General features: G+C 37.9%; 4 protein-coding genes and 1 long non-coding RNA gene across 9 annotated transcripts in view; 2 read left to right on the top strand and 3 right to left on the bottom strand.

Annotated features, from left to right (window-relative positions):
• Positions 1–1,588: 1,588 nt before the first annotated feature.
• LOC126690917 (uncharacterized) lies at positions 1,589–3,246 on the bottom strand. Its single transcript, XR_007644772.1, has 3 exons — positions 2,957–3,246; positions 2,107–2,205; positions 1,589–1,964 (listed from the first exon to the last, which is right to left on the bottom strand). It is a non-coding gene; the product is annotated as an uncharacterized LOC126690917 (long non-coding RNA).
• A 6,655-nt stretch (positions 3,247–9,901) lies between these two features.
• Positions 9,902–13,873, top strand: LOC126693439 (uncharacterized). The gene is made up of 7 exons (XM_050389395.1): positions 9,902–10,276; positions 10,764–10,856; positions 11,189–11,333; positions 11,470–11,580; positions 11,660–11,742; positions 11,837–11,894; positions 13,612–13,873. Exons 1-7 carry the CDS (start codon positions 9,980–9,982, stop codon positions 13,689–13,691), a joined length of 867 nt encoding a protein of 288 aa, XP_050245352.1. The 5' UTR covers positions 9,902–9,979; the 3' UTR covers positions 13,692–13,873.
• A 1,476-nt stretch (positions 13,874–15,349) lies between these two features.
• LOC126693440 (kinesin-like protein KIN-7O) lies at positions 15,350–44,839 on the bottom strand. 4 transcript variants are annotated; one of them, XM_050389396.1, is made up of 33 exons: positions 44,650–44,839; positions 44,464–44,553; positions 44,108–44,226; positions 43,397–43,510; positions 43,225–43,306; positions 42,746–42,813; positions 42,594–42,668; positions 42,332–42,477; positions 42,153–42,255; positions 40,527–40,607; positions 40,276–40,344; positions 40,109–40,168; positions 39,873–40,034; positions 37,898–37,954; positions 35,187–35,435; positions 35,050–35,115; positions 34,681–34,866; positions 34,500–34,604; positions 33,363–33,449; positions 33,083–33,232; positions 27,761–27,877; positions 27,585–27,671; positions 27,305–27,508; positions 27,026–27,214; positions 26,212–26,418; positions 25,986–26,075; positions 25,741–25,881; positions 19,782–19,903; positions 17,645–17,723; positions 17,381–17,545; positions 17,116–17,235; positions 16,964–17,035; positions 15,350–15,746 (listed from the first exon to the last, which is right to left on the bottom strand). In XM_050389396.1, exons 1-33 carry the CDS (start codon positions 44,771–44,773, stop codon positions 15,519–15,521), a joined length of 4,014 nt encoding a protein of 1,337 aa, XP_050245353.1. In that variant the 5' UTR covers positions 44,774–44,839; the 3' UTR covers positions 15,350–15,518. The 4 variants fall into 4 exon arrangements, with proteins under 4 accessions (XP_050245353.1, XP_050245354.1, XP_050245355.1 ...); XM_050389397.1 differs by having other exon boundaries at positions 27,761–27,874; positions 44,650–44,837; XM_050389398.1 differs by having other exon boundaries at positions 19,782–19,879; positions 44,650–44,837.
• Positions 44,840–50,642: 5,803 nt separating this feature from the next.
• On the top strand, positions 50,643–54,520 carry LOC126691405 (uncharacterized). The gene is made up of 3 exons (XM_050386452.1): positions 50,643–50,660; positions 51,927–52,571; positions 53,915–54,520. The coding sequence occupies exons 1-3, from the start codon at positions 50,643–50,645 to the stop codon at positions 54,518–54,520; spliced, it is 1,269 nt and encodes a 422-aa protein (XP_050242409.1).
• A 13,436-nt stretch (positions 54,521–67,956) lies between these two features.
• The window catches only part of LOC126693442 (uncharacterized), a 5,735-nt gene continuing 2,032 nt past the window's right edge, over positions 67,957–71,659 (bottom strand). The window contains exons 3-6 of one of the 2 annotated variants that reach the window (XM_050389400.1): positions 70,096–70,204; positions 69,840–70,001; positions 69,356–69,529; positions 67,957–68,163 (exon numbers count right to left, since the gene is read on the bottom strand). In XM_050389400.1, coding sequence (XP_050245357.1) covers positions 68,134–68,163; positions 69,356–69,529; positions 69,840–70,001; positions 70,096–70,204 — 475 coding nt within the window. In that variant the 3' untranslated portion in view covers positions 67,957–68,133. Of the gene's footprint in view, positions 68,164–68,300; positions 68,472–69,355; positions 69,530–69,839; positions 70,002–70,095; positions 70,205–71,659 lie in introns of those variants that run through there. The other variant, XM_050389401.1, reaches the window with a different exon arrangement.

Below are 71,659 nucleotides of genomic sequence, written 5' to 3' on the forward strand. Positions count from 1 at the left end.
CTGCCTCTTCCTCTTCTACCTCTGCCACAATTCCCTCCTCCTCCCCTACTCTTCCTCTTCCTCCCCCTTCCTCGGCCTCCAAATCTTGGTCTATCCAGCTTAAGCCCCAATGATTGGACCCCCCCCCCCCTTTCTTCCCACAATGTTGTTCTTTGTCCTCATCATCTTCCTTGTACTTGGCTGAACTTCTGGAAACGAAGGAAATCTCTCGTGATCCACCAGGCCCAACCTTGATGTCACTTGGGATACCGGAAGACAAACCAGAACGATGCAAGAAAAAAAATTAAAGAGCAAGAAAATAAAGGATAGCTACCCTAGGAGTCAGCACTTATGGCCTGTTTGGAGGTTAAAAAAAGGAGGGGTAGTAGAGTAGAGGGAGGGAGAGTAATCCAATTACCCTGTTTGGAAGTTTTTTAAAGGAGGAGGGGGAGAGATTTGGAGGGGTTTGGAGGGGTTTCAACTACCTCTGACCCCTCATTTTTAATTCCCCCAAATTGGAGAGATTTGGAGGGAGAGTAGAGTAGATATATTATTAACTAAATAAATTTCCTAATTTATCCTTTCTAAATTAATAAAATTACAACAAATAATTTTTGTTTGTTTCTTGAGAAAATTTAAGATTAATGAAAAACTAAATTGCTAATAAATAGTACTTCACAATTCACACCTTTTGTAGTTGTACATTCGCACCAATAGTCGGCGCCGGAACTCTGCATAGAAACCAGCCGGTCGCGCCTCGAACTCACCTCCGGCGACATCTTGTTTGTATTCCGGCGAGGACCAGGCCTCGATCTGTAGCTCGAAGGTGGCGATTCGTTTCTACCGCGACTAATGCAGCTCGCCGTAGACCTTGCTGGCTTCATTACGACGATCGAAGACTCGCCGTTCCGATCGTAAACGAAGTTCTGGTGGCCCATTTGGTTTTTAGCATTCTTCGAATGCAAAAGGCCTTTGAGTTGCAAAGATTTGAGAATATGCTTCAAAGTCTCCAAATCTTTGGACGGTTCTTCAATCCCTCGCATCGATTCGACGACAAAAATGCACCGTTTGTCGGCGCCGGAACTCTGCACAGAAACCGGCCGTTGATCGAGGGCACAAGACGGCGGCGTCGATGCCGTGGCGGACGTGACGTTGGGACTTTCGTTTGAAAGGTTCGGGTTGTGCTTGCTTGACTCTTTTTTTTTTTTTTTTTTTGGGTAAAGGTGGTTGCTTGACTTGCTTTGAAGCTTCTTGAAAATTTTTCATAAATTAAAAAAATTTTATTTTTATTTTTATCATAACTTTTTTAGGTAATAAAAATTATTTTATAATAATTAATAGTAGTTTTATATTTTTATTAGTGATAAATTTTATTAGTTGTAAGTTCATTTTTAAATAGGGGTAAATTTGTCTATTTTAATCATTTCTTCTCTTCTCCTTTCTAATTTTTAAAACATCTAAATAAGGGGAAGGACTAATTACCCCCTTCCCCCTTACTAATTTTAAAAACATCCAAACAAGGTAGAGGGAAACTATTCTACTCTACTCTCCTCCCCTCTACTCCCCTCTACTCTCCTCCCTCCCTAAACTTCCAAACAGGCCATTAGGCCGGCCTGCTTGAAGTCAACACCATCACAATGTATAAAAAGCATGAACTAAAACTATTTAGGAATTTCAAAAGGGAAATATAATAACATTGGAAAAAAGATTGCACTCTACATATCAAGGACCATGCATGTGGGCACAAGATCTTGCCTCATCTACACCACTAGAAACGAACCATCATTAAAGATTCCGAATATCATTGCATTTTTTGGAATGAGTATATTTGGCAATGCCTCACAAAACAGAATCTCTAGGTAAATTATAGTCTTTAGCAAGCATGTAAAGTACCTGAAAATCAATTATCTCTAAATCCAAGTGCCTCTCAAACTTTAGTGATAATTGGCTCAGCTCATACACTTTGACCTGTGGTGGATATATACCTACATTTCAATGATGAATCAGAATGATTGGTGCATACCGCAAAATTGTTGCTATTTTGGACCCATTCCTTCTTATTTGTTTTTTAAAAGAATGTTTTCTCTTCATAAAAGATTATAAGTATAAAAATGAGCTTTGAAGCACCTGACACTATAAGAAACTCCCCATCAGGAGTTGCCTTAATCTTAGTGGTTGCAGTTTCAAACCTCAGATCCTGAATCAAGTCCACCCTTTGCGAGTAATCTAACAAATAAATGATAAAGAAAGAAAACATCAACACCATCAATAATCATTTTGATTGTACTAAATAATAGGGCGATAACTTTCCATGATCAAGATACAAAGTAAATCATAAATAAATAAATACTCACAAAAAATTATATAAATGAACACTATGTTGCCCCATATGTGATCAGTTATTCACAATGTGAAGTCATATTTGGTTCCTTTTTAAATATCATTGTCCTCAAAATTTTAAAACCTACACCCTTCTTTCTTTTACAATAAAACTTTCACTACTTTAAAATTTCAAAAAAAAATTAAATAAAAAATAATACCCATTACAAGTTCAAAGAGTATAAAGCAACTTTAGGCATTAGGCATGTCACTGATTCCAAATATTTTCAAACTTTTCCTAATGTTTCACAAACGAACTTGTCCCAATAATATTGCTTTTGCAAGCATGCATTTTTTTATCATGGCAACTTAAACAAAACAAAAAACCCAAAAATAAATGCAAATTACACGGCAATTCTCAAAACCCACAAAGGCAAGGAGTCTATATTTCACAAACTGACACCAGGGTTCAGGGTTTAAGAAAAAAAATTACTTAAAATGAAAATTACGCAGTAATTCTCAAAACCCAAAAAAGGCAGAGTCCAATTTCACAAATTTTCTGAAATATAAACAAAAATTCAGATACTCACCAAATCAAATTAACCCAAAATAATTAAAGGGAAGCCAAAAAAGAGAGAGAAGAAGTGAAGGAGATTACTTTTGCCTTTGCGAAGAGCTCGAAGCTTCTTAGGGTCAAGCCAAGAGCGGTTCTGTGATGCCAAAACTATACACCTTCATAACGTTTATGGAGGTCGACTTCAGGTTACCTCCTTCGGACGCCATTTTTGCTTTGCTTTGCTTAACCAATAAACAGAGAGTGAACAAACTGAGAACTTTCACAGAGAGAGGCTTTAGAGAGAGAAAATACGTTAGAGAGGGAGAGAGAAAGAGAGAGTGTGAGGGTTTTAGAGAAGGATAAACGAATGGTGGTAGTATTTTTTTTTTTTTTTTTTTGATACTTTGGTTTAAAGAAAAAATGTTGGGCGGCGGCAACAAAAACGGCATAGAATGATAGAACAGAAGGCGGGAAACAAAATAAAGTGAAGCCCAGTGTAAAGAGAGAATTATAAAAGGACCTCAAATTTTTTTAAATCTTTTTTAACTTTATCACCCTAACCTAAATTTTTAGGGTGAAATATACATATAGAGAGGAAAAAGCAGATTTGGTAATAGTTTTCCATTTTTTAGATTAGAAAACTTGTTTTGCAACCAAAATGATTAAATATTAAAAAATATATATATAAATTGTTCTTTCTTTTTTTTGAGAAAAAAAATATAAAGTGAAGGAAATTGAAAACAAGCAACCAAAAAAAATTGTTATTATATAGTTTCTAGCCTTTAGAAGCCAATGAAAACCTGCATTGGATTTAAAGTAATTGAAATATATCTCGGCGTTTATGAAGGTGATAATAAGAAACAAATTTAATGATAATAAGAAAGAAACAGTCACTTGTTTACTATGTTATCACAAACTTTTGGAGTTAATTGATCAAAATGACGATCATATGAAAACTTACATAAATCACATCGCATAATTTTTTTTTTTTTTTTTTTTGATACACACATCGCATAATTGATTTTGGTGAATTAGAGGCATCATATGTGAGAGATTGGGTAATAGTCTCTCACACGTGACTGATTACCTATTAACATAGCTATATTACAAAAATGGAGCTATATTAATGAAACTCTCATTAATATAGCTCCATTTTTGTATGAATAAAGTTTCCAACTATGAGCTAAATGCTAGTACTTGATTCATAAGAATCACACCCCATATTTTTCATGGGTGTGCATTACATTCATCTTTAGAAGAGTTAGAATTATTAACTATGAATGATAAAGTTGAGGTTCACGTGGTTGACGATGCAGCATGATGTTGATTCAGCCGTTCTCTCATGGTTGAACTCAGGTATCCTACCTGAACCTATCAACCATACACTCATTACTCTTATTCCAAAAATAGATAATCCTGAACTTGTGTCTGATTTTCGCCCTATTAGTCTTTGCAATGTCTTATATAAGATTTACTCTAAGGTTTTAGCAAATAGGTTGAAGAAATTTTTACCTTCCTTAATTACGAAACATCAATTTGCCTTTGCGAAGGAAAGACTAATTTCAGACAATATTATGGTTGCTTTTGAGACCCTTCATTATATGAAGCAACATAATTCAGGAAAACATGGTTTTATGGCTATCAAATTAGATATGAGTAAAGCCAATGATCGGGTGAAATGGGTATATTTGGAGAAGCTCATGGAGAAAATGGGTTTTTGTGATAGATGGATAGCTCTTATGATGAGTTGTGTGAAAACGATGTCGTTCTCTATCATGGTGAATGGGGAGCCCATTGGAGTGATCCATCCTAAAAGAGGAGTTAGACAAGGAGACCCCCTATCTCCTTTTCTCTTCCTTTTATGCACGGAAGGCCTTCATGCTCTCATCAAACACTCAGTGAGGAATGGGGATATTAAGGGTTTTTCCTTGTGCAAACGAGACCCTAAACTAACCCACTTGTTTTTTGCAGACGATAGCTTACTTCTCTACAGGTCAATCACTAAGGATTGTAATAATGTCTTGAAGTTGTTGGGTGAATATGAATCTTGGTCAGGGCAAAAAATCAACAAAGATAAGACCGCAATCTTCTTTAGCAAGTCCACCACGAATGAAGCAAAATCAAGCATAAAGAATCTCTTCCAAGTTCAAGAAGTGAAATCTTATGAGAAATATTTGGGGCTTCCCTCCCTTGTGGGTAGGGGGAAAAAGGCTAGTTTCAACTATATAAAAGAAAGGGTTTGGAGAAAACTTCAAGGTTGGGAGGGTAAATTGCTGTCACAAGCCAAGAGAGAAGTCCTAATCAAATCCGTGATCCAAGCTATCCCTACTTATGCTATGGGGTGCTTTAAATTACCATTGGGGCTTTGTGATGACATTGAGGCAATGATAAAGAAGTTTTGGTGGGGGCAAAGGGGCAATAGAAGGAAAATTCATTGGATCCAATGGAGTGAATTGACTAAGTCCAAAATGGTAGGTGATATGGGTTTTCGCGACTTGGCTCATTTTAATGATGCTCTCTTGGCCAAACAAGCTTAGCGGCTCTTGCATAATAAGGAAACTCTCTTCTATAAAGTCTTTAAGGCGAAGTTTTTCCCAAACCACTCTCTCCTAGAAGCTAAGGAATCAAGTTCTGGGTCTTACGCTTGGAAGAGTATTTTACAAGGTCGCGATGTCATCCTACATGGGGCGTGCTGGAGTGTGGGGAGTGGAAAATCAATAAAAATTTGGCAACACCATTGGCTGCCCCGAAAACACCCTACTAAGGTACTTTCCCCAATGGTGGAATTAATGGAAGAAGCCACGGTGGAGTGCTTAATTGATAAGGGACTAGAACGTGGAATGCAACAATGGTGGATGGGATTTTTGCACCACAAGAAGCGGAAGAAATAAAAAATATTCCATTGGCTAGAAAAGAAATGAAGGACACGTTATATTGGCCATGGGAGCAAGATGGGAGATATAGTTGCAAAACGGGCTATAGGTTCTTGAAGGAAGATGAAGTGGGTTTTCAGGTATCTGAGCGTAAAGACAATGAGAAAGAGCTTTGGAAGAAGATTTGGGCTCTTGAATGTCCTAATAAAGTAAGAAATCTAATTTGGAGGGCATGCTGTAATTCACTCCCCTCAAAGTGCAACCTTATGCGTTGAACAATTATCACCAAGCAGAGGTGTGATCAGTGCAAGGAAGAAAATGAAGACATTGTGCATGCAGAGTTGAGTTGCAAGGGGTTGGACGGACTATGGGGAGTTGATAATACTTGGAGTTTTAGGAACCAAAGGAGTTTCTCTAGTTTTAGTGAGCTACTAATATGGGTATTCGAGTACAATAAGAATCCGGTTCTATTTGCCTTCACCATTTGATCCATTTGGCACCAAAGGAACCAGGTACGAACCCAGCAAGCACACCGTCCTCTATTCCAGCTCTTCCAGTGGGCTCATGATAGTTATTTGGAGTATAAAGCATTGAAACCAGCACCGGCTCCCAGCATAACAAAGAGGAGAGTACGGTGGAAACCACCTGACTCGGGTTCATACAAGATCAATTTCGACAGAGCTACTTTCGCCAGAGAAAAGTGTTCTGGTCTAGGTGTCATAGTTCGAGACAAGGAGGGATTGGTTATTGCAGCCATGGCTACTCGAGTTCCTCAACTCCTCCAGGTGATAGAGATTGAAGCTTTGGCTGCCAACAAAGCTCTTGAGTTTGCATAGGAGATGGGCATATCAGATGTTGTACTAAAGGGTGACTCCTCACTGGTGATGGCGGCTTTGAACTCTAAGAATCCTGGTCTGGCCCCTTATGGCTTGATGATACAGGACTCTTTATCTTTATCTACAACTTTTTACAAATTGTCCTACTCTCACACTAAGAGAGAGGGCAACATAGTTGCACACAACTTGGCTCAGTTAGTAGTTAATTTACTAAATTGTGTAATATGGATGGAAGATGTTCCATCTGATGTACTGTCCTTTTACCAAGCTAATTTAGCTGGTATTTCCTAATAAAAGCATCACTATGCTGTTTCTCAAAAAAAAAAAAAAAAAAAAAGTTCGTCATTCAATTAGGATACACCAACTACCAATTTTGTATAAAAAATCATTCAATAATAACTTTCCTTTCTTGTGATACAAACAGAAGATTTAAGCAAATTGTAAACATTGAAATTAGGCAATTTTCATATGATTTTCAAGGAAAGAAAATGTAAATTACATAATAACATTTTTAAATTACTAAGTTACGTATATTGTTCCTATTAATTAGTCTTAGTTCATAATAGCAAAGGAAAAAATTTCATCATTTTCCCTTCCTCTTCAACCTAGTTTTTTTTAAGCTATTCTCAAAAAAAAAAAAAAAAAAAGTTTTTTTTAAAGCTTTTTGCCCATAACACCCAAACCCGCATTCATAGAGGTTGAGAAACTGGCAAATATTGAGGCTCAATTACAACAAGTTTAACACATATATAGGAGTTGACTTGGCAACACTAATCAAAACTCACTTCATTGTGATTTTCTTAAATAAGAAATAAGCCATTACAACTACTTAATGGTAAATTAGTGTTCACTTCTCTTGAATTGATAATAATAAAGTTATTGTTATCATCGGAACTTTACTTCTATCGTTCTAACACCTTAACCTCATAAACATATAGAATTCAATATTTATTCTTCTCATTTTGACAAATTGACAACATTACATATCTCTAGTTTCCTCCAATATTGTGGGTTCCAGTTAGCTCAACTGGTAAAGTCTCTGATGGTTGTATAAGAGATCTGGGGTTCAATCCCCGCCTACACCAAAAACTGATTGGTGTCTTGGTCTGATGATAAAGAGCTATCATCAGGAGCAGACGCCATAGGTTGAACTCTCAAAAAAAAAAAAAAAAAAGTTTCCTCCAATATTTTAGTAATAAAGTAGCGAAATGTAGTATAACAAATTCTTATTCTATTCTTAACTAAGAAAGACATTATGAATAAATCTTGTATACAATACCAATTACTAGTTTGCATAATACTCCTTGTTTAATTACTTGAATAATGTAAAGTGACACACAATTGTCATTTACACTCACACATAAAATAATAATTTTGCTCGTTAGGTAAATTGTATTTTTTTACATGAGGTGAGCAGTTAGTTATTCTTCTCTTCTTAATTATTTTTAGAATCCATTTGGGTAATTTGCTTTGTGCACCTTATTTTTAAAAGTGAGATGCAAATTGAACAGGTTTTGATATATTATAACTAAGAAAAAAAATGAGGTTTTAAAAAGTTGACCCTAAATAAGTATACATTAAAATTCAAAATTAATTTATCTACAAAATTTTCACCATTCAATAAAATTTGAGTATTGTTTCTAAAAAAATTGAATATGATTCAAAAGTTACCAATAAAGAAGTGTGTTATGTGGATTTTATTGGATTAGATTGTTTAAGTGTGTTGTGCATGCATGTGTTAAGTCTCACATCGAATGTTTACTAAGTGGATTTTGCATTTGTAAGTAATTACATAAAACCTCAATTGTAACTTGTCTAGTTTTTTTGTGGTGCAAGTGCAAATAAGGCTAACACTTTCCCTAATTCATTACAAAGGGTATTAGAGCAATCTTACATTTTACTTCTACAAAAGACTTGTGATTATGAGAATTAGTTATCCCTATATTGTAATTGTTGGTGCAAACACAATAATAATGGTAATAACACAAAGGGAAATTGAATAATACTTCTAAATATTATTAATTTGAGATTAAAAAATCCACCACACTATTTGGACTGAGGCATAGCACTCGCTCTTTTTAAGGAGATTCAAGCCCTTGATTGACTAAACTCTGTAACCGATGCAGGCTTTCTCTGACTTGTCTCCCCCAAGATACAACGTCCTAACAAATATCATATGGTTAGAACAACCTCTGCACAAAGTGTTCAAGCCCAAAACTCCACCAAAAAAAGCACCATTTTTTAGTATATAAGAATGCTTCAATTGCTAGATTTTTTGGTGTATTGTAAGTTGTAACGTTGTTATATTGCAGTAACTTGAATTAGGTCTGAAAGAAAGTCTATTTATAGGCTCAATGGGTCTCATGAAATTATTACCCAAATTAATTTGATTAATTAGGTTCATAATTCTATTACACAATTAAATGGATGAGATAAGGAGTTTCTAAAGAAATAAATAGGCCCAATAGCTAATCCATTAAGTGGGTGAATTGCTCTTCATTTTCCATAATAAAAATGTCATTTACTTACTAATGAATATGGAAATTATATCTGAATGTATTTAGCCCAATATCTGAAGCAATACATCTCAGTCCATTAATCACCACATTTAAGAAGAATAAAATAGTCTCTTTTCTTTTCAATGTAGGATTAAAACATTTTCACTAACTCTTTATCTTCCATATTAACTTCCACATCTTTAGATTTATGTTGTAATATAAATCCATTTTAATAAATTAATATTAAAATGCTCCAGCAGTAATAATATTCTGAGTTACCAAAAAAAAAAGTTTTTATTAGTTTTTATTTTGAAGAATTCTCCAAAAGTTTATTAATATTTGAAATTCTACATATATTTTTTTCTTAAATTGGTAATTATTACATAGTTGTATACTTGTATTAATTGTAAAGTTGATGATTTTGACAAGAAGTATTAATCCATTAATTAGTTCAATCAACATTTTTAAGACATGATTTTTTTTTTTCTTTGGATAGGTAGATAGTAAAAAAAAAAGAGGAAAGTGAGATTCAAATCATAAACATCGGACACTATAAAGTTTTCTATCACTGTTGGACTATTACTTAAACCCTAGACATGATTTATATACAAGTTAATACAAAATCACTGATTTTTTTTTTTTTTTTTGATAAAGAAAAAAAGTACTGAAATTTGTTTATAAATAAAGAATAAATTTTGTCCAAAAATAAAAAATTCCAATTATATGAACCAACATAGATGGGTCATGGGTGGGACAAGTCCCTTGTATTTGGGCCTGTAAAGCCTATTTAAAACCCCGAAGACCTTAAGCCCACAATAAAACATATGAAAACGTTGTCCTTACCTTAATTCCATAATTTCTGCTCGCACACTCTCTATCTATTTGGCTCATAGGATAATTTGTCGGAGGAAAAAGAAAATGGTGCGGCGTTATGCGATGAAAGCAGGGAAGAAGAGGAAGCAGAGAGAAGAGAGGTATGACAGAGGAGAAGAAGTAGAAGAAGAAGAAGTAGCAGAGCAACCAGTGGAAGATGAAGCAATTGCAAAGAAAGCTATGACAGAGAGAACAAGTGATGGTGAAGAGGAAGAAGAAAAAGAGGAAGTGAATGAACTTGAGGGCATCCCAATTGACCCGAGTGACCTCAAAGTTGCCAACAAGCCTAAAGTCATCTTTATTCTTGAAAGGGCTTCTTTGGAAGTTGCAAAAGTTGGAAAGGTATTTAATTTATGGTTTGGATTTTCTTTTTCTTTTTGGGATTTTCGTATATATGTTGTAAATGGTGGAACTTTTTGATTCTGGGTTGTGTGGAGGAATTTTGTATTATGGATTTTAAGCTCTCAGTTGTTGGGATTTTAGGTTTTGCTTTGTGGGTTTTTTATTTTTTATTTTTTGGGGGGTTTAAGTTCATGTATCTGTCAAAAAAATTTGTTTTGCTCACATGAGGGGTTGTTTAATTTGAATGTTTTATGGGGTTTCTTCTGGCTTGGTTGCGTTGCTTTCTGTAATAATTTGTTGTCTCAAAATACCCAAAATTGATTTTGGTTACATGGAAGAGTTTTATTATTAGTTTTAGGTTCTCAGGGTTTTGGGTTTAAGCTTTGCTATATGGGTTTTATTATTGGGATTTTTTCATAGTTAGTGATTCATTGTTTCTTTTTAACTTTTTTCCCACCTCTGTTTGTAACTAGTTTTATCCATACAGACTTACCAGCTGTTGAACTCGGATGACCATGCCCATTTCTTGCTGAAAAATAACAGAAATCCTGCTGAATACAGGCCTGACATTGTTCATCAGGTCAGTGGACTTTGCAATTATATGTTGACATTATGCTTCAATCATTGCTCTCGATGTGATACAATATTTCCAGCTATGTACTACATGCCACACTCTCTATGCATATAATCTGAAAAATCTATCTTGGTGGCTGCTGTCCTCGCTTCAGGATAGCTATGGTTACTGACATACTGCTAAAAACTGTTAACAGTGCTATGTCCCCCAGATAAGTCATTGTTTCAAAATTGAGATGGCCTATGTCATCATATGTTATACATTAGCTTTCTTCCGTTTAATTTTGTATTTTCTGGTTTGGTGAACCATACATGATCTTAAAGCCTTGTTGCATTCAGGCTCTCCTAATGATGTTGGATAGCCGACTTAATAAGAGTGGGGGGTTGCGAGCTGTCTATGTGAGAACCGAGAAAGGTGTCCTTATTGAAGTTAAACCACATGCTCGCCTTCCAAGGACATTTAAGCGGTTCTCTGGTCTCATGTGTAAGTTCAGTTGGTCTCACCTAAACCTCAAAAAGCTTGCTGATATTGTGTGTGTGTGTGTGTGTGTGTGTGTGTGTTTGTGTTTGGTTTGGGAGCTTCCTTTGCTGTTTGTTTACATTTTTTGGCTACCTTGCAGTGCAGGTGCTACAAAAACTGAGTACTAGTGCTGTTGGTAAGCGTGAGAAACTTTTGCGTGTGATTAAGAATCCTGTAAGCCGGTATCTACCTGTCAACTCTCGCAAAATAGGTGAGGTTATGTTCTATGAGTTTTCCTGTGTTATTTACTCCCTTTCTGAAAATGAGGTTAATATTTTCTTTGATATCAGGATTCTCATTTAGTTCGGAAAAATTGGTTGATATAAACAAATATGTCGCATCTGCTAGCAGCGATACTGACCTTGTTTTTGTGGTAAGCTCAGAATAACTTTAACTTAACACACACACTCACATACACACGTTATCTGACCAAAACTCCTAAATCTCATTTAATACTCTGTTTTTAGGTTGGTGCGATGGCCCATGGGAAAATTGATAAGGAGTACGCAGATGATTTTATATCAAGTAAGTCTATCCAACCTTGCTTTCTTGTTTTGTGACTGTTTTTTTAGAAATTCCATATGGTCACATTCCTCTTTGTGTGCTTGATAGTATCCTTCATGTTTGCCAGCATCACTTTCAATGAACTTGACATAGCCTCGTTTCTTCTGTTCTTCTTTTTTCCCCCAATTAATTTTAGAAATGGAGGATTTAGGTGGCTTTTGTCCCAGCTGACTACCAAAGATTATATGGCTATTTTATCAGGGTTTGGAATGCTTCTCAAGAAAATTCTGACTTTGTCAATTAAGTTGTTTCTAGATTTTCAGAAATGTGTTGCTTTCTCTTAAGTTCCAGTATTCATATCTGATTAAGAAGATACAAGTATGCCTATTAAGCATGTCAATAAGTGTGTCCCTACCCCTCCCCCCACCCCCCACCACACCCCCCCCCCCCCCCCCCCCCCCACACCAAAAAAAAAAAAAAAAGTAGCGTATGGATAAAAATGTGGCTGATTTGTCCTTAATCCTCTTACTAGACATACTGTAGTCATAGCCATTTGCTACCTGTATCAGGTGGGGCAGTTCCCACCTTTTCTTTCAACCCAATTCAGGATTATCAGCCACACCATTTGTTGGGTAAAGGAAAATTGCACTGTTCTGTAAAGTTTAGCTATCTCATTTTCCCCTCAGTAAGCATTCAGCAGGTTTTCTGTGTCTTAATAAAACTGCCTCCTCAAACTCTATCATAAATCATGTTTATAATATCCTTAATTACGAGTCGCATAGAATTATGAACAGTATCAGGGAAATAGCACAAGGATGGCACTATGCCAACTCTGCTCTGAACCCTTGTTGGGTCACCTTGCATATTTCATTTTTGCTTCAACAGCAGTAAGTAATAACCCAGACCTACCATGTTAGAAAATTTGGGCAGTGTGAATGACTGAATGTGCCCACAAGCATGTGTATCCATGTACATGTTCAAAGGTGTGCAGGTGACTGCCTTTGTACTTTAAAAAAAATATATTCAATATCTTATAACACAGAACTAGGGAGTTGATTTAAGTCTTCACTGGTTGATACCCGATATTATACTGAATTGTAATGGCTCTAATGCAATCTTGAATATCAAGGGCACTTACAAGGAGGATTTTAAGGTTATTTGAAAACTTTGTTAATTGCTTAGTTAGTCTGAACTGCAAAAATAAATTGTCATACTGCTTGTGTACTTCTGAGACACATTGTTTACAGCTTAGTAAAACTACATTTTACATTGTTTATGATATTTCCATATCAATAAAATATATTACTTATCAAAAAAAAATTGTTTATGATATTTCCAATCAAAATGTGTTTTGAAGTTTTAATCACTTCAAAGAATCTACTCCTCTCCTCCACTTTCTTTATAGTCAAATAAGGTCCAAAGCTGCTTGCAAGCAAGTCAACATGAAATATTTATACTGAAACAAATTAAGACAGTCAGATGATATAGTTCATCTGATTATCATCATTGAAATATTTATACTTCAACTTTGTGTTTCATATTTGGTTATTGTTGTACTGAGGCTTTTTTTTTTTGCAGAAAGAAAACATTAGGATAGAAACCTGTGGGTCTATTAGCATTCTCTAATCATTTTATTTTGCTTTCGCCAACAGTGTCCAATTAAAAATCATTGGACTGTCTTGTGTATCAAGAAAAATTATGTTCTATTTGTAACTAACTTACCTCTGTTTTTTGGCAGTTTCTGGTTACCCTCTGAGTGCCGCATACTGTATTACAATGATTACCAATGCTTTGGAGACGAAGTATAATATATTGTGAGCCACACTCAATTCTGTTATTTGACAACAATATGTATTATTTGGAAAGTCTTAAATTCATTGATTTTCAAGTAGTACATGTAATCTAGAGTGCAGTGCTTTGAGGAACTTCAGCAATTTTGTTTTAGGAATTATATAATTGTTGTCAGCTATTCGAAGGATTCAGGTTGGCATTTTCATTTACATTGTGGTTCTGATAGAAAATTTCTTTTCTTGTCCTCTTTTATTTATTTATTTATTTATTATGGTTGTGGATCTGGTAGTATATTGAGAATTGAGAAAGGTCAGAATCCCATATAATAACGCAATTTAACTTCATTTTTTAATTTACAATAGAACATAAACTAAAAGAATCAGCTGCTTCTCGGTGAAAAAAATATATATAAAGAAAAATTGTAACATGGACAAGTAACTATATCTTCATATAGAAAAAAATAGAAAAATAATCTCATCTAAACTGAGATTAAGTGTTCTACAGACATGTCAGCAATAAAATTACAAACATAATGGAAGACACTAGTTTCAATGGCTTTTCAATTTGCAATTATACCCACCCTCTTCTTCACCGCTATATAAACAGGTTTGTGCATACGGAGTATATGAGCATGGGAAAGCATATAGAAAGTGGATTCAGAGTTTTGAGGATGATATATTTATAGTTAGATGAAAATACTATCTTGAGTCATTGTCAATTTAGTCCTTATGTTTTGGCAACTGGCTAGCTGTCAATTTAATCGATGTTATTTTAAAGTTATGGTCAATTTAGTCTCTACTGTAAAAAGAATCACAATTTTTCTTGTATTTTCTGGACAACCAAGTTCAAAAACCAAAAATCAAAACCAATCTCCAACTCTGGTAGACACACATATCAACTTAGCAACTAAAACAAACCCAAATTCAAACTCAAAATGACTTCAATTTGAAAATAACATAACTTGGATCAAATTGATAGTGACTCCAAAATGTAGGGACTATAATAATATTTTTGCCTTGTATTTATATATAGGGTGGAGTTTTTTGGTTTATGTTTAACATTTTTAAAGGCATTTAAGGTAATAAATAAATAACTAATATATAAGAAATGCGGGATGAGCTCAAATATAGTCAGGCATCCAATATGAACCCGTTTCATCTTTTAGGTTACCATTTCAAGCAAAATTAGCTCGCCTTTTTTGATATAGATACGTAGAACTGTTTTGAGTTCTCTCAAGTCAAGAGCTAGCTGATTGGGAATACTGAACCCCTACATACATGCATACTTACCCTGTTATCTTTTATGTTTCCACCAAAGACATTCATAATTCAAATTCTCTCAAGTCAAGAGCTAGCTGATTGGGAATACTGAACCCCTACATACATGCATACTTACCCTGTTATCTTTTATGTTTCCACCAAAGACATTCATAATTCAAATTCTCTCAAGTCAAGAGCTAGCTGATTGGGAATACTGAACCCCTACATACATGCATACTTACCCTGTTATCTTTTATGTTTCCACCAAAGACATTCATAATTCAAATCCTTCAACCCCACAACCCCATTGTAACTATTGAATTATCCAAAAAAAATAAGCTAGATGAGTGATGACTTCTTTCTACAATGTGCACAATCCTTTTTTTTTTTTTTTTTTTGCGTGAGAATGGAATGTAGCATAATCAATTACAACTAAACTTACATTTATTTCCCCCAGATTACTTATCTATTTCTCAACACCAAAACATATATTTACAAAGGATTCTAATATATACATGAACTATAATCATAATCTCTACCAGTAGTATTCTTGCATATAACAATTTTGGAAATCATTAAGTTCAATGATTTCCCTTCATTGCCCTATAGTGGAAGCAAGCTTCTTCTTGAGGTTAAGGACCTCAATTCCTTTTGAAGCTAACTGGTCCTTCAGCTTTCCAGCTGCCTCCTCAAAATTCTTGTTCATGAGATCTGACTCTTTCATTGCTTCCATGTATCTATTACGGAATGCATCCAGCTTTGCTTGTGTCCCTCGAAGTCTCATCCGAAGCTTTGCCTTTTCCTTGCTGTTGTCGACTTCATCCTGTTCAAGTACATATTGTAAAAGGTGCATGCGGATAATTCTCTTTCAATGAAAAGAGCATGTTAAACTAAATGGAAAATAAAAGGATACAAACATTGAACTGAATCCTAAGTCCTTAATGAATAATGACTAGACATTTAAGATATGTGATGACATGATGCGGAAAACGCATAATGACCACTTTACCATTGTAAGAGCGGCAACTGTATGTTCCACTAGTTAAAATCACGAAACATGTCTAGGCTAGAATGTAGGACCTTTCCATAGGAAATTTTTTTATATGAGAAGAAAAGAGAACTTGGTACAGCTCCAGGATTGTGCTTTACAAACAAAGATAATTCCTGACAATTTTACACTTTAATCCTTAAACAAACATATATAGGGGTGCTGGGGTAAAATGTGACTTCCAAGAGTGCTTTTGTTCCAAATGAGCTTCCTAAAATTTTTGAAAGCCCCATTTGGCAATAAGCTTTAAAATGTAAAATGTATTTGAATTCTGAAATTGTGGAGACACAATGCTCCGTGGTCATCTTAAACCTAACATGCTAGGCCTGCTGTCAGTGGATAAATTGATAAAATGACAGCTCTCAACATGATTAACACTTTTAGATAAGAATATAAGATTCAAATCATATTGAAGAAAATTTTACAGGAAAATGATGCCATTTTAGTTGGTCCTTCAATGCAAGAGCATAAGCACGACAACAAATAAGAGATCTACCAATTTCTTTACTAGATCTCATACATAACAATTTTCCAGTGTGCATGATCCTTAATATTTTTTTAGAACTCCATTATTATATATCATGAAAAGCTACAGGCCACTGTTTGGTGAAATGGTATAAATTGCAGGCGCTCAAGTTCAATTTTTTAGAGTGATCTAAAAAAAAAAAAGCTAAAGATCAGAATCTTATCCAGATTAGCCCTCCCACAACCCTGCTTTGTTGGAACTAATTCACTGGCTTATGGCCATCTTTGTTTATATTTCTGATGAAACGCTAGCAGCCAAGCAAATTGGTTCAGCATATTGCGTATTAGATTGGATACACAAGTAAAATCTTTTCTGCTCATTAGTGATTGTAGTTACCACTGGGCCAAAAGTCCTTTCTTATCCTTCAGGGTACGTACAAGGAAGATATTGAAAATGGACTACCTCATTCTTAAGGACATAAAAGGTCATAATTGTACCTAAGAATCTCAGGCATGCAGACACTTACATTGTGCATCTTGACTTCCATGCTGGAAATTCTCCCAGTCAGTTCCTCCACTTGAACATTTGCGTCAGATAACTGGTTATACCCATAATAATATAAGATCATTCTCAGACAAGTTGGACAACAAATAAGAAGAGAACTTTTGAACAACCTACCATGTCATTGCAATTCTTTTTCGGACATTCCATTTCAACAACATGGCTCTGCTGCTCTTCAATCTGAGTCATCAATCTATCCCTTTCCTCTGTCATAATATGAAGTTGGTCTTTAAGATTCTGCCAAGGAAAATACATTTATCAATCAAACAAATATGCTACAGGTTTTCAAAAACTGATACTAGTTTTTCAGTTGCAAGGGATAATTGTTTTCTGTTCCTTTTAAACATAATTTTTTTAAGAAAATAATGCATTTGGATGAAACCTGGAAGTCATTTGAAAGTTCTGATATTGCTTCCAACTCTTTAATTCGAATCAATAAATATTCTCGTTCTTTATTGACACAACTAAGTTCGTTCTTAAGCATTTGCACATCCTCTTGAACACAATTATACTCCAAAGAGAGAATCTCTGAATCTGACTTCAACATCTGAAGCACAAAAAACAAATTAGCTGAGTACCAGCCAGTTAAAGTGAAGCAGCATTACAACCATATATATAAAACAGAGGATAAAGCAAAAGAACTGACTTCTTGAGATTGTATGCACTCGATTTTAGCTAATTTAAGGCCATTTTTCAGCTGATCAATCTCCAAAGACTTCTCCATGCTGCAACAACATCAAACAGAAAGATAATGGTTTGTTTATTGAGACAGTGATAACACTGATGTCAAAACCCAAATGAAAAAAGAAAAGAAAAGATGCATTATGTCTTTGTCCGAAAACAGAAGCATTGACGAAACTCCTCAACAAAGAGTTCAAGGAGGTTGCAGGCAAAGGACCATGGCTATCCCTCAAAATGAAAATTGATAACCATAACATAACCTTTCTCAGCCTCAGGTATCACAAAATAATTAATAACAAATTCAGATTCATATTCATATTCCCAAATGAAGAAAAGATCTAGGCAAACAGTATCAAACCATCTCCAAGGAAAGAAAACCCCAGCTTTTGGAAATGTTTAAGGAATAAAAAAATGTTGAAATATGTGATTAAATGATTAAATTCCCAATAGCTTAGGTTTTTGGGGCAATTGGTAATTTAACATGGTATCAGAGCAAGAGGTCCTGAGTGCAATCCTTGGCTCCTCCACTCTACCTCCCATTTAAAATCCCACGTATTGAACCTCACCTATTAGAGAGAGTTTGAGCCCACACGTGAGGGAGAATGTTAAAAATATGTAATTAAACTTACCATATCCTAATAGCTCAAACTTTTGGAACAATCAGTAATTTAACAAAAGAAAATTCTCCTATCATACTCAACATTCACCACTATCCATCCAATTCTCTATCCCTCTAGATAGCATTTTAATATGGGATGACAAACAACTCAGTTAAAAGTAAATCATTTGCATAACATAGAAAGGCCTCTAGGCAACTGAAAGCGAGGACAATAGATCATGTTGACTATCACCGCACTGCTATTAAGCATCTTTTATTTTGTGGACAAGTTGAGATAATTGAGGGACAGAAATATGGAAAACACTATCCTTATAACCTTCATATATAATGGATTGAATATAATGGTCCATTTCAACCCATTATATGCATATATTATTAGTTGAATATCTACCCCAGATCTGAAAATCATGCGGTGCAAAGGTGGAACACCAGCTACACCATCAGCCCATGTGACTATGTTCCACCGTTTTCATAAATATCAACAAAAGTATATTTTTCAGAGAAAGGAGGGGGGGAGAGCATCAAGCTCAAAAATCATCTCAATTATCCTGCTCTGTCGCCCTTATTTGTGAATGTATAGCACACTTGAGGATAGTGAGGGTATCGGGTTGAGAAGGGATGGTTCTTACAACACCAGCCTAACAAATCTTAAGCCTTAACTAGTATTGGAACTTTATAGTGTGCTATAGAATACCATAAATACATAGACCATGACTTTACAGAATACCCTGGGCTATCTTGGTTTTGTAATACCATGAGCTACCTTCATTTTAGGGCTACCATACTAAGCTTAATTTATTCTTATATATACCATACCATACCATATATTAGGTTCATTGTAACATACAATTCGTATTAGTAAAGATGTAGTTATTTGGGGCTTTCTATAGTGGACGTAGGACGTTTAGTCGAACCACATTAATTCTCTTGCATTTGCTTTCTTTGTCTACATCAGTTTACTTTCCACTTTCTGTTTTAAAAATCTATATAAAGATTGAATGTTTTGTATTGAGACACTAAATAAATTAATATTATTTCATTGCAAAAAATAAATTTCTGCCTCAAAGTGATACCATTCTAACAATGTAAAGGTAACAACATACTGTCAACATTTTTATTCTTAAGTTGGGCAGTTAAGGAATTAAAGATCCTCAAGCATCAAAGAAAGGCTTCTCTCAACAGATGTCATAATGTTAGCCAGTAATGGCACAAGTACTTCACTGTATGCGGCTGAGGTTTTAAACCAAGTGAAAAATAGGGCCACTCTCTGCAGGTTTGAGCCAGATAGGAAAGAGTTTGATTTTTGCCACACGCTGCCATCTTTTACTTACAAAGGATTATTATACTCCTCAGAAACAGCCCGGTTATTTCTATGCTCCAATCAAGGAAACTATATTACAGCCAGCAGAGCAAATATAACAAAGACCAAATTATCTATAACAAAAATAACAAGGCTAAACAAAAGAAAAACACAGAAACAAACCTGCATTTCATCTCCCATTCTGCATTTTCCTCAGAAGAAATCAATCTTTCCCTAAGAATCCTGCATTCTTCTCTACAGGACTCCAATTCATCCCTCACCTTACAATTAACAGATGCACAATCCTTATAAGTACCACCATGCGAAGAAGGCCACAAGATTTGTGCAATTCAAACATTTTAGATGAATAATAACACAACACACTGCCGCATTTTAAAATTTATAATTTATAAATAACAATTTCATTGTATATACTTTATTTAGAATGTATAGAATTAGTTAAAACATATATATAGGCATGGTGAAGAAAGGCCTTTCATGATAGAACAAAAGAGGGGGGAGGAGGGAGAATGATGCATTTAGATAAAAAGAAGAAACAAGTTGATGCAAGGAGCACCAAAATTATTTTAAATTTTATTTTGAATTCAAAAATAGTTTTCATTTCTTTTTGAATTTAGTATTTAACATTTTAAAGATTTTGTCAAATTTAATTGTGGCATGATTAACTTTCCACAAATAAAATAGTAGCTCTTGTAGTCATGAAGGCAGCACAATTTGAATAAGATATTTTATATGGAGAATGCCTCTCTTTGTTTGGAGGTGATTCCAAGCACCCTTAGTTGGTGACACCTAAGGTTTTTAGGCAAATTCTAGGTGGTGAACCTTAGGATTTGTCTTGTTTTACCTTCTTTTCCCTTCATCTCTATTTTTCCTAACCCTGTCCAGCATTACAAGTTAAAATACATCTATACTAAAATTGTAGAATAACTTAAATCTGAAATAACAAGATCACTTAATTCTAAGCTTGGACATTTTGTGTTGCTAGATCTCCTTATCCCATGAACATGTTGTTATACCACTTATTGTTCTGAAAAAGCATTGTTCAGCTATCTAAATTCATGCTTATTCAAGGATGCTAGGATGATAAATACGACACTGAATAAAAATAATTGGCAATGCAAGTAGAAGCCAAGGACCTTATACGAGCGCCAACCATAAGAGAAACTTAAAAAGAGATACCTTAATAAATAGCTTAAATACTGGATGTAAAGATGGAACAAGACCTCTCATTGCTTTGGGTTTCCAAAGATTTGAGAAACCACCAATTACATGCTGGAAAGGCTTTTAAATTCTCATGCCATAAAATTTGTGGTAGGTATTTTAAATTAAACAACATGATTTTAATAAATATCAACAAACAGTGCTATCACCTCTTCCCAAAGAGGATATTCTTTGGTCACCCAAAAAAAAAAAAAAAAAAAAAAAACATCAGAACAATTCAACATCATAAAATGGATCAGCATGGTGAGCTCACACTGGACATATTCCATATGACATGAGAAAAACTAAAAAAATGACGTCTCCCTTTTGGTATTCTATCTTAAATAGAGAACTATTATTGTAATTTTGTTTTTTGTATTGAAACTTATACATTACCACTTGTCCCAAAAGCTTCAACTGTTATGAAATGGTAAATTTAATCATTTAACCATTACTCTAACAACCCCCCTCACATGTGAGTGATGCGGGAGATGAAAGAGAATTATTATTTAATATTATTTATGTTGGCAAGTCAATTGTATTTTTATGTTTTCGGTCCTAGTAGTTTATTGGGCTTTTAGTATTTTAATTTAGAAATAAGGTTATTTTTGTAATAAGGCAATTAGGATTTCCTAGCCAGCAAGGGTATTTTTATAATAAGGCAATTAGGGTTTCCTAGCCAATTAGAATTAGGGTTTAGTAATCCTTTATAAGAAACCTATTGTACTCCTTGAGGAGATAGTTGATATTTTGATGAATGAAAACAATGGCCGTTTGGTCTTTCTTTGGTCTGGTGTTGATTCCAGGTCTACCCTAGGTGCTGACTCCTAGTGGTTTTCCCGCTTGGTACTGACTCTAAATAAGACCTAGGTGCTGACTCCTAGGTCATATCCTTTATTTTTCCGTTCTTTCAATTTTGTTCTGGTTGTCCTGCGTCAGTTTTGATATCAGAGCAAACACCGATCTGTTGAAGCATCATCGCACGAAAGAGCCAGAAAATATCACCCAAAAAAAAAAAAAACCAGATTTTGAAGCCAACCAGAAACCTCTAGTCCAGAACCCACAATCAAGTTTCCAAATCCCATGCAACCACAAAGAGAAAAAAAACCACGTCAAGACCCATCGGCAACCTCAACTCACCACCGTTGAGATTGACCCACCAACTGCCGAAACCCACAGACCAGCACTTAGCCGCCGCCAACCCATCAGCCGCCGCCGCCGACACCATCTTCACCTTCAACTACCGCCGCTAAGGACGTCGACCACCACCCATGCCAAGACCCAAGACATCGCACCGCCACTCCTCTACGATTCAAGCCGCCGCTGTCTTCCCTGTCTTCGCGCCGCTACAGCCGTTGATCCCTAGCACCGCGTCCATCACCGAGCCTCTTTTTAGTTTAGAGAATGTTGTCTCTTTTAGTTTCTATGGTTTCCTTTTTTTTTAAAAAAGTATGTCCTGTAGTTTGCGTTCTTTTCAAGTCTATTGTTTGCTTTCTTTAAGTCTGTAGTTCCTTAAGTCCAACAGTGTATTTTATTATTTTGCAAAAAAAAAAAAAAAAAAGACCAAGCAGAGTCCAGGCCCGTGACAGACCAGTCCAAGGCCAATTCCAGCACTGCCTGTCCAGAGAACATCACAGCAGCCCAGGTTCTTGTTCCAACTCCAAACTATTGTTTGACACACTATTTTAGAGAATCATGGAAATATTAGAAGCACCTTGTTTTGATGGTTATGAAACTTATCCACGAGATTTTGTCAACTGGATGAATGGGATGGAGCGATTCTTTGAGCAAGCAAATTTTGCAGATAACATAAAGGTTAGGTATGCCAAGTCGAAGTTAATAGGTAAAGCACAAAGGTTTTGGGAGAATCTTGAACATTTCCGCTATATGGATTATAAACCTGCCATTACTGTGTGGGAAGATATGAAAGAAAAGCTTTGTGATGAGTATTTGTCACCATACTATCGAGCTAAGTATCTGCCCCAATCTCAGTGTGGTACTTTTCAAGTTGAAGCAAATGCGATGACTCCTCATCCTCATCCCATATCATGTCCTCAGCGCACTTTTGAACAATCTACCCATATCGAGCTAAGTATCTGCCCCAATCTCAGTGTGGTACTTTTCAAGTTGAAGCAAATGCGATGACTCCTCATCCTCATCCCATATCATGTCCTCAGCGCACTTTTGAACAATCTACCAAGGAATTATCTACCAGGAAAGTAACGGAATTAACTGTAAAGCTCATGAAAGAGATTCAAGATAGGATTGCTCAGATGAAGCAAATGAAGACTCAACCCGAGTCAATTGGGAAACCAAGGATAATTGATCATAATGAGCTTATTGCTACCCCCATAGAAGAGAACATTGATGGTGATATCTTGGTCGTGGAGAATCCTCCAGCAAAACCAAAGCCTAACGTTGACATAGACGTACATGCCTCGACAAGTGTTGCTTTAACAAGCGTGCAAGGAAATGAATCTATTGAAGAACAGCAAGATGAAAAGATGGCGCCTAAAGAGAGTATTATGTTAGATGGTGAACATGATGTGAAAGTTGAAGTTTTTGAATGTGCTTCTGATCAACCCTCCACAGTCCTTGAAGATCTACATCTTGGTGAAGTTGAAGAGGTTGAAACCAAAGTGCTTCCTATGGCTCATAAGGTTCAAGAAAATATTATACTGATTCCACACATTGATTTTATTATTCCAAATGAGTTTGATGCGGTGGAATTCAAGGTTTTTCTTTTCCCTATGCTCCCTAAGGTGATTTCAAACTTGAAGAAAGTGTTGTTTGTCAGCATCCTAATCCTTCAATGCTTTAAAACTCGAGGTCGAGTTTTCTCCAACCAGAGGAGAATGATGCGGGAGATGAAAGAGAATTATTATTTAATATTATTTATGTCGGCAAGTCAATTGTATTTTTATGTTTTAGGTCCTAGTAGTTTATTGAGCTTTTAGTATTTTAATTTAGAAGTAAGGTTATTTTTGTAATAAGACAATTAGGATTTCCTGGCCAGCAAGGGTATTTTTGTAATAAGGCAATTAGGGTTTCCTAGCCAATTAGAATTAGGGTTTAGTAATCCTTTATAAGCAACCTATTGTACTCCTTGAGAAGATAGTTGATATTTTGATGAATGAAAACAATGGTCGTTTGGTCTTTCTTTGGTCTGGTGCTGACTCCAGGTCTACCCTAGGTGCTGACTCCTAGTGGTTTTCCTGCTTGGTGCTGACTCCAAGTAAGGCCTAGGTGCTGACTCCTAGATCATATCCTTTATTTTTCCGTTCTGTCAATTTTGTTCTGGTTGTCCTACGTCAGTGAGCCCATACTCCCCCTTAATAAGTATGGCCCAACACATGAATTTAATCATTTAACTATTATTCTAATAGACATTATTGTAAGATGGAGGCAGCGTACTCAATTTTTTATTATATTTACCCAAAATTGCCAAGTGGGGTGGGGGGTGATAAGTTGTCTTGGAGGTTGAATAGGAGTGACAATTTTGATATTCGCTATCTTTATAATGCCATCCGTGGAACCAATTCTCATTCATTCCCGTGGAAGAGTATTTGGCACATAGGTCGCCAAGAGGGTGTTTTTTTTTTTTTTGTGGTCAGCTGTGTGGGGAAAGATTCTCATAATTGATGACCTCATCAAGAGGGACTTACTGCTAGTTAGTTGGTGTGTGTGTGCAATAGTGGAGAAACGGTAAATCATATTTTGATCCATTGTGAGATTGCTTATGATTTATGGTGTGAAGTGTTTATAATTTTTGGCATTCAAAGGGTGTTGCCAGACAAAGTAGCACCCCTTCTTTTTGGTTGACACAATTAGTTTGGTAAACATTCCTCGAATGTTTGGAACTTGGTGCCGGCATGGGTGATGTGGTTAGTGTGGAAGGAGCGAAAAAGTTGTACATTTGAGGAGGTTATGAGACTTATTGATCAATTGAAGTCTTTGCAGCTCCATACTTTGTTTGATTGGTCTCAGGCATGGGGTTTTTCCAACTGAACTTCTTTTTTTATTTCCAACTCTCTCGTAGATCTTCTTCTTAATTTGCTTGTATTTTTTACAAGGTGCTTTATGTTCATCATCGTGAACATAGAGCAGTCCTTTTTGTCTTCAATAAATTCTATTACTTTAAAAAAAAAAAAAAATTATCTCCAAAAACACACCATTAAAGTTTTCATATTTTGAACTTCATTTACATTGTAGGGTCACTTCGTAGTAAGTTAAGCTTTTGAAACTAATTGTGACTAACATGGTAATAAGGCTGGTTTGACTGATAGGTCTAGGGTTGGAATCCTAGGAACCCCATGTGTTTCAGTTTCTGTTTTGGTGTTTGTTTCAATTTCAGTTATACATGTAGAGGGCCCACACATGGCCAGTGATATTGAGTGGGCTTACCTGTGAGGGTAGGTGTTAAGAGTTCCTAATAGCTCAAGCTTTTGGGACCCATGCATCTAACATGGTGTCAAAGTATGGTTGTCTATGAGGTCCTTGGTTCACGTCTTCGTGACCCCCACCATTATGTTGTTTCAGTTTCGTTTCTAGTGCTTTTTCCACTTTTCTTTCTATATGTGCGAGGCCTGCATTTGGTTCAATGTTATTGGCAAGCCTGCCCAAGAAGGGTATCAAATTTTGTGTGTGAACTTTATATATATTGTTCGGCCGCTTTCTAACAGCAAAGGCTTTTGAACTTAAGGGTATAACACTTTTTTGGCAAGTATCATAGTGTCTAACAAGTTGCATGCAAAGCTGGAAATTAGCAATGATGACTTGCAGCAAAGATAATGCACTCAGGAAAAATTTTAAGGCTACAAAGTGTGCCATAAACTCATGAACTATAATAATAACAACAACAAAATCATAACCTTGCAAAGACATGAAGGCAAGCTGTTAACAGGTGGAATATGAATCGTACCTGTGCCATTTCTTTTGATAACATCATAATCTCCACATTGTACGACTTTGCTTTCTCTCCTATGGCTTCAATGGAAGCTTTCTCCTTAGCAGACCATATTGCCCTTTCCTCCTCCATTTCCAAAAGGGAATCAGATAGTTGCTGCAAATTCCAAGATACAATCCACTGACCAATTTCGTACCAACAAAAACAAAATTACAATTACATATCATATAGATAATACTCTTAACCCAAATTTAAGCTACCATTGCCAGCTCTTCCTTTTCTTGTACCAACTTTTTGACAGAGGTTTCCATCTTTTGCTCGTTGGATTTAGATTCTTCCAAACATTGTCTCTGAAGAGAGAAGAGTAAGATGCCAAATTTGAGAGAGAGAGCGAGGGAAAGAAGAAAATCACTGTTAGTCACAATCAACATCGCTAAAATAAATTCCTAAAACCTGGGAGATGTAAGGAGAGATGCAGAAGCTTACAAGAGCTGAGACCTCTTCCTGAAACACTTGCAGTTCCTTGTTCGATGTGTTCAACTCTTCTGACAGGGCTTCTAATTTTGAAGTTATACCTTCATTTCTAAATATAACCACATCTTTTTCCCTGTTTGCAGCATCCAATTCCTCTCCCAAAGAAGCAACAGCTGTCTCATATTCAAATAAGAGGACTTCCAGTTTTTTGTTTTCTTCCTGAACACCAGAAAAAGAAAAATTAATTATTACAATATGCAGCATGACATAGCAAGAGCACAGACCTGAAAATGAAAAAAAAGGGGTGTGAACATAAAAACAACCATTTGAGTAGATTAGGATCACTTTTAAAGAATGGGAATAACTCAAACATTCATACAAAATTTTTGGGAGAACCAATTTGGAGACTCATGTGAGTCATGTCCAAATAAAGGAAAAACCTATATGTCATGTGTGCAAAGTGCACAATGTAGCTTCTGTATAATTTTTATGGATAATATTTCTACAAATAGTCAATAGATATTTTTCCTTTTTTTTTTAAAAAAAAAAAGTATATTTGAAGATGTATATAGTTAACAGTGGATCTGTCCTGGTGCCTAAAGTATGAAAACCTGTTTTAAGTTGAATGTTCACATTGGAGGACAAAAATATTGATTTGCTTCAAGTCACATCATGAAGCTCTGATTAACTAACACAAAAGAACCCCTTCATTCTAGCACAAACTAAATGAGAAGAAAGTTAGATAATCTTCTACAGCAATAAAACTCAAGCTGAATACAACTATTATTTCATATGTACAATGCATTATTAAGTCCAACTTCATCACCTGCAATGTCTGTTCAGAAGGAACAGCCAGACCCTTTGCCCTTTTTGAGTCAAACACCTTTGAGTTCCTATCAACAATTGAATCACGCCTTCTACATGCAAGTGACTCACGCTTGCTTATATCACGCTCTAGTTGAGAGTTCTGACCAAGCAACCGTTTTAACTCTCGTTCGGCAGATGCTTTCTCACCCTACAAATGTGCAGATAAGTTAGTAAAAGATGATGATCTAAATTAAAGTTTAATTGTCACATAAAGAAATCAAGGAATATAGTATGAGACCTCAAGTTTGGTTTTCTCCTGGATGGCATTCTTAAGCTTGAAATCAGTCTCTTTCAGCTTTGCCTTTGTTTTCTCAAGATCTTTTCTCAGATTGTCCTTTTCCTTAGCCAAGGAACAAGATGATAAACTCGATATCTCTTTTTCAAGAGTTTGAATTAGTGAAAGATATTCCAACTTTTCCAAATCCTGTTGTTCCAAAAGTTCCTGCACAAAAATGCCACTTAGCAATAAGTATATTGCACGTTGAAACAAAACATACAATAAATCCAACAAAACTTACTTTTAAGGAATTTTCTGAATGTTGAGTATCTACTCTTAGTTCTTGTATCTGGTTCTGGATATCAACAGATTGATTGAACAAAAGAATCTGAACCCAAATATTAATGCACAGGAAACTATCAGGATAATGTAAGTAATTTCATAATCTCATGTACCAAATTATACAAATAACAGTACCTTCTCATTCTCAAGTTCGGTAACTCTCTCCCTCATGCGACAAGTTAACTTCTCATAGTTACTGACAATCAAATTTTGTTGCTGAGAACTCTGGGTAATCAGAGTCCTGAAATCCTGCTCAAAAAGGAAAATGACTGATTGCAACTAACAAAATACTGATGTTATGAGTAATAGGGGCAAAACAGTAATATCACGTACTTTATATATAAATAATATTTTATGTGTTAGGGTTGACTTATCAAACCCTAAAACACTTCCACAGTAAACAACATGGTATCAGAGCCACCAAGCCGCCGCTGCCGTTAACCCTCCAACCACCACCCACCGATATTGTTGTCACCGGCAACCATATCCCAACTCGCTAGCTCCGACAACCCTAATAGAGACTTCGACGATCTCGATTTAGTGGCTGAAGGAGTTGTCCAGCGCCAGTGACCCTCTCTCCGGTCTCGCGACACCAAATCAACGTCGCCTGATCGCGAGAGAGGCAAGGTTTTACTCGCCCTCCTCCGGCAACCATCCTAGCTTACTCGCCGGTCCTCGCGCTGCTACTCCTGCACCCTAGCGCTGCCGCCGGAGCTTTTTCAGTTAAGGGTTTCAACCATGGTCTGATTTTCTTCTATTCTTCAATACGTTCTCTGCGTATCTGTTCAGGCAGCCTTAGGTTGATGTTTAGTGGTGGATTGGGCAATTTTTTTTTTTTTTGGTGTTGGTATGGATTTGTTGCTGCCTTGTTTTTTTTTTGGAATAGTTTGGTGTTGATTCGTTGATAGATAAGTTACTGTTGACGTGGCTGATTTGTTGAAGTACATTGGTTGCTGGTTGGAGTTTGTTTTAATTCAGTCTAACTTATTTCTTTAGTGTTAGTTTGTTCTTCAGATTGCTATTATGGAGTCCAAAGACAGTGCTCAACCCCCTAATTATTTCTTATCTCCTGATATGTTATCAATTACTTCCATTCATCTAAATGGTAGTAATTATGCTCAGTGGGCACAGGCAGTTAAAGTATTTCTTCTTGATAGAAAGAAGTTTGATTACGTGATTAAGAAACCTCATGTACCTACAGACCCTAAATTTGCTGATTGGAGAGCCGAAGATGCACAAATTAGGAGTTGTTTGTGGAATAGCATGAAATCTAAGATCAGTTGTAGTTTGGTTTTCTTACCAACTGCTAAACTTGTTTGGGAACAAGCCAAGGAACTTTACTCTGGTGTTAACAATTTGAAGCGGATTTATGATCTTCATCAAAATTATTTCTCCTTGAGTTTGGGTGATATGTCTTTAGAAAACTATTATAACAAGTTTAAGGGTGTATGTGAAGAACTCAATATTTATCAACCTATCTCCTCTGATGTTAAAATTATGAAGAAATAACGAGATTCTATGCATGTTGCTCGCTTCCTCTCTGGATTGCCTAAAACTTTGAATCCAATAAAATCACAAATCTTAGCTAGTCCAAACCTCCCTTCATTGAGTGAAGTTTTTGGTAGACTTCGACAGGCCACATTATCTGATTCGAGTATTGACCCTTTCTCTTCCTCCAATACTGATGCATTACCTTCTGGTGATAAATCTGCCTTTACCACTTATATGGGGAGTAATAGAGGTGGTCGTGGAGGTCGAGGTCGTGAGGGCCGAGGTCGTGGGGGTCGTGACCAAGGGGGTCGTGGTAAAGGACGTGGTCTTCGTAAGTGCACTTATTGTCATGGTGAGAATCATACAGTAGACTTTTGCTGGGAGTTGTATGTTAAACCCTCAGCTAACCAAGCTAGTTTTCAAATTCAAGAACCACCTTCACAGCTACTTCCACCGACATCTAGAGTAGTCTCTATTCCTGAGGAAGAGTACAATCACCTCTTGTCTCTGCATTCCAACTTTGTTGGGTCTAATTCTACTGCTACTTTGGCTCAACAAGGTACTTCCGCTACTTGTCTTACCACTCAGACCCTTGGGTCATTGACTCAGGTGCTACTGATCATATGACAGGTACCTAAAGTTTACTCTCTGACCTTGAGCAATCTAGTAGCCTTCCCAATGTTACATTGGCAAATGGCTCAGCCACTACAGTTTCTGGTTTGGGCACTGCCAATCTTAGTCCTAATCTTTCTCTCTCTTCTGTCTTGTATATTCCTGATTTTCCTTTTAACCTTTTGTCAATTAGTAAGCTTACTAAAATTTTGAATTGTACTGCCATTTTTTTATCCACTCATTGTATCTTTCAGGATCTCAAGACGAGGAAGATTATTGGTGGAGGGCATGAAGCCGGTGGACTTTATTACTTGGATCAATGTGGTTCTTCCCGTTTAGTGGCTTCTCATTTGTCTATCTCGCCTCTTCAACATCATTGTCGCATTGGTCATCCATCTCTCAAGAATTTGAAGTCATTAGTTCCATCATGTCGTCAAATTGAGTCTTTACAATGTGAAGCATGTCAATTGGGTAAACACCATAGGGTGCCTTTTGCCCCTAGGCGTGAGAGTCGTGTTAGTAGTCCTTTTCATTTAATTCATTCTGATATTTGGGGTCCAATAAACACTCCCTCATTGTTGGGATTTAAATATTTTGTCATTTTTGTTGATGATTATTCTAGAATCACCTATCTTTATCTTATGAAAGAACGGTCTGAATTGTACTCAAATTTCAAATCATTTTATATGGAAATAAAGACTCAGTTTAATGCTTCGCTTCGTATTTTTCGGTCTGACAATGCTCGTGAATATTTTCATACATCTTTGTCTCAATTTTTTGATGATCATGGTATAATTCACCAATCTTCATGCCCCCATACTCCACAACAAAATGGTATTGCTGAACGCAAAATGCGTCATTTGTTAGAGGTCACTCGTGCCTTAAAGTTTCATATGCATGTTCCCAAATCATATTGGAGTGATGCTGTTCTCACTGCCTGTCACCTAATTAATCGTATGCCTTCCACTGTTCTAGGTGGTCAGATCCCTTATACTGTGCTCTCTCCATAAATCCGCTTCAAATTGTTAACACCAGAGTAAAGTTCCTTGGCTTGTTCCCAAATAAGTTTAGCAGTTGGTAAGAAAACCAAACTACAACTGATCTTAGACTCCATGCTCTCTCCTAATGCACCTTTGTTTCATCTACCTCCTAAGATCTTTGGTTGTGTGTGCTATGTTCATATCTTAGGTCCAGGGAGTGACAAACTTGATCCTAGATCCATTAAATGTGTTTTTCTTGGGTATTCTCGTATTCAGAAAGGATACCGATGTTACTCACCTACTCTTCGGCGTCGTTTCATTATTGCTGATGTCACATTTGATGAATCTCAGTCCTATTTCTCTCCTTCGGTTGCTAGTGATAGTTCTCCTCCTTGTCTTCCTCTCCTACCACCTGTGTCTCCTATTGAATCTCCTCAAAAACCACTCCAGGTATATTGTCGCCTGTAGAAACCTCCAACAGAGACCTCTACCCCGCCTAGTGATCCAACTCCTGATCCTGCCTCTCTTCCAATTGCTTTGCGCAAAGGTAAGCGTTCTTGTACCTCTCACCCTATCTCTCAGTTTGTCTCTTATGGTCACTTGTCTCCATCTCTTTATGCCTTTACCACATCCTTGAATTCTACTATTGTTCCTAAGTCTGTCCAGGAGGCTATGTCCATCTCGGGTTGGAAATCTGCTATGGAGGCAGAAATGTCTGCCCTGTCTGAAAATGCTACTTGGTCTTTAGTTACTCGTCCTCCAGGGAAAACTATTGTTGGTTGTCGTTGGTTGTATACTGTGAAGTATTTGCTTGATGGTTCTATTGAGTGTTTGAAGGCTCGCTTGGTTGCCAAAGGTTATACCCAAACATACAGTGTTGACTATGCCGAGACATTCTCACTTGTTGCTAAAATTTCTTCTGTTCGGATTTTGATCTCCTTGGTTGCTAATTTGGGTTGGCCATTATTTTAGTTAGATGTTAAAAATACATTCTTGAATGGCGATTTGAAGGAAGAGGTGTATATGGAGCAACCACCTAGGTTTGTTGCTCAGGGTGAGTCTAGAAAAGTGTGTAGGTTGCATAAGGCCATCTATGGTCTTAAACAATCTCCCAGAGCTTGATTTGGTAAATTCAGTGAAGTAGTGTTAAAGTTTGGATTGCGACGTTGCCATTCTGATCACTCTGTGTTTTCTCATACCTCTGATAGAGGAAAGATTTTGTTGATAGTATATGTTGATGATATTATAATAACTGGAGATGACAAGCAGGGTATTGATGATTTGAAAAGATACCTTCAAAACTCCTTTCGAACTAAGGATCTGGGTAAACTTCGTTATTTCTTGGGTAATGAGGTAGCACGATCTAAAGAAGGCATCAGTTTATCACAGAGGAAGTATGTGTTGGATATTTTGGAAGAAACTGGCTTGTTAGGGTCTAAACCAGTGGAGACTCCTATGGATCCTAATGTCAAATTGTATGAAGATCAGGCGGAGCTGTTATCTAATCCTGAGAGATATCGTCATTTGGTTGGTAAACTAAATTATCTCACAATTACTCACCCAGATATATCATTTGCAGTTAGTGTTTTGAGCCAGTTTATGAAAGATCCTCGCCTTCCACATTGGGAGGCAGTTATTCGAATTGTGAGGTATCTTAAAGCACATCCAGGCTGTGGTCTTTTGTATAAAGCTAATGGTCACCTATGGGTAGAAGCCTACACTGATGCTGATTGGGCTGGATCACCATCAGATAGAAAATCCACTACTGGGTATTGCACTTTTCTGGGAGGAAATCTAATTACTTGGAAAAGTAAGAAACAAACTGTTGTTGCCAGGTCTAGTGCAGAGGCTGAGTATAGAGCCATGGCACACACATCATGTGAGCTTATGTGGATTAAGCACTTACTTGAGGAATTAAGATTTGTTGTGAAGCTGCCTATGACTATGCATTGTGATAATCAAGCAGCAATTTACATTGCCTCCAATCCTGTGTTCCATGAGCGAACCAAGCATATTGAAGTAGATTGTCATATTACTCAGGAGAAAGTAGAAGATGGTGTAATTGCTACTCCATATGTTTCTACAAGAGTCCAAATTGCTGATATGTTTACTAAAGCTTTATGTAAGACTCGTTTGGGTTTATTATGTAACAAGCTAGGATTGTATGATATATACTCTCTAGCTTTAGGGGGAGTGTTATGAGTAATAGGGGCAAAACAGTAATATCATGTACTTTATATATAAATAATATTTTATGTGTTAGGGTTGACTTATCAAACCCTAAAACACTTTCACAGTAAACAACAACTGAAATAATTTATGCAATAGTAATTGAATTTAGATAAAGTCCTCATGGGATGTTAAGAGTACTCACATGGAACACATCAAATAGAGAAGAAAAACTCTTAGAAACCTCATCCACAAGTGAAGAGACGCTCTCAACTACTTTTTTTGAGTTTTGGACTTCTGACATTAATTCTTGGACTTCCACTGAAAGCTTGATAACAAAGTCAGAATTCCCACCCTAAATGAAGATGCTACAGATCAGTTTCATAGGCTTAGGCAAAAGAAATTTTGTATATGACAGATACAAGATACAGAATTTACCAAAACAAGAAATTTGTAAGAGCTAAGTGAGAAACAGAAATACATACATCAGTTATTCTCTCAGATTCATTGGAAGTAAGTTGCTCTTGAGCCATCCTAGCTTCCTCTTGTGCATATAGAAGCTCTTCATAGAGCTAAGAAAAATTATATAATATTTACCAGTTAAAAAGCCATATGTGACAGAAAGAAAGAAAAAATGAAAAAGACTAAAACAACAACCTGAAAAGAAACAGATTCATGCATATGCATGCACACGTGCATGCATACACACACACAAAGATTACTTAACAACATGCAACTCCAGAGGATACACATATACTACAACAACAACAACCAAGCCTTAGTCTTACTTCTTAAATTTAACTCCAGAGTTGACACATATATACCACTAATAATTAATTGCATGCATATGCAATTCCTTTGTGCCTGGCTTCTAGGTATAGAAGAATGCTCTGACCTTTAATGGTTATGAAATTTCAGTGATGAATATGAAACTCCTATCCAAGATGGCTCTACTATTGAATGGTTGAGGCTAGAGGCATCTCTTTCTCAACTTTGCTTGATTTCTTGAAGCCCTTAAAACTTAAAGAGTTACTTTTTTTTTTCCTTTTTCTTCTTGTTTTAAGATTTTGTGTTTCTCTTGTATTCTTCCTTCTCACTAGGATCAAGCCCCCTTTTATGTGATTTTTAACAAAATCTTCTACTTAATACTGCACCAAAAACCTAGATTTTTAATACAATAAAAAGAGTGAAAATTATTTCAAGAAAACTCTAATATCCATTCCAATTGAAGTCAGCAACATATCCAATCCATCCTTTCAGCTTCCTAAACCCATATCCCCTCCCCCCAAGTGAATAATAGTAATATTACCATAAAAGCTAGCCTTGAATGTTGACTTCAACATTTGTAACAAACAAATTGGAAAATTAACACATCAGACAGTAATTATTATTATTATAATTATTTTTAAATATTTTTGACAAATCCTGAAGTTATATGTAGCTGAATGTATTAAATTAAAATTCATATGGAGTTTGGTTTCTTTTTTCTTTTCCAGTGCAGTTTACCAATGTAACAGATTGGATTTCCTACTGCCTAGAAGAGTTTAGTAAAAATTAATTAAAGCATATACTACAGGCTTAGATCACACTCCAAGGTTGTGCATGATTAAATCAACAAATACCTCTTCAAACTTATTCCTGGCAGATATGTTTTGTTCTGTTGCCAGTTCAACAATACTATCTAGATTTTGCTGGCTTGAAGACCTCTCCATTTCCAACATTTTAATCTGTGAGAGAGACAATTTAGAAAAGAATATTAACTGGAACAGGAATACAGAATGTAATCAAAAAAATAGAATAAACCTGCTCTTGGAGCCGCTTGATCACAAGAATAGCCTCTGACTCCCTTAGACTATCATTTTTGTCCCCATTAATGGTACCTTTATTGGCATAATACAGGGAATAATCATTGGATTTCTCACCCCAAAACAAATCAGCCTCAGCAAGCTTTCTAGTTAAGCAATCTATTTGTATCTCACTCATAGTTCTCTGCAACCCAAAAAAAAAAAAGTATTATAAATATAAATAGAAGAATCACAGTATGTAATATCTAAAAGAACAGATGCATCACGATCCATGTATAAATGGGATGCAGACCCTTTTAATTGGTTTTTTTTTTAATTAAATTATTATCAATAAAAAGAAAAAAGAATCAACATAAAACACAATAACCTGAGTTTCAAATTTTAAAAGCAGATCCTCATAATCTGCCTGCATTTCAACTAATTCATTTTCCACCTGCAAGAAGTACAGAGATTAGGTTTCCTATCCAGTACAAGAAAATGGAAAGGAAAAGGTATGTTACAAACCAAGGGTAAGCTTTTCTTCTTGGGGAGTGGAACTTTTCTCCTACTTGTTACATGTAATAGAACTGAAGGAGCAGGGAGAAAGCAGTCTTCCAAATCATTACTTCTAACATCTTCATCTTGTTTGCAAGAGTCATCCAAAGCAACATCAATTTCCTTCACCAGTTCCTCAAAAGGAAGAAGTGGTCCCATATCACGCTTAGGTTTCATAGGTTTTACTCCAGAAGCATTTGATTGGACAGTGAAAGATTCCTAGAGTGCAGCAAAAAAGTATCAGCTTCATTTTTGACATATTGAGTTAAAAATCCAAAGTTCTTATAACAGTACAAATGTCAAGGAAAACATCAATAAGATATTTTCAGAGCAGTCTATAAAAATTTTTACATGCATCCTGAGTTATGTAAGATAAGTAGCATCTGTTTACCCAAACCCTTCACAATGCCATGCTAATGTTAATCTAACCCAGCATGACAAGGCAAAATTATCGCTGTCAGATGCTCTAAAAGGGTGGGATTTGATTGAACACTTGGATACATACCCACACCTAACACCCAAACACAAGTCTATGTAACCTTTTCTTTTTCTTTTTTTTGCTTACAAGTGGCAAGGGGGCAATTAGAACCTAGGTTCTCCTGCATCAGAATTGAAGTTTTAACTTCTGCATTCTTTCTTTGCCAACTAGCATCATTTCCAACCCTATGCTTACTGCCATCAGCTTGAATCAACACTCAAAATGCTCCTTTTTGTTAAGGCCAAAACATACTTTTTGTCCCTGAAATTTGGCCTGAGTTTGACTTTCATGCCTTCAATATAAAAAGTTGTAATTTCATCCTACCATTCCAATCTACCGTTTGAAGGAATTGCATACATGACCAATGGGGTGCCGATGTGGCACATTAAAAAGCAGAGATGACCTAGAATAAATTTAATGGAAAATAGATGGAAGGATGAAATTGTTGCCTTATTATATTTCTCAAGGATAAAATTGCAGATTTTTAACCTTTCTTTTTTGTAAGTAATAAAACTTTATTAAAAGAAGAAAAAAAGGGGGGGGTTGGGGGGGGGGGGGGGGGGAATGCCTTCCATCACAGAGGACATGTAATTAGAAAATACCAGCATCAAGAAAATGAACAACTAGGATCATTTTCAACTCCATTGTAGTCCTCTCAAAACCTTTAAAAGCTCTACAGTTGTGCTCCCTCCAAACACTCCACATAAGACAAAGGTATTGATTCCAAACAACACCATTACCCTGTTTAGCAAACCTCAGCATGCCAACACATTAAGGACTCTTTGAGGCATAACTCATTGCACCCTGAATAAACAAAACACAAGAGACCACAATTCACTAGCATACTTGCAATGGAGTAACAAATGATCAGGCATCTCCCTAACCTTCTTCCACATGTAGCACCACTATACCAAAACTACCTTTCATCAGCAAAGATTATCAATTGTGAGAATCTACCCCAATGCAACAGTCCATAAAAAGAATGCTACCTTAAGTGGGACTTTAACCTTCCAAATACTCTTCTAGGGAAAAACACTCCTTCCCCTGTATAGAGATTTCTATAAAAAGGCTTTAACTCAAATAATCCACTCTTTGTATGTTGCCAAAAAATCTTATCCACAACATTCCTCCTAATTTTTGTTGAATAGATGAGATCCAAGAATGTGGTCAATACATCCATCTCCCAATCATGTATAGGTCACATGAAAATAACATCCCATAGCATGGAACCATCCCTCCAACACAAATGGTCTGCCAGAGTAGCCCCTTTGTCTCAAGAAATACCATACAGGTCAAGAAAGGCATCCTTTAGAATATCCCCCACACCACAAATCCAACCAAGAGCAAACATTAGTACCATGACCAACTGAAAAAGTCATAGCTGGCAAAGCGGTTCCACCCCAAGTGAATATACTTCCACAGACAAACGCTGAACCCTCCTCTCCTTTCTTTCAAACTCCACCCCCCTCCCCCAAAGTCACACCATACTTACACTTCAAAACATTCTCCAAAGGGCATCTTTCTCCATAGCATTTCACCATAATCATTTACTCAACAAAGAAAAACAATTCATATTGCCTTAAGAATTTCATATTATGACCAATGAAGGCACTCTCACATAATCCAACATAGTCCTTTTGTGTCATATCAATTTTTTCTTGTGAACAGAAACAGAGAAATATAGAGAAAAGAGAAGAGAAAAATAAATAAATAAATCTTCCATCATTAAATCCTGTACACACTGAATCACCCCAAGAATTTCACCTATCTAGGCACTTCATATATAGCCCAAAGTAACTCTTCTAATGTCATATCAACTTTCTACTTGTTCCACACACAAAATTTCTAAAATTTAGAGAAAAGAATTACCAATTTATCATAGGATTGTTATACAGTCTCAAACCACCTCAAGAACTTCATATTATAACCTTTCAAAGCACTCCCTACATTGCCCAACATACTAAATACTTACAAACAATTATTCCAAAAAAAAAATCTCCTTAGTGCCCAGTAAGGTTGCATTAAAAATAATAGAGATGAGAGATACCACAAAACTCATTTTTGCTGTTATATATATGTGCGTGTGTATGTGTGTACTTTGTCTATAATGCTGATTAATTTAGAAAAGAAAAAGAAAAAAAATTTACAATTCATGAATCATGTTGCCCAATCAGATACAATTATATCAAGACAAAAAAAGCACCTCTCTAAAAACCTCTTGTGGAAGCTTGCCAGGGCACCATGTGTCCCGCCTCTTCCCCTGCAGAAGCAACAGGAAAGTTTATCAAGAATCAGAGAGATTGAAGAAGGGAAGGAAATTAACACGGTGAAACATCATAGCTCAAAGAGAGCACAAAATGCAGTTGAGCATTGACAAGAGATGGCTATTGTTACAATTCTGTCAACAACAGTAGTCAATAAATCAATGAACATTCAACCCCTCTTCTTTAAAGGTCATCATGGTTTTAATTCCACAGAAACATGTGTTCAAAATAGCCCCATGAAGTTCATTGATATGCTGCAACTAGATGATCCATAACCATGTGAAAAATAGCATTAATACAATCATCCAAATATGTTTAATTTTCCACAAGCAGTTGGTGTGATGGATATTTGCGGTAGGACATTTCAATACACAAATGGAGCAGTGATGAATACTTATTCATATAATCTTCTTTGGGTCACTACAAGTGAAATCATACAATCAATTCTTCCAAATTTGTATTGCCTAGAGTATATGCAGTGAGCCAAAGCCAGAATCTTAGATCTTATATATAGATTATGTCTAAACATCTCTTAAGTAGATAATAAAATTGAGCAATGAAGACATTTAAGTGAAGCCCAAGCTTTAAATTCTTGAACAAGGTCATCTTTAACCAATAATACGTGTTCATTGAGTAAACAAATACTCAGAGACCATCTAATATTGTTGTTCTTACATGCTGGGAGAACAGAGCATTTTAATTCTACTATTAGATTCTTAGCATCATAATGCACAAAGTATCTTTCTCAATCCAACTTAAAATAGAGGGGAAAAAATGAAAGTTCTTGAGAAAAATGACACATGGAACCATTTGTAGAGAAAATCTAAATGGGATTGAGCTTTCTATAACAAAAATCTTAATTTTTGATAATGCAGAATATGTGGATGATGGCTATTAGACGTGACACGTGAGCCTACTGTAGAGAGGAAAATTTTCTGACCAATTACAAATTGCCATGTCATGCCATTAAATTCATGCAATATGTTCAAACGGCCAATTACAAAGTGTCAAGTACTACTTAGTAGATTCCACTATCATTAATCAAAGACTAATGGAAATATTTCAAGTTTTTCTAAATAAAAATAACAAATAATGTTCAAAAGTCAATCACATGTCGACACATGCTAATATTTGTATTTAAATGACGTAAGTAGTCTAATTAAATACTACCATGTGTTGATTTAAATTAAGACACTTTGGCCAATCAAAAAATGTCATGTGTTCCTTGGAGAACAAGACATGAAGTCCCTCCATTTAAATTATGACACGTGTCACCAATGAGAGTCAATCACGTGTTTCAAACCTCCTCAGGACTCCTATAGATAGAGACCCTCAGTATTATGGGACAAATTGAGGCACATTCAAATTTCTCAAAGCTCAGCTGAAATCAAGCTCCAAAGCCTCATGTATTTTCATAGTGGATCCATTAATAATAGGGTGACTAAATATTATGCTAACCATCAACCCATCACAACCCTCCTCATTTTTCACTTGGGACTGGCTATAAAACAAAATACATGACATTAAGAACATACACGGGCGGAGTTAATAATACAACAGGAGAAAAGAAAAATCGACACATGGGTCTAGTTTTCTTTTGTTAAAGCGAATGGAAGACTTGGAAATATTTTAAAAAATGTATAAAGTCACTAGTTTAAAGCATGAATAGTTGCCACAGGCCCATGGCCACATGGGAAGATTAAAACTTAGCAAAATATATAACATCACAGATTTAAAGCATGAATAGTTGCCAAAGGGCCAGCAAGCAACACATGTTCATTCGGCTGCAAGAAAGTAATTGATTGACAAAGATGATTTGAAAAAGGTAAACCAAAGGGGGCATTCACTGGCACCTGAGATGCTAACACACATACTACTACTAGTAAAAACATGATACACAAGCATAGTACAAACCTTTTTATTATGGTCACGATTCTCATCCCTAGTTGAATACAAAACCATTGAGCTTAAGTTTTCAATTTTCTTAGCTTGCTCTTGCACTCTCTTCTCCCATTCTGCCTGGGCCTTCTTTTCCTCCTCCAGTTCCAAAGCTATACGTTCCCTTTCCAGTTCAGTCTGTCAATTCACATCTTTTAGAATAGATACAAACTCATCTGCTAAAATAAATCATCAAATAGACATCTTCAAACCTGTAGCAGTGTGTTTCGTAGATTGAGGATCTCCTCTTCCCAATGCTCTGAATGAGAATCCTGAAAAGGCGTGGAGGGAGGAAATGTCAAAACGGGCCAACATTTCTTGAAACATGTCTCAATTGATTCCATAAAATAACAAAACCTATTATAACAATTAGACAAACCTGTAGTTTGGCTCGAAGTTCCTCAATCTCTTTCTTTTGACGTTTTAACAAAGCAGCATCAGTTAAAATCTGGAATGAAATAGCAAACTGTGTTGAAATACAAGATAACAGAATACAAGATTTGACATGCAAAGAACCAGACACAATGACAATGACAAAAGGAAGTCAATATTATGGAATCTAAAATACTGCAAGAAAGAATGCAAATGAAAGAGATCTTGCTGGATATGCAAGCTAAATTAGAGCAAAACCTCATTCACACGAGCACAGTTTGTAACACGTAAAGCTCTGCTTGCAAATTGGAGAGTGCTTTTAGTCTCATCTGCATGAATCTGCCATGAAACAAATAGTATTAAGCAATCTAGACAGGTAGGACATCCAAAAACATATAAACAAAAATAGAAGTAAATAAAGCATTTGAATAGTGGTAATTTTCCTATGTCCATATGGTGCAGTGCTGAAACGGCCTCGATCTCCCCCCTCGTCACTAATTGAAGAATTTGACGTTGTCATAAATTAAATTCCTTCTCTGAGAACTTTGTGCAAATGAATTGTACATGAACTTGTTCAAATAAGTGGAAAATTTTTCAAGAAAAACTTGGGAAGTTTGTCTAGCAAGTGGATGAACATTCCACAAAAGTATTACTTGAATCCAAAACAAATATAGTCCACTACAGTACATTACTTTCATGATGGATTCCCAAATTTTTCACCCTTCCGTGTATGTCTCTCTTACACCAAATTTCTACAATACAACATAAACGAATTGGTACAAACAGCTCATGACCAGAATACCTGTTCAAAAAAAATTTACACGTGCTTTTGCCACAGCAATAACCCAGGTTTTATCAAGTCTCATTAGACAACACAGAATTATTTATTTTCATATTAACTTTGACCATGCAAGCCCACCAAGGTCAAATGGAAGTACAGAGTTTTTTATTTACGTACAACACGGAACAAACAATGACAAATAATATCAAGATTTCCTACAACACACTTTACTATTATTTTTTCTAAAAAGCCAAAAGCCTTGTAACTTAATTGGCACCTCCTAATGTTTCCAACAAATATGACCAAGGTTCAAATCCCCCCTCCCCCATTGTAACTATGAATTGTTAAAAAAAAATTATCTAAATCAATATTAGAAATGCTGTCATAACTGCATAGGCTAAACCAGAAAAGACAAAACTAAATCCGTTGGAAAATAAAAAACAGACACAGAACTCACTAGTTGCATATGAAAACACAACGCTAGTGTTTTTGATTGTCTATCAACTTTTGATATATCACAATACCTAGGATGAACAACAGATTTTTCCAAATATGATGTGTTATAGCGAGTATCAACAAATTTGATATCCTCAAAATACTTTCATATTAACATTAATTTGATAAGGTTGTTTCTATAATCAATGGCTTTATAATAACTAACACCAAGAATATACCTATGTCTATCCACATACAAAAATCATTAGCTTACAATTAATTTTATTTTTCATTAACAACTCCACGAAAAGTTACAATATATAAACCCCAACAACTAGATTTGTAAACAGAAATGGCAAGATTTAATAGCAACAAGTTTTTTTTTTTTTCTTTTTTTGATAGGTAACAAAAAATTTAAGAGACTGATTAGTCCTAAAGAAAGGTGGTTCTCAACAACAAGCACATTTAACACAATTGACAATACACACATGTGCAAGCCTAAATGCATGATAATTTTTTTGAAAAGTTGAAACCTACATGCTGATTCTTTAAAATGATGTTGGAACCCTAAAGAAATGTTATATCACTTGAAATTTATATCAGAGCAACATAGTAAATTACTTCTAAAAGGAGTAGCAAAGCTTAATAAATTGGCTACACAAATAGACCTGTGCAAGTGTGATATTGCATATGATAGCTGTATTTGAATTTCCACCTAATGCAGGTTGTAGAATGCGTGTAAGCTTGCTATCTCGATAGGGAACATGACCCCTGCAATAAATATTAGCTATAGTCAATTACAAAAAAATAGAAAGAGGTAACATTCTTTAGCAATCATAGAACTTACCCTTGACTTTCAACACCTTCACTCAATTTTTTAATGACAGTTCCTAGGGTCATCAAGCTTTTATTGATGTGGGAACCCTCCCTAAGGCGAACACCTTCTGCTCCAGTTTTTGCAGCACGTTCTGAACCAGCAAGATCTACCAAATTCTGGAAACAAATATACACATTCAGAATGCATATGAATATAGCATCCATAATTCCAAATGCAAACACAATGAGGAAGATGACCCCAAAACTGAATAGTAGGTTTATCAATCACATACCAAAACTGATACGCGAACAGCATCACAAGAATTGTTGATATCTTCATCTTCGTTTTTATCCCGACTCTCTATTATCTATTCGATAGAGTGATATGGTAGATGAACATATATAACCAGATAACTAATAAGATTGGAAAGATGAATAACTATACCATGCGAAAGATAGTGTGAGACCGACTACTGTACAAATTCATGTTTGTCTCTCCAATATGCCGATGAGCTGAAATTAAAGGCAAAAAACATAAGATTAGACTAACATTGTCCAGTATATATAACAGCAAGGAGACATCGAAAGAAGGAGTGACCAAAAGTGCCCTACACAAGGGTGAGTATGACGAGATTTAAAACTGGGAAGGAAAGATGAAAAATATTTTAACTTTTAAAGATTTAAGGTAATAAATGTTTAGAAATGTGAAGTTTCAAAAAAGAAAAGCCTCAGAAATGAGGATTACTAAAAGTCAATAATCGAACTTGAGCACCCATAGCACCCTGACCTAGGTAACATGTTATTCAAAATATACAAGAGCAACAATGTAAGCCACATAGGCAACATTTAAAGAAGATAAAAATGGCGCTTTTGAGCACTAATTAAACAAAAAACAAAATTAAGAATGTACAAAGAAAACTATACATTCTCCATACTCCATGAAATGAAGGACTTGCTCAGGAGAGGCAACAATTTCTTCTCGCAAGCCAGCAACATATATTCCCCTCTGCAAATATGAGGGAAATAGAGTAAACAGACAGTGAAAGTGTGAAACCAACAAGATATTACAATATCATCACAGTAAATAGCACAGTACCTCAATACTTTCGTGAATCTGCAGTTTTCGGTGCTCAGGAGCCAATAAATCATTTATTTCCTCATTATAGATCTCCATATAGGACATTCGCAAAAGAAACTCTCGATCCACATCCTAAAATAGAACAATGAATTATAACATTTATATACTACAAAATTTCAACAAATTTTATAAATAAAAAAGCTGTTACAAAAGTCAATGCACTAAAAGAGTTGAACAAAACCATAAACCCAAGTGCTAGAGATCAATATTTTTAGGAAGAATCACATAGAAGACTCAGATAGATGAGTAAGCTGTGAAGGTGAGACAATAAGTAACAATTCCATTAGTTTCCCCATGCAAGACCTAGCAACTCGAGAGTTAAAATTTTCCATTATAATCAGAAGAGTCCAGCCCCATATCTCATGTTTATATGCCCCAACAACACAAGATCAATCACCTTTTTCATGAATAAGTATGAGTGTTTTTAAACAGTGATCTCTACTTCATGAGGCCATGATCAATCAATTACATAGTATATGCATCATACCAATAAATAAGCCCCGGAAATTAAACGTAATTGTATAACCACTTGAAGCAAAGGAAACACCCAATCTCATAAATGTTACCAAGGGAAGGTCAAGAACGAATCTTATTGAATAAATTTAAAAAAAAAAACATGAAATTGCACATTAATTTTCATGAAGCACAAGAGGATCTTGGTTGAAGTACCTGCTGAATTGTTCTGAACAAATCACGCACTGAAAGTGGAATAACCCCCGGTTCTGCTTCCGAGCCTCGCATTGTATAGGTTTTCCCACTGTTTGTTTGCCCATAAGCAAACACAGTGCCTACAGCAAAGAAAATGAGATTATTCTAAGCAGTCTCACAGCCACAACATATAGTTACAGAAGCAAATAACAAGCCGAGTTTTAAAAAAGATAGAGATTCAGCCTAAAAATCACAAAATTTAAGAAATTCACAAATGTTTATAAATTATAAAATAATGTCGATCGTACAAATTTCACAGCCACGGCATATAATTATGAAAATTTTCAAATAAAAATTGCAGTGGAAATTGCACGGACCGTTGAAACCACGAACGGCTGCGGAGACAATTTCTTGAGTGCGAGCCTCATAGACCTGGAAGGTGGTGCAGTCTTCGCCGAAAATCCGATCTACGAAACGAAAAAATTGAAAGAAAAGTGAATTTTTCAAGTTCCGAAACCCTAAAGAGAAAGAGAAAAAGGAAATTTGAGGTTAGTAGTTAGTACCGAAATCGAATTTGGAGGAGTTGTTGGTGGTGGAAATGGAGTTGCCGGAGATTCGCCATGGACTGGTTTTGGCGTCCTCTTGAGAGAGCGGCCTTGCACGCACAGCCACGTTTATTCTCTCCATTTCCGCTGTGTGTTTGTGTGACAGGTTCAAAACAATGAAAAGGCACTCTTGAAAATTGTTGTTCCCGCCTTGAGGACGAGTTTTGAGTTTCGCAGTTTTAAATTACGGAAATAACCTGAGGTATCATTTTGATTTTTTAGTTTATATATATATATATATATATATATAAAGTAAACTACACCCTAAAGTTTCAAAATTGAAATAATGAAAAATGCTAGGAATAAGAAAGGTGAAAAACTTTTTTTTTTTAATTTTTCATTGGTCTTAGTTGTAAATCGCAAATTGCACTCTTTATGTTTAAGTTTATTTTGATTTTGTCTCCCTTTTATTTATGTTTAAAACTTGGAATTTCATTTCTAACTTTTTATCAAAATTAAAATTTCATCTCGTCTTAATTCATAGAAATGCTATATTTAAAATATTTTCATAACACTTTTATAACAAATCTTAAATGGCAGGTTGTTATTTGGTTGTTATGAATGAGAAAAAAATAATTTAATTTTTAGATTCAAATTAGAACCAATAACAGCTTACTACTTATAATTTTTTATGAAAATATTATGAATATAACACTTCTTTTTAATTCGAGTCATCTTGCCCAAAGCTCATTGATTAAGTGGCAATTAAATGTTCTTCTAAAAAAAGAGTGGCGATTAAATGTTGTGGTGGGTTTTTCGTGTTGTTGGGCTTTGATCTCTTCTGCTACACCACGACCCGTGATTCTAAGGTAGGAGAGTTAGGACTGACCTAAGTGAAACACACCTTAGGCCAACTTGTGCGTAAGTTGGGCCATCCCAATATAGACGCGCCTTGGCAAGAGTCTTGAATGTACAGCGTGCTCAAGGCAAGAATCACTGTTACAGATATTACAGCAAGAAACACAATATAGCAAGATAACTAAAGCATTTTACAAATAACACCAACACCTAAATAACACAACAAAGGAATATAACAAGATCATGGCAGAATAATACAATCACGAATAACGAGATTACAGCAAGAAATTCGGTACTAAGAAAACAAGCTAATCATTTATCAACCAAAAAGTAAAACTCGTCTGCCAAAGAAAGTGGGCTTTAGCTTTTCAGCAAACACAAGTCTAGAAAATAAGCCTATCTCCAATGTGGATAACCTCAGAGAAGACTCCTGCCATAGAGATTACACACTTTAGAAAAATGACCTAGATGGCTTAAACCCTAATTCTTAACATCTTAGAGAGTAAGTTTGTCAGGAGAGAGAAAAATGGGTAGCCTATTAATGCATGCCTCTATTCTCATCACTCATGCTTTTCCCTGATTTTTGTGTTTTTATCTTCTCTCTTTTTCTTCCTTACTTTATCTTTATTTCTTGTCGTGGTTGTTCCCCCCTTTCACTGTTCACAACTATGGCCTCTTATACCACTCGTCATGGTAGGATTTACCATTTTTACCCTTCAGCCGCTTTTGGCTTGTTGTGGGCATCCTTCCAAGACTGTCCACTGGCCTGCCAACTGCCCAGCCACTACCATTACACTGTGCTGGCTGCACCACGCCTCATTCCCAAACAAAAATGGCTTGTATTGTCTCTTACCTCTCTTTGTTTTCATTACTCTCATCTAGATAAAGGTTAAACCCCTCCCTTACCTACCTCTATGGCATGCATCTAGTGGTTCCAGCTCATACTTACTTCTTTTGGGTGAAATGTCATACCAGCAAGACATTTTTCCCCAAAGAAGTTTGAGCGGGAACCCTAAAATAGACTCCCTCTTTCTCCCCACCGCCAAATCACGCCCTCTCATACCCTTGACCCATGGCCCACCTCCTATGTATTGGCTGGGTACAAGTAGGTGGTGCTTGGGCCCTGTGTGTATACTCCACTTCCATCTGAATCCATTACTTTTCTGGCCTTCACGTCTTTGCTATTGCCTCCGTGTTTGTTTGATTCTGCTGTACATTATGGTAGGTGTTTAACTCTTGCAACATGAAAGGCATATAGGCCTTTGGGCTCACGTTCTCCGCCTTCCATCTAGGGCTATCCACGGGTCCGGTTGACTCAGGTTTGGGCCTGACCTGGACTCAACTCGATTGGATCAGGTTACCAAAAATGTGACCCGCAACCAACCCAATATATGGGTCAGACCTAGAGGTTTGGGTCATAGGTTAAACGGGTCAGATTCATCGGTTAGGTGGGTTTGGGCTTCGAATTGGGCTGAATTTGTAAATTTGCATAATTTTTTTTAACTCAATTTTTGACAGGCCTTTTGGGCCCAAATTAATGGGCTTACTTTTAACAAAGATTTATATATTTTTGAACCATGTACATATATCATATGGGCCTCTTTTCACATCCTTTATTTCAAATTGGGTCTTCAAACTTAACTTGTATGCCATTACACAACTTTGAATCTTTTGCGCCTCCAAGCCTTATCAGTAAAAATTTAATGTTTCTAGCTCACATCTAATGACAACAAACACAGTAAATACAGTAAATAACACGTAAAAACCTGGGCAATTAGCAAGCACATAAAAACACACATAATATCACTTTCTATCCACCTCTTAAAACCACACAATACAAGAAAGAAAAATTTTTCAAAATGTCTTAGCATTAAGACCTGGGCAGTACCTTAAAAATCCAAAAACAAATCAAGAAAGTCTAATAAGCACAAAAGCACATCTCAACCTATTAAACCTGCCAAGTTGTGCCAACCATTCCATACATGTAACACAACTTACACAAGCCAGCAAACAAATTCTAACAAATAATTCAATCACAACCACACCACAAGCATGGCAACAAAAGATAACAAGAGCATCTTGCAATATTTCCATAGAGTCAGAGAAGGTAAAAAGGTAGTTACTGCAAGTGTTAAGGCAGTAGCTAGTTATAATTGGTTACAATTATGAAATACCTAAGTTTTCCAAAAAATAACTTTTCTAAAGCATTAAAGAGCAACTACTCTATAGTTTAGTCCATGACTTATAGAAAAGAAAACCTATAAACTTAATAAGTTTTCTTTCCTATAAGCAATAGTTGATTTATAAATTATAAGTTAGAAAAGCACTATGTCAAAAGAACTTCCAATATGTATCCAAAAGTCTGCCTCTTATACAAAATGTGTCCTTCCTCCTACAAGAAAATGGGCAAAAAGATATTTATCAATAGAAATATAAGGACAAGACCAAAAAATATTGAATAATAATAACCAAAAACAATAGAGAGGGTAGAACCAAACTTAATAGAAATAATAGTAAGGGCAGAAACTTACCCAATTAGTGATTAGTCATCAACACTAATTGAGATACCTTTGCTTGAGCTTGAACTTCCACCACCTGCTGCTGCTTGACGTATAACTAGAAAAGAGAAAGAAATGAAGGCTATTAGATTAAATTTCATTTGCATAAGACACATTTAATAGCACTTAATAGACAAAAAGTTTGGAAGTTAACATATTACCTAAATCATGAAATTCATCTTCCAAGGCCTCTAACTCATCCTTTGATTTACGAAAAGAAATTGGAACCAAGGCTTGAAGCCAATCTTGTGCACAAACAAGATTTTGAACAATAAGTGGAGAAACTGAACTCCAAAATTGATCAAGTATGCGTCTTCCGGTACTAAACGCTGACTCAGAAGCAACAGTAGAAACAGGTAAAGCTAGCCCATCCCTAGCCAATTTGGACAGCACTTGATACCTATTTGAATTGGCCTTCCACCACCCCAATATCTCAAATTTCACATCCCCCCTTCTACTTTCACAATTTTCAGCCAAATATTTGTCAATCTCATTGCTACACCCTATAGACTGCACAACCTCAAAGAAACGGTTAAACCTAGAATTAACCATCACATATGGATCGCTACAACCAATTGACTCACCTTCTATGTGTGTCCTCTCACTTCCACTTAGTACTTGTGCTTTTAGTGAATCAACACAAGAGTAATAATCATACAACTTAACCAAGGAACCCCTCACCAATTCAACCATCACATCAACCACTTCATTCCCATAAATTTTAGAAAAACAAAACTTAAAAACCTCAACTTCTTTCTTGGATCAAGAACACAATCACATGCAATAAATAATTCATTTTATCCCCTTTCCCCCAATACTTATCAAACTTAGATTCCATTTTAGTTGCCTTGTTTTTCAATAGGTGGTTTTGAGATTTACTTAAATGGGAAATATTCTCTTAAATGACAAACATCTCATCAAAAAAGGTGTTTGCAGTAACATACAAAGAACCTGAAAACTTTTTCGTTGCATTGTAAAAAAAATTTCAAAAAACCCACAAATGTTCTACAATTTTGGAAATCAATACCACTAGGAGATTCCATACCACCACTATTCTCTTTGTTCATAAAGTATGAAGAATAAGTATCATCCTTAAAGTCCATTTGTATGAACATTTTCTCAAATTTTTGTGCGGTTTCTAACATAAGGTAGGTAGAGTTTCATCTAGTTGGTACATCTAGACAAAGAAGAGACTTAGACTCAATACCTAATCTCTCCACAAAACCCATAAAAGTTTGATTCCTATTTGGTGAGGACTTCACATACCTCACAGCTTCACACACCTTAGCAATGGATGCATCAATTTCTCTTATACTATCACCCATAATCAGATTTAGGATATGTGCACAACACCTCACGTGTAAGAACTCATGTTCTAAAACAGTCCCCTCCCAATCTTTAGTTACAGTTTGCAAAAACTTAATGGTGGCACCATTTGAGCTAGCATTGTCCATTGTTAAAGTGAATATGCCATTAATACCCCCCTCACACAAACACGTCTCAATCTTTCTACCCATAGTCTCTCCCTTATGATCTTCAACTTGACATAAATTCAAAATTCTCTTATGCAACTTCCAATCATCATCAATAAATTGACCTGTAAGGGACATATAATTCAAATTTTGAATACTAGTCCATGTGTCCATAGTAAGACACACCCTACGACCCTTCAAGGCCCCCATTAATTTCTCTCTCTTAACACCATAAATGCTAATGACATCCCTAGCCACAGTTTGACGAGATGGGATATCCCTAATTCGCAACTTAGGTTGTAAGGTTGTCGAATATCTTTGAAACCCATACCCTTCAACAAACCTAAAAGACAACTCATCTATTATAACTGTAGGGGCACGATTTTGGGGCTCTGGCCCAACAGGCGGGTGATTCTGGCCCAAAAGTCCCTCAACAATGAATTTGTAGAGAGTAGGTTACAGAACTAGTTCTTGACAGAGGAAATGTAGTTACGACCATGCCATGCAACCAGTTGGGCGTAAGGATATCCCTTCGAACTCTTGGAGTAATGGTCCCTGGGGCTGTTTCTTATACTTCTATCTCTTTTCTCGCTCTCTATCTTTCTCTTCCTTCTCTATCTTTTTCTTCCTTCAGCTTGCGATCCTTTTTCCATGGGGATCTTCTTCTCTTATATAGCATCCTTCCTAAGATCATGACCCTACACTTGTCAACCATCTGACCTTCCACTTGAGTGCCTGTCCCATAGGTCATCCTTTTTCTTTTCTGTGAGTTGCACTGGCCAAGATGATTCTGCCTTTCTGTCCCTTCCACATTAATGCGGCTGGAAAAGTAGTTCCTTGGCATTTAATGTGGCAGTTGTGGTTGCCCCCCTTCCTGGACGCCATGCACCATTCCTTCGTATTGAGTGACCTTTCACCAGGTAGGAGGTGCGAATTTGACGCTCACTTGGCGAGTCCGAGGAGGTACTCCTCCTCGGACGCCCCTAAACAGGCCCGGCCCATCATAGTTAGGATGGGATATCCTGCGCCCCCTGCCTTTTCTTCTTATCGTGGTTGGGCTTGGTACATGAACTACGGCCCAACATTCGCTGACAGATTTTATCCCCCACAATAGCCCCTCAAAATGCCGGCCTTTTTCTGGGTCTGAGGAGAAAAGGCGGGATTTTGATACCCACTAGACGGCTCGTGGTGAACCACTGCTTCACACGTGTAGGGGGTGAAGGCACGCCTTTACGTGCCTCATTAATGCTGTGGGCAGTTAATGACTCTGGGGATAGTAACCGCAACTTTCGAGGTTTTACACTCGCCCAATCCAACGGTTGAAGGCAGGATCTACAGTGGACAGCGCTTCACGTGCCTTAGACGCGAGTGCGTCTGTTCAATTTCTACCGAGTATAACAGGCTTTGAGGGTATTCGTCCCTCACTTTTGACGAGCCTTTCAGTATTCGGAACTTCTCAGAGCTTATTCCTTCAGTCCGTTCTTACTTTTCGCTGCCATTCTTTTGAAGACTCCTTCGTGCCTCTTACCCGTAAGTGCGTGCTTCTTCTCCATCATTCTTCATTAATCATACTGCCTTCAAGTTGCTCTTTTTTAGGACTAGAGGGGATGGGTAGGCTTGAGAAAATGATAGATTCTCCGGCCGGTATGGCGGGCTTCAGGGCGAAGTATCGTATCCCACCGGAGGTAGGTTTAGAATACTGTCATCTGGAGGACATTTTGCTCAAACGGAGAACAGGAGAGGTCGCAATTCCAATGATAGCCTTCGTGGAAGGAGGAATGACTATTCCGATGGGGAGAATAACTAGGGATTACCTACGTGGTCATAGGTTGGCCCCCTATCAATGTACTGCTAATCTGTTCCGGATCCTGGGGTGTGTCGAAACCCTGAACGGTCAGATGAACCTCGGCCTCTCATGGCACGATGTGGTTCATCTTTATGAATGCCATAAGCTCAGCGACACATACTATCTAAAGTTTAGGAATGACGAAGTGAGGTTGATATCCTGCCTATCGAAATCCAGCAAAGGCTTGAAGGACGACCATGTGATCGTCTCCGGGCCATGGTTTGACGGACCTCACTGTCCGACTAGGGCGGGAGAGCCAGGTGGGGTGTCGTAGGACTAGATGCCGTGGGGAGGACTTTAGTTTCAAGCTCCTCCCCCTCTTTTTCTTCTTCTCTTTTTTTTATTTTATTTTGAACTTGTTGGTTTGGTTGCATGTCTCCTCGGACTAACATAAATCTTTTAACGGCCTTTGCAGACAAAAAACGAACAACTCCTCGGCTGAGCCTAGTCAATGTCCCAGCCTTAAATTACCTCCTGAGGTCCGAGATTTTTGTCAGCGAGGACGGACAACTTCGGTCGGCTCCTTTGATTTTGGATTACATTCCGCTCACTCGAGCCCAGGTAGAAGCCGGACAAGCTATTAGAGCCGGTAGTCCGAGATTAGCACGGATTGACGTGTCCATACCAGGGTTCCTCGCTGATACAGATCTGCCTCCTGTTCAGTTACCTCCCAATCATATCTTTCCCCCAGTAATTATCCCAGAGGAGGAGGAGAAGGCCGGCTCTTCACATTCATCCCTAGAGGATCAGATAGATCAGTTCCAGTTTACTGAGGAAGGGGAGGCTTCGGTCAGAGTAGTAGAGATCTCCGATTCTGACGCTGATTTAGACCGTGCCTCAGTGGCTCCTGGTACTGGTTTGGTCATCGCACAGCCTGATATCAGCGAGGACACCGAAGAGGAAGAGGGGATGGACCTCCAACCGAGGACTGGCCTCAGGGGTCTCCTATCCAACAGGTCCAAAGGGCAGACCTCTAAGGAACTCCCGAAAGGGCAGGTTGTCTCCAAATCCCCCGCTCCTCCTCCCCCTCCCTCGTCGGGTGCGACGCTGAAGCCTATGCCTAACCTAAGGCGAAAAAGGCCTGTAGAAGAGGCGGAGGAGGGAGAGGTTGCCCGTGAGAAAGCCGGGCCTAGAAAGAAGGGCAAGGAAACGAAAGAGCCCCGAGAAAAAGGAACCAGGTCCACTGAGAGCAGTGGCGGAGCCAAGGTTTTGGTTTAGGGGGGGCAAAATTGAAAGACTAGATTGAATGTAAAATTAATCTAAATATTACTAATCAATATAAATAACAAAATAGATAAACAATTATATACTAATGTAATTGTCATACAAGATCAAATATAATATAAACTTTAATTTATATTTGCATACCTAGTTTAATTTACTCAATTGGAAGATTTGCAAAATATACCTTGATACAAGTTTGTTTAAAATTTGATTTGAAAATCATTATTTTGATTAGGCTTCATCATAATCTCAATTGCTTACAAGTACACTTTTATATAATTAAAATAAATAAAATCACTTCATAGTTAATAACAATCAAATTAAGAGATTAATTTAAAGACATAGAAGTTAAACATGTGATTTGATTCCTCAAAATAAATCAATGTAAAAGCGTTAAGGAAATAAAAATATAACTGCAAAGTTGTACTTTCTTGGCCTTGAATACTCTTAAAAAGTTATGTAAAATTCAATATTTCTTTCTCTATTCTTTTAAGTGGTAAGAACTAAGAAGTTAAAATTTTGGTCTATGGCAAAAATAAAGTGTTTGAAACTGTGAAAAAGTTAAGATAGAAGAGAAAACAATTAGGAGGCTAGGGTTTTAGTTTGATATAAAATGTCTTAAATATTATTTTTTATTATTATGATGATGTGGATACCCTAATTCAAAGGAAATAATTGTGTGACAAAGGCACCAGGGGGAAAAAAAATTGCAGTTGCTTAAGAACATGCGGCAGGAAAAAAAAGAGGAATATGGTTTTTAAGTAGGACCCAAAAAACATAGTTTTGTTTAAAAAGACAAATAAACCTATGGCACGTTTGTGTTATTTCTTATGGAACCTATATATGGAAAAAGACAAAATAGTGTTATTTGTCCTCTGAGTATGGAACATTTGAGGTCAAAATGGCAGGGATTGTAAATTGCAATACTATATAGAATTTTTTTTGGGAGGTCGGGGGGGGGGGCAACTGCCCCCCCTGGACCCCCCTTGCCTCCGCCCCTGACTGAGAGCCGAGATGAGGCGGTCACTCAGAGGGGACCACGAACATGGTCTCCTCGGATCGAGCTAGATGGCGCTCCCATCCTCTGGGATGCGACCCTATGGGAGTCCCAGCGTGAGCAAGCTTCGTTCATGGCTGAAGCGTTACAGCAGCCTCTACTCTTGCCCCGTGATATGGAAGGCCTCAGGAAGATTCGTCAGCCAGAGCTTTTCATGTCACTGAAGAGGGACATGGCTGTGGTAAGTGGAATCTTCTATCTTATCTTCGTGTTGAGAACCCTCTTATCGTCTTATCTTGGTATCGTCTTCATTTCCGTCTGAGTGCAGGTCACCCAACAAATTTATATTGCTGAGGAGTGGGCCAAGCAAGCTCGAGAGGATGCGCATAAGGAGGCTCAGTCCCGTGCTACAGCTAAGAGGGCCGCGAGCGATCTCAAACGAGATCTTGATCGTAAGGATCATGAGCTGAAAGAAATAAAGAAAGCCAATGCGAGTGCAGAGGCTGGCCTGAAGACTGCTGAAAAGCAAACCGAAGAGCTGCGCAAGCAGCTCCGACACTCTGAGGAAAAACTGTCAGCGGAGCAACAAGCGGTTTCGGAGCTTAAGGCTGAGCTTGCAAGGGCAAAGGAGGAAGCTCGCTTGTCTAGGGAGGTTGCCGAGAAGGCTGTGGCGGCTTCGTATGAACGTGGGGTTCACGATACTGAGGAAAGATTGACCGAGGAAGTCGCCACTGTCTGCAGGGATTATGTCACCTCGACTTGGGGATTGGCCATGGATAGGGAAGCCGTCCCCGCAGATTCTGATCTCAGGAAAGCTGAGAACATCTTTTACCCTGCGGAGATACGTGAGACTCCTGGGGAGGTCGCCTCCACTGAGCCTCTTCCAGCAGATCCCCCTATTCCCGAGACTGGAGGCATGGAGCAAGCTACGTAGGGCCAGTCACCCGAGGACAGTCTTCGCATCAGCGAGATCCTTGCCCAGGCCCAGGAGATCGCCCCGGAGAACCCAGCAGTGGATGATCAGCCTGCCCCAACTCAGGGCCCTTAGGGACGTAGAATAGGAATTCGTCTGTCCCGCTTTTGTACTCTGTTTTGTTTGATCCTTGCTAATATTTCTGAACTGAATTACTTTGAACATTATATGACAAAAGTTATTTAATTACATATATCGCTGCTTTACTTTATTTTGTTTTCATCATGAATATCGGTCTTACCCTTTTACTGCTTAAAGTCAAACAATAATGAATGAAGACGTTAGAATTGCGACACTTTGTAGTTGAGCAACAACGATTACAATGCTGATTTTTCCCAAGTCCATGGCTAAGAATCCGCGCAGGACTTGGGCTCCCTTTAACGCTTTACGTGAATCATGAAAGGTTAACCCTTGATGAAAGAATTGGGTTCTGTTTAACGCTTATTGAAAACTGCTGCGTGGTTAATTTCCCCCAAGTCTGTGGTCCGAGGAGCCATGCAGGACTTGGGTTCTGTTTAACGCTTATTGAAAACTGCTGCGTGGTTAATTTCCCCCAAGTCTGTGGTCCGAGGAGCCATGCAGGACTTGGGTTCTGTTTAACGCTTATTGAAAACTGCTGCGTGGTTAATTTCCCCCAAGTCTGTGGTCCGAGGAGCCATGCAGGACTTGGGTTCTGTTTAACGCTTATTGAAAACTGCTGCGTGGTTAATTTCCCCCAAGTCTGTGGTCCGAGGAGCCATGCAGGACTTGGGTTCTGTTTAACGCTTATTGAAAACTGCTGCGTGGTTAATTTCCCCCAAGTCTGTGGTCCGAGGAGCCATGCAGGACTTGGGTTCTGTTTAACGCTTATTGAAAACTGCTGCGTGGTTAATTTCCCCCAAGTCTGTGGTCCGAGGAGCCATGCAAGACTTGGGTTCTGTTTAACGCTTATTGAAAATTGCACAGTAGAGCGACATCAAGTAAAATATTCTTCATTAATAAAAGTACCTTTTCAGGTTATTTACATTCCATGGACGTGGCACTACACGTTCGTCCAAGTCTTCCAAATAGTACGCTCCAATGCCAGCCACAGAGGTGATATGGTATGGACCCTCCCAGTTTGGCCCGAGTTTTCCCCATGCAGGGTTCCTCGCATTGCCCAGGACTTTCCTCAGCACTAGGTCCCCAGGCGTCAAGGGTCTCGACTTCACCTTGGCGTCATAGCCCCGCTTGAGCTTTTGTTGATACTGAGCTAGATGCACCATCGCGCAATCCCTTCTCTCTTCAAGGAGGTCCAAGCTTTTCTCTAGAAGCCCATTGTTAACAATAGGGTCGAATGGAGCAGTCTTCTGGGAGGGAAAGTTTATCTCTAATGGGATGACGGCCTCGGCCCCGTAAGTCAACGAAAAGGGGGTTTCTCCCGTGGATCGGCGGGGCGTGGTGCGATACGTCCACAAAACATGGGCGAGTTCTTCAACCCACCTCCCTTTCGCGTCGTCCAACCTCCTCTTCAGCCCATTCACTATGGTTTTGTTAACTGCCTCGGCTTGTCCGTTACTCTGCGGATAGGCTGGTGTAGAGTACCTGTTGACAATCCCCAATTCACTGCAATATTCCCTAAAGGCCTTGCTATCAAATTGCAGGCCATTGTCCGAGATTAGGGTGTGTGGGGTGCCGAATCGGGTGACAATGTTTTTCCAGATAAACTTCTTGACATCAACATCCCTAATGTTTGCCAGCGCCTCAGCCTCAACCCATTTCGTAAAGTAATCGATGCCGACGAGAAGAAACTTCTTGTTCCCGGCAGCTTTGGGGAACGGACCTAATATGTCTAGGCCCCATTGTGCAAATGGCCAAGGGCTGGACAATGGGTTAAGTACCCCACCCGGCTGATGTATATTCGGAGCGAACCGTTGGCATTGGTCACACTTCTTCACATATTCCAGAGCCTCCTTATGCATGCTCGGCCACCAGTAACCCAGCGTCATAGCCCTGTGGGAGAGGGACCGGCCCCCCGTATGGCTTCCACAAATCCCCTCGTGCAACTCCTCCAGAATGCGTTCAGTAGCAGCTGGGTGCACACACAGCAAGTATGGCCCCGAGAATGAACGCCTGTAGAGCTTGGAGTCCTCGGACAACCAGAATCGAGGAGCTCTCTTCCGGATTTTGTCGGCCTGGACTTTGTCGTCCGGTAAGGAATCGTTCTTCAAGAATTGGACAAGAGGGTCCATCCAGCTTGGCCACTCACCGACGTTGTGTACCCGAATACCGTTAGCCTCCTCTTCCGTGGGGCGGCAGAGGTCCTCGACCAAAATAACCCGCGGAAGGGGCTGAGCCGAGGATGTGGCCAGTGTTGCCAGAGAATCGGCGTGGGTATTCCCGCTTCTGGGTATATGCGTTAAACTGAGGTCGTCGAAGTGGGCACGTAGGCGTTTAGCTCGGGCAAGATACTGTCGCATTCTTTCATCTTTCGCCTCCAAATCCCCGCTTACTTGCCCCACTATGAGTCTCGAATCCGAGAATATGCTCGCGCATTTCCCACCCAGCTTTCGGATCATGGACATCCCCTCCAGCAGTGCCTCATACTCAGCTTCGTTATTCGTTGCTGGGAATCCCAGTCTCAACGACTTCTCCAAGGTTATACCTTCGGGCGAGATTAGAACGAGCCCCACTCCAGAACCCTTTTGGTTTGCTGCACCATCAATGTATACTTTCCACTTATCGTGTTCTTGCACATAAATCGCGCTGACCAATCTCCTATCGTCGTTCGGTGATCCCTGCACTTCCACCCCTTCCAAGGTTGGCTCCGCAAATTCAGCTACCAGGTCGGCAAGGACTTGACCTTTTATGGCGGTGCGTGGCATATATCTGATGTCAAAGGCGCTCAAGATGGTTCCCCATTTAGCTATTCTCCCAGTGTAGTCGGTGCTACGGAGCACTGATTTCAATGGAAGTTGGGTTAGCACAACAACTGTATGCGCCTGAAAATAGTGGGGAAGCTTCTTTGTAGCTTGCACGACAGCCAATATTGCCTTTTCGAGGGGGAGGTATCGGGTCTCTGCCTCCTGTAGCGACTTGCTTACGTAATACATGGGCCGTTGCGTGCCGTTGTCCTCTTGGATCAGTACTAGGCTAACCGCGTGATCGGCGACTGCGATGTATGCATAGAGCACCTCGTCGGCCTCGGGACTGGACATGATCGGAGGTCGGGTGAGGTACTCCTTGAGCTGTTGGAATGCTACATCACACTCCTCAGTCCACTCGAAACCTTTCCACTTGTGCAGCAGGAGGAAAAAAGGTCTGCATCTGTCCGCCGAGCGGGAGATGAAACGGTTCAAAGCTGCTATCATGCCGGTAAGCTTCTGGACTTCTTTGGGATTCCGAGGAGGCTGTATACTATGAATGGCCCTTATTTGGTCAGGGTTAACCTCAATCCCCTGATGGGTTACCATGTAGCCAAGGAATTTCCCCGATCCCACTCCAAATGAGCACTTGGAGGCGTTCAGTCGCAGCTTGTACCTTCTCAGAATGTGAAACACCTCGTCAAGGTCCCTGATGTGCTCGGTCACCAGTTTACTCTTTACTACCATATCGTCTATATACACCTCGACGGTTTTTCCCTTCTGCTGTTCAAACATCCTAGTCATCATCCTTTGATAGGTCGAACCGGCATTCTTTAGGCCAAAAGGCATCACCTTGTAATGATAGTTACCAATTGGGGTGACAAAGGCAGTTTTTTCCTGGTCTTCCGCGGCTAAGGATATCTGATGGTAGCCCTGGAAAGCGTCCAAGAAACTCATTCGGGGATGCCCGACAGTTGCGTCGACCAGTCGGTCTATCCGCGGCATTGGGAAAGGATCCTTTGGGCAAGCCTTGTTTAAGTCCGTGAAGTCCACACAGACTCGCCATTTCCCGCTCTTCTTCTTCACCACGACTGTGTTCGCCAACCATTCGGGGTAGAACACTTCCTTGATAGCCCCAGCTCTTTTCAATTTTGCTACTTCCTCCCTCACAGCGTCTGCATGCTCCCTTGATGGGCGCCGAGGGGGCTGCTTCTTTGGGGTAATGGCGGGATTAACGTTAAGGTGATGGCGTATTAGGTCTGAGTCAACCCCAGGTGCTTCATAAGGATCCCAAGCGAATACGTCCTCATTTCGGCGCAGGAAATTAATCAGCGCCGACTTCTCCTATGCTGGTAGCTCCGAGCCGATCTGGAAAAATCTCTCGGGGTCTGATCCGACGAACACTTTCTCCAGCTCTTCGCAGCTCACTTCCATGGCCGGTCCTTCATTACCTGTAGATAGGACCGGGGTTCTTGATTGCTATAAGGTATTCCCGGTTGAAGTGGAGGGCACGTTGCTTAATTGTCGAGCAATTGCCGACACCATGCATCGCCTGGCCATTCCTTGATCCCCCACTATCTCTTTGATTCGGCCCTCTGACGGATACTTCACTTTCTGGTGCAGGGTAGACGACACAGCCCCTAGCGTATGAAGCCATGGCCATGCCACAATAGCCGTGTAGGGTGAGTATGCGTCCACCACGATGAAATCCACTTCCACTACTTCTATGTCTGTTTGCACAGGCAATCTGATCATGCCCTTCGGGATGACGATTTTTCCCTCAAAACTAAGCAGGGGAGCATCGTATGGAGACAGGTCTTCCTGCTTTAAATTCAGCCCCTTATACAAGTCTGGGTACATCACCTCCACGACGCTACCCTGATCAACTAACACCCTCTTCACGTCATAACCTCCTATTCTGAGCGTCACGACTAGGGCGTCGTCGTGGGGCTGAATAGTTCCCTCCTTGTCCTCCTCCGTGAACCCAATTAATGGCGGGGCCCTCCCTCTAGTACTCCTGGACTCCCTTCCACCTGGCTCTGCCGGGGACTTACCCACTGACATTACTCTGAACGAGCCGGAACCGGTTCTCCCAGGTGCGGCAAGAATGACATTTATCGTGCCTATTGGTGGCCTCAAAGCGCTTTGCCTGGTATCGACATTTGATTGCTCAGGGCGTTGCAACAGATGCCTTAGCTTTCCTTCTCGGACAAGCCGATCCAAATAGTTTTTCAGGTTCCTGCATTCATCAGTAACGTGACCAGGCTCTTGGTGATACGCACAATATAGATTCTGATTGCGTCTTGAGGAGTCGCCCGCCATCTTATTCGGCCATTGGAAAAAGGGTTCATGCTTTATTTTCTCCATGATCTCGTGTAATGGCTCTCGGAACACGGCGTGGACTACTTGAGCCCCTGTGGATCTCGATTGTTCCGTATAATCTCTCCTCGGCCTATTGCTGCTACTGAAGTGGTCCGACCTGGAGTCCCTTCTCTCCTGAGGGACAAACTTCGCCTTTCCCTTCCCGGTTTGCTGGTCCTCTTCGACCCTTTTATACTTGTCTATCCTGTCCATGAGTTGCCGAACGCTGGTGGCTGGCTTCCCCGTAAGAGACTTTCTTAAGCCATGCTCTGTCGGCAAGCCCCTTTTAAAGGCATTGATGGCGACGTCATCGTGACTTCCTTCTACTTCGTTGTGCACCTCCCAATATCTGTCCGAGTAGGCCTTCAGCGTTTCTCCTTCTCGCATGGACAGAGATAAAAGGGAATCGAGGGGCCGAGGGACTCTAGTGCTGGTGATGAAGCGGGAGCCAAAGGCCTGCGTCAACTGTTTAAAGGAGTCTATGGAGTTTGGTGGGAGGGCATCAAACCATCTCATGGCCAGGGGCCCCAGGCTGGAGGGAAACACTTTACACATTAACGCCTCGTCCCTGGAGTGGACGGCCATCCTTTGGTTGAACTGGCTCACGTGCTCCACTGGGTCAGTTCGACCATTGTACAGGGTAAACGTTGGCTGATTAAATCGCCGAGGGAGCACCGCCCGCTCTATTCTACGGGTAAATGGCGACTGGGAGATTCGATCCAGGGCCTTGCTCATGGCGTCATTGACTAAGCCTTGGTAAGGTGGGCTTTTGCGGCCGCGTTTGTGAGGCCTCTCTTCCTCATAGGAGAACGTCTCGCTCGGAGGGGTCCTCGTCCTTCGTCTGTATTCATCATCCTCACCACTGCTAGTATCCGAAATGGGCAAAGGACGTTTTTGCTGGGCTCGCCGCAGCCTTTTCTTCAAATCCTCAATCTCTTGCTGTAGAGCCTTCTGCTCGTTGTGCTGGTGGGACGCATGATCTTTCCCTTTCGAGCGACTTCTACTCGTGTGAGCGGTGTTCACACTGCCCTCTCGTTGATCATTTTGGTCCTTTGCTCGTTTAAGGTTTACAAAGTTGTCCTGTCGTTGAGATTCTGTACGTCCGGTTTGGCGCGGACCTGATCCTTCCATCCCTTGCTGTTTCACTTGTCGAGACACAAGTTCTTCCCACAGACGGCGCCAATTGTAGGGGCACGATTTTGGGGCTCTGGCCCAACAGGCGGGTGATTTTGGCCCAAAAGTCCCTCAACAATGAATTTGTAGAGAGTAGGTTACAGAACTAGTTCTTGACAGAGGAAACGCAGTTACGACCATGCCATGCAACTAGTTGGGCGTAAGGATATCCCTTCGAACTCTTGGAGTAATGGTCCCTGGGGCTGTTTCTTATACTTCTATCTCTTTTCTCGCTCTCTATCTTTCTCTTCCTTCTCTATCTTTTTCTTCCTTCAGCTTGCGATCCTTTTTCCATGGGGATCTTCTTCTCTTATATAGCATCCTTCCTAAGATCATGACCCTACACTTGTCAACCATCTGACCTTCCACTTGAGTGCCTGTCCCATAGGTCATCCTTTTTCTTTTCTGTGAGTTGCACTGGCCAAGATGATTCTGCCTTTCTGTCCCTTCCACATTAATGCGGCTGGAAAAGTAGTTCCTTGGCATTTAATGCGGCAGTTGTGGTTGCCCCCCTTCCTGGACGCCATGCACCATTCCTTCGTATTGAGTGACCTTTCGCCAGGTAGGAGGTGCGAATTTGACGCTCACTTGGCAAGTCCGAGGAGGTACTCCTCCTCGGACGCCCCTAAACAGGCCCGGCCCATCATAGTTAGAATGGGATATCCTGCGCCCCCTGCCTTTTCTTCTTATCGTGGTTGGGCTTGGTACATGAACTACGGCCCAACATTCGCTGACAGATTTTATCCCCCACAATAACCATTTCAATGAGTGCCTTTTTAGAAGCCTCAATAGTAAAGACTATTGGTACAAGCTGAAACCCTTCCTCCCCATCCATTTTGGGTTCAAACGCTAAAGTTTGTTACCTTTTAAGTGTATCTCTATTAGGATTCTTAACACAAACTAGCGTATGATTCAATAAATTAGTAGTACCATACCCCTTACTATCAGCTAGATAAGTTTTTTGACAGTAATTGCAAACAGCCTTAAAATGACCCTCACCAATATCTACTTTTTCAAAATGGTCCTAAACAATAGACTTTTTCCTATTATTACACACCTTGCCTTTACCTTTAGGTGGAAGTGGGGAAACCTCAGCATTAGTTGGAGTGGCAGTAGGTACAGCTCGGGCAACAAGTTCAACTTGGGCAGTAGATGTTGTTTGGGAAGGGGGTGCATCACTAGAAGGTTCCATAACCTAAAGACATCAAATTTATGCATTAGCAAACAACCATAAAAAACTAATCCTAAGAAAGATCATTATAGTTGACCTCTTAAAGGGCAAAGTCACATACACTGGAGCTTTGTAGAATAAGAAATATCATTATGCATAAGAATTGACTTCACAAGTACTGATTGGGATGTATCCTGAATCAACTAACAAGATTGACCAAAAAATTTAAAAGACAATGTGCAAGAATATATAAAATTATCAAGTCTAGTGAAAGGGTGCATCATATCTGAATCTCTATCTAATTGTCAAAGGATTCATATGAGTATCAAAATTATAATTAAGAATGACCTTTTCTATAATTTAAAAGGAAAAAAGTAGGACTTCTAAACTCTAGGTTGATGAGAAGATAACCCAATCCTATTTAGTATGATAACTCTGATCAAGACATGAAGCAATGGATTGATATAATATTTTACACGTAAATAAACACTACATAGATTGGGTGGCCTAACAACTCTGATTAGAAAGAGAAAATAAAAACCACAAAAAGAAATTACAAAGACATATCATCATCAATTTGCAAGCACAATTATTGCAGTCAGATATTCCTCAAACAATGACAAAACTCAAAAGTAACACAAACAATAACAAGAAGTTAAAAGAGAAACAACATAAGAGAAATGATACCTTAGAGAACTCTTAGTTGTTAGGGATTCAACCTTGCAAAGGAAGCAAAAAGCTTAATTGAACAACTTTCAACTCCTGTATAAAATTAGGATTTCAAATTTTTAAGTTAGGAAAGCAATCAAACAAATGAGCAATAAAATACAACCAGATAAGAAAATAAGAATGTGTTTGGATTTCATCTTTTTAAAATAGGGGTTCATTTTCTTTTTCTTATTTTTTTTACAGTGAAGATACAAGTATATTGATCATAGAAAAAAAAAACAAGGAATAAAACAGGCAGATAAAAATGGGTTTGGATTTTATCTTTTTAAAACAGGGGTTCATATTCTTCTTTTACAATGAAGATACAAGTATATTGATCATAAAAAAAAAAAAGAATAAAACAAGGTATACACAAATCATACTCAGAGCACACTAAAATAATGAATCAAACTAACTATAATGTTTGTTTGTAAAGAGTAAACACGAAAATAAACACAAAGCACACTCAGAAAAGTGATTACTCAAGTCTTCAAAAAATGATAATACAAACAAACACACTCAAATTAGGGGTTCCATCTTTGAAAATTGATAAATCAAGTCTTTGAACAACAAATCAAATAAAAAAAAATTAGGGTTTCATCTTTGAATCCAATCTATTGTTCAATTTGGTCACTAATCTTTAAGTTTTAAATCATTTGAACAAGATCCCTTAAGTTGCTTTTCATATGATTCTTATTACATATCAAAAAATAAATCATTTGAACAAAAAGATAAACCCATATTACAAACACAAAATACAGAAAAAGAAGGATGAAAAGGGAAATTTTTTTTACCTAATCTGAGACTAGGAAGCCGAGACTGAGGCTGAGAAGACCCATGGAGTGAAGACGGCATCAGGTGGGCTGTGAGGTGGCGGCAATAGCAACCAACAACCCGGTGGAGTGAAGAAACTAGAAAGATTTTGAATCTTTGATGTAAAGGAGTAAAGGACTTGGTTTGTTTCAAAATAAAAAAGAGAGATTTTTAAATCACTAGAGAGCAGAGAGAAAGATGAGAACTCAAAGAAGACCCATTTATAAGAGAGAGAGATGAGGGTTGAGATGTGAGAGTCTTGAAGTGTAGCCGAGTAGAGAAAGGAGTAAGGAAAATCTGACTTTGATTTTGATTTGAAGTGTAGCCGAGTAGAGTCTTGAAACCCTAAACCATGATTCATGACCATGGGCATGGGGAAGTGATGGAAAATTGCCATTTGATTTGAAGTGTAGCCGACTAGCCATTCCATATCTTCAGTAGAAGATTTTCTTTGCGTTTAAACTGTGTAATATGAGTGGTTTTAGGCATGGATACTCAGTGGTTTTAGCCTTTTAGTCCCATCACTCTTGCAGTCTTGCATGTAGCACTAAACAAACTCAGCTTTTAGTCCAATCAGTACACTTCTCCATTTAAACTTCACGTGTTCTGCAAATTACCAACATATATATATATATATATATATATTTATCTTAAAGCATCAGTCAGGTCGGGCTCTATGGGTTTTTAACCTATTAACCCACCACCTAAACTGATTATTCGGGTTTTATTAGAGAGGGACTCGAATTCGACCCACCATGGACTTTAGGTCCACTCGCTGGGCCTCGGGTCGGTAAGACTCGGGCAGGTTGGTCGGGTCTTTTACCTGCTGGACACCCCTACTTCCTTATCTTCTTTAGACTGGGTATTGCTTAGGTGCAGGCCCTCTCCTTCCTGCCTAGCCCATCTTCCTTCCTGCGTCGGTAGGCCTCTTGGCTGAGGGTCCTGTTATGACATTGCATTGTTCTTGCTATATCGTTACCTCTCTTTTATTCCTTTGTTACCCATGGGCTTTTAGACTGATGCTTTTGCCGATCCACTTTCCACACCCTTACCTCTTTTGGGCTTCATTGGCCAATATTCATGCTGTGCCAGCCCATTTCCCACATCCTTACCTCTTTTGGGCTTTATTGGCCAACATTCCTGTTGTGCCAACTCATTTCATTCCTCGGTCCATTTGCTTCTTTTTTACATCTTTTACTCCTATGGGCTTTTGCTAAATTCTTTGAGCTTCCTTGACCCAATTACCACATCTTTACCTCTTATTACTATTCAGGCTTATTGGTTTTTAAGCCAACCCAATGAATTTATTAATTCATTTCTTGGGCTTCCCTAGCCTATTTACCTCTTATTGTTTCCATGGGTTTACTACTTTATTCCTTGGGCTTCCTTGGCCCATTTACTTCTTCTTTACTTCTTATCATTCTTATGGGCTTGCTGACCATTATTCTTGCCGTTCCGGCCTACTGGGCTTACTTTACTACTTTCTCTTCCCATTTTCTTCATATTGTTGGGCTTCTTCTGCTATTGGATCTTTTGTCAAAAGTGAGCATCAACAAATGTTAGCTTGGCTCAAAATGATATTGTTTTAATGTGCTAAAACTACGGTGTTTTGTCACTGTCATAAATATAAAAGTTTTATCATTTATTTGCTTTCTTTTCTTTTCATTTCCCCTTTCCCTTTCCCATCCCCCTATTTACACCAACATACGACCACATCAATTGATCTCCATCTATCATCGTGATGACTTGAAAGATCAGGCCAAAAATACAAAACAAAAAACATAATGAATATGAAGAAAACAATTAAAAACAAAAACACAAAATCATATTGATAGCTACATCATCAAAATTTTCATCCCTCCACCAACAAAGTCAAGCACACAATAGAGATACCCAAAACAAATCACCTTTTTCAATATGCCACCTTTGTGTCTTGATGAACTAGCCTACCTCATCCGTTTGAGTTTGTTATGTGCAAAAGAAGTAGAGTTTCTGTTACAGATTTTAACATTATGCTTGCTGCAGAATATTTGGATGTTTGCTTAATTTTAGGATCAGAATAAGTTGTTGCATAATATTAGGATTAATTGCATTTGTATTTGCATTTTAGTAGGATAAGGGAATTTGTTTATCAAGTGTTTGGGGGGGGGGGGGGGGGGGGGTAACGGCTAGTGGAGCTAGTGTTTGAGTTTTATTAGGATAGTTTGTTCCTAAAATGCAGGGCTTATCTTGTATAAAAGGGGTAGTAGTTTATTTGAATAAAATCATCAGATAAGAATTATTTATGCAAAGTAATCTGTAGAGGTCAAGGATTCCTCAATCAATCCTAATTTTCTTTTTAGTGTTTATCCAATATCCATTAATTATCAAAATAGGTAAAGGTCAAGTCTTGTACGTACCAGAGTTCCACCATGGCAATAATGTTTTTCAAATCTTTACAACAATGGCACTCAGCATTGTTATCCGAAAACTAAAAACTACTCTAGATGTATTTTCAAAATACAATGTTTACCTAAATTGAAAATTATAACTCAAACACTCTTACCAAACACATTTTTTTTTCTAGACCCCACAGTTTTTAGTATTTAAAAATTGTTGTTTCAACTCACATACGAAACATGTCCCAAGACTCCTTTAATTCACCACCTCATCGCCACCATAACCACAATAGCCCTATTGACCATTCAGTATAACCACATTCCCCTCCCAAAAAAATAATAATAATCAAGCTCGAGCCCAAACGTGTCCGCATCACATGCCAAATCCCAAAGTTTATAGGCCACGCACCAACTCGCAACCTATAACACTCCCACAATTTCTAAAAAATTAGGCGTTCCACACATCATAATAGGGAGATTGAAATTTGTATAAATGGGAATCCTAGGTCTATGAAGCTCATTGTCATTATCAATTTATTTGACTATTGCTTGGATCAAGAGAATTTAAACGTGGATAGTTAGTTTTTTGGGCCAAGTAAACAAGAGAAAATAATATTGGTCTTGAAGTTAGTCATGGAACAATAATATATATAATCAAAGCCCATGTGGAGTTTGTACACTAGCATTTGAGAAAGACATTGGAATAATCTTATTAGAGCAGTAATGAAGAAAAATTTTACATTTTTTTAATTAAATTAGATTTGATTTTGTTTATAGAATGTCTGCGAATCAAATAGAGATATATACAAAGTTAGATATTTTGATGCCTCTCTAAACCCAAAAAAAACAAAAGGATCAAAATTGAAAAATCAAAGCTAAGCATATTTTTAGGTGGGTGATGTGTATTATTGCATGTGGATAATTGTTACCAAAACGTATCTGATATCTCCTCATTTCCGTCAATCTCAAGTAAAGAGTAGACTACTACCTCCTCATTTCTGTGAATCTGAAGTTACGGCTATCTATAGGGCATAATAAGGCCTCACTTCCGTGAATCTAAAGTAATGACCATCCGGAAAAAAGGCAAACGGAATATAGTAATATTTCAAACCAGTTCAAAAATAAATAAATAAAGGATTAATTAATGGATTGAGTCTTTGAAGATGATTAAGACTACAGTTTCTTTGAATGTTCAAGGAATGCTTTACTGTAGTTAAAAAGTTAAAATGACAACAAGTTTAACTTACTGGCTCAAATCCTTGTAAGAGTATGGTGAAAGGTCATAAGTTCAAAACCCCCAGTCTACCATTCAACTGGATCATATTTTGAACCCTCCACCTGTACTTGGTCAACTCAAAGAGTCAAAAACAAGTAAGCAGTCCATTCCATCTTTCTTTTTATTTTGCCAAGAAATTCTTTACCATTCAACCGAATCATATTTTGAACCTTCCACCTGTTCTTGGTCAACTCAAAAACAAGTAATCAATCCATTCCATCTTTCTTTTATTTTGCCAAGAAATTCTTTACCATTCAACTGGATCATATTTTGAACCCTCCACCTCAGGTGGACCACCTATTCTTGGTCAACCCAAAAAACAAGTAAGCAATCCATTCCATCTTTCTTTTATTTTGCCAAGAAATTCTTTCTTATCTTCTAGCCGTTCCCGGTGCAGAAAAACCGATAACATAGGAGTTTTGTGGAAAGAGACAACCCCAGATAAACCCAAAATTAGAGGACATGGGAGTTTTGTGAAAAGAAATAACCCCAGATAAACCCAAAAATAAGGCCTGCATGCTATGCTACCAAGCTCATACACACTGGTTTCCAGTATTCTGTCACAAATCAGGTAGAGATTGTATCAATCATAGGTAGAATGTCATTGCATTGCGCGGTTGATATTGTGCATATGAAACATCAAACAGCAAATGGCGGATGATATTCAGAAGGAAAAAAAAGTGTGCTATTTGGCATGAAGAGAACAAAATCATCTCACTATTATTTTATTTATAATGTTGTAACATCAGTTACTACCTCACAACTCTCTTATTCAGACTACAACACAGCACAGAAAATACAACTCTACCAAAACTAAACCAAAAAAAAAACAACTGTACAGATAGAGCTTCCTTCAAAGGGTTGCTTTTTCTTTAAACCTGGACCCCTATTCTCTGAGCAACCTGCATCAGAAAATATAAAATAAGAACATAAATTCACTTTAAAAATGCAATAACTTGATCAGGTAACTGTTTAGAGAAGTCTGAAGTGTGGTTTAACTAAAATCCATATAAGGAAACAGCAATGACAAACAATGTGATTAACATAAATGGTGATGGAATTGATATGGATAGTTTATTTACAAGGACGTATGCAACAAAACATTATACATTAAGCCTTAAAGCAATAACAAGCAGCACGCAAATCCCAGAAACAGGCAGAACACACGCAGTTATTCTGGTCCTCAGATGTTCTAAAACTCTTACCTCACCTGAAACAAAAGAGGCCTTGATTTTTAGAAATTTTGAGTTGGCATGGCACTATACATCTAACATTAACGGATTGAACTGCAGATATGATATATTTCTATGATAAGTATTATGCTTATCACAGTATCAATGTTAATGCATAAGTTGTAAAGTGGCCAAATCAGTTGCATAAAAGTTTTAAAATTTTGCTCTTTAAATTTGAAAAATGTAACTTTAATTAAACTAAATATGTAACTGATTCCCTTTGGGTGGGGGGGGGGGGGGGGGGGGGGGTTTGGTTTGTGAAAAAAGAAGAAGATGTGACTGATACCTAAAAATATGCATTGTGAAAACTGATTTTGATGCTAAAATGCCTATACTCCAGGCAAATCTGCTTGGTTACCGCATTTACCAACCATTTTCCAATTGAAGGAAAGGGCATTTCCTCAAAAGCCATGAAAAGGCATGTTAAATATTTACCTTTTCTTATTAAAAACATTAAAAAAAAAAAATTCTTCTTTACAATTTAATAGTCATTCACACCCTATTCTTCTTTCTTATTTACCTCTAAAATGAAGATAAGCTTTGAAAGATAACGAAGGAAGCTAATATTGAGAATTTCTAAAATTAGATATTTTCATAGGGTGTATTTGAGGAAACTTCAATAATCAACAGACAAAGGTCTTTTAACATCCTCACACACACACACACACACACACTGACACACAGCTCTTTACGTCAAAAGACAGTTGCAAGAATCATTAAAAGAAGTAGCTAGAAGAATATGAACCAGAGATATAACCACTATGTTCTCTTCCTGAAATATATCGTAACATAAAAAATTACATGGCAAAAACACTCATCCAAGTAATTCCCAGGAAAATAAGAGATGCAGATGACAACCTACCTCCTTAAAAGAGTGAACTTCACTTCCCCAAAGCCAAGCATCACAGCCTGCATCTCTAGCACCCCATATATCATTCCTACGGTCATCCCCTACATGTACAGCATCCTCGGGCTTTACTCCCAATAAATCACAAGCTTTTAGAAATATTGTTGGATTTGGCTTCTCTGCTTCAACCTGTTTAAGGGAGAGAGGATCATAGTCAAGACCATAGATAGTAGAGGAAAACAAATTGTTCATAAGAAAAGTTCACCATTAGATTGCTAATACAATTATGATATATGTATGACATTATTTCTTGAAGTTTAAATGACTTCATTGAATGTAATACTGATCAGTGTACATATGCATGTGTATGAATATCAGAAAGATAAACCTCATACACATGCCGCTAGCCATCCCATTGTGTGTATGAAAGGGGGTAATAAAAAAAAAAAAACAAAAAAACAAAAAAAACTATATATAATGAAGAAATCAATGGACATACTTCAGCTGAAACTGCCACAGCATCAAACCAATGGTCACAGTTTAGAGACCGCATTAAAGGTCTTAACCGAGTGTCAAAATTTGACACAACACCCAACTTCACACCTGCTTTCCTAAGAGCTTTAAATACATTCTCAGCATCAGGATCACAGAGGTGCCAAGCCTATGGAAAGAAAAATTGGAGAAAGAATTATAATCACATAAGTTTAAAACTCAAAGCATGCAATTTATAAAAGCCAATTTAGAAATGACCCAACCTTGTTAGTGCTATAGTAGTTGTAAAGTTCTTCAAAGTACTGAGAATCTGAACAGCCAGTGGAGTAACTGACTATATATTGCCAGAAAGGCCTTGCATCATTGACATATCTGCAATTGATGAAAAACAAAAAACATTATTGATTAAGATAAGAGATCCTCAACAAACATGACAGAAAAATTGCAACCTTTTGCAGTTCTGGCAATGGGAATGTGAAGGATATCATTCTTAATAATGTTCAATTTTAATTATTTAAAAGCTAAGGGCTTAAGAAATGAAATCAGGTAGAAGTGTGTCCATTGCCACTGTTTAAGAACCTGAAAACATGGCACATAGGAAACGGACTTTACATTGGACCCTTTAAAGATAATAAGCAAGAAAAAGGTCACAAAATCTAGATACAGTCATGGACAAATCCTCTGGTGATACTCTGAAGTGTTCATACACATAAGTGAATTACCAAGATGATAAAATTTTGTAAACAAAACCATATGAAAATTAGGCTGACCAACTAAATTACTGCATTTAAAAAGAGTCTATTCAAACCAAACATGAGAAAAAGATAAGTTTAAAATCAAAAGATATACACTGTTTTTTAAAATTTTCTTCATCATTCTATTCTATCCAATTAATGTGTCTTTGTCACCAGCGCATTAATCACTCTACCATTTTTGGATGTAGTACATGATCATCTTTTTAATTCCTGTGATTATTTATTAAATTTTTTAAAGTTGATTTAGTTTCATCTTAACCACTGAGAAAATATAGAAAAAGATGAAACATGATTGTGCATAAATATTACTCCACTTGAATAAGTTTCGTAAACTTTCTTTTCTAATATGTAGGAAAGCAAGCAATGAGCCACTTTTCCTTTTTCATGTTATCTTCTTTTTTTTTTCAACATCCCCCCCTCCCCCACCCCACCCCCCCCCCCCCCAAAAAAAAAAAAAAAAAAAAAAACCGTCTCCATGAGAGAGAGATGAGGTCAGAAACAATAAATTTGATTTTGAATTGGAGACAGCTCAGCTGATCTACCTAAGTAATAGAATCTCTAATTCTAGGTTTGGAGGGGGGATGGGAGGAGAGGAGAGGGGCTGGATGGGTGGCCGAAATATACTTTTCTGGCTACCCTTTGCCTCTCCTCTCCCCTCATATATCTTTTTTCCCAACATATCCTAAGTTTGGTTTTGCAAACTCCATGACCAAGAATTAAATTATGTGGACTCGACCTTCTAAAAGCAAGATATCCAATTCTTGATTGTCTCAAAAACATAATTTATCTCAGCATTAAGTGTCCAGATCAGATCATTGTTGCAATAACAATATTTTGGCCACAATACAGCTTCAATGATCTTGGCTTTCTTGAATCAGTGGATGGTATGCTTATAGATCCAACTCATATCACTGTAAGAGCTGCCACAGATAAATCAGCATGCTTTGAAAGGAGGACAACACAATTTTAATCCATGTGGCATTAGTAACTTACTACTGAAGTAAAACATCAATCAGCAATGAAATCACTAAATTGGTCCCACACCCTAGACCAAAATTTAAAAATATCTTGC

Source organism: Quercus robur, chromosome 7 (assembly GCF_932294415.1).
Source record: "Quercus robur chromosome 7, dhQueRobu3.1, whole genome shotgun sequence".
Lineage (NCBI taxonomy): Eukaryota > Viridiplantae > Streptophyta > Magnoliopsida > Fagales > Fagaceae > Quercus > Quercus robur.

Bases quoted from the DNA above. Each gene is read 5' to 3' on its own strand.
- LOC126693439 (XM_050389395.1), top strand. From the start codon at position 9,980: ATGGTGCGGCGTTATGCGATGAAAGCAGGGAAGAAGAGGAAGCAGAGA. The intron at 11,334-11,469 runs GTAAGTTCAGTT...GCTACCTTGCAG, and splicing joins GCGGTTCTCTGGTCTCATGT to TGCAGGTGCTACAAAAACTG. The intron at 11,743-11,836 runs GTAAGCTCAGAA...CTCTGTTTTTAG, and splicing joins ATACTGACCTTGTTTTTGTG to GTTGGTGCGATGGCCCATGG.
- LOC126693440 (XM_050389396.1), bottom strand. From the start codon at position 44,773: ATGGAGAGAATAAACGTGGCTGTGCGTGCAAGGCCGCTCTCTCAAGAG. The intron at 44,227-44,463 runs GTCCGTGCAATT...TCTTTGCTGTAG, and splicing joins AGCCGTTCGTGGTTTCAACG to GCACTGTGTTTGCTTATGGG. The intron at 40,035-40,108 runs GTTTGAAGATGT...GTGAATTGACAG, and splicing joins TACGAAACACACTGCTACAG to ACTGAACTGGAAAGGGAACG.
- LOC126691405 (XM_050386452.1), top strand. The intron at 52,572-53,914 runs GTTTTGGTTTAG...GTCTGAGTGCAG, and splicing joins AGAGCAGTGGCGGAGCCAAG to GTCACCCAACAAATTTATAT.